Source organism: Phoca vitulina, unplaced genomic scaffold, assembly GCF_004348235.1.
Source record: "Phoca vitulina isolate PV1807 unplaced genomic scaffold, GSC_HSeal_1.0 scaffold2, whole genome shotgun sequence".
In the NCBI taxonomy this organism is placed as follows: Eukaryota; Metazoa; Chordata; class Mammalia; order Carnivora; family Phocidae; genus Phoca; species Phoca vitulina.
Window position 1 is genome coordinate 88,328,021 of NW_022589705.1, and position 71,849 is coordinate 88,399,869.

Sequence of the window (71,849 nt, forward strand, 5' to 3'; positions counted from 1 at the left end):
CGTAGGGCTGAGTAAATTAATGGGTGGGAAAACTTTGGAATCTGTAAAAAGAAAGAAAGAAAGGAAGGGAGGGAGGGAGGGAGGGAAGGAGGAAGGAAGGAAGAGAGAAAGAGAGAGAAAGAGAAAGAGAGAAAGAAAAGAAAGAAAGGAAGAAAGAAAGAAGGAAGGAAAGAAAGAAAGAAAGAGAAAGAAAGAAAGAAAAAGAAAGGAGGAAGGAAGGAAGAAAAGAAAAAAAAAGAAAAGAAAGAAAGAAAGATGGGTAATGGGTCTATTAATTAAAAAGAAAACTAAGTATTTCCCACTTTATAAAGCACGCAGTGCGGGAGTTAAGAATGGAATCACACAGAGCTCCGTACAAACCCTGATACTGCTTCTTTCAAACTACGAGTTGGGACAAATTGTTTTCTCTCTCTCTGAGCCTCTGTTTTCTCTTCCGGTAAATGGGGTTGTCACAGTGACCCTCATGGGATTACTTGGAGCATTAAAAGAGATCCCACACTTTTTGCCCAGTGCCTAGTAAGTGCTTCAGGGACATGGGTCTAATGACCACTGTCGTCACTGCTCTGTGGCCCAGCCTCCTGCCCCAAATCAGATGGAGGCTGCCCCATCTTTGGATACCGAGCGGTGGGTGCAGGTGGGAAGGGCTCCGTGCAGCACAAAAGCCTACAATATCACCTGCAGCCCCGGGGGTCTCTTCTAGACCATTTCTGGGCGAGACAAGAGCAGACGGAAGGCAGGAACAGTGGGAAGAGAGGTGGCCTTGATCTTGCAGGTGATGTAACCACCTCCCCTCCAACTCGGGGATGGAGATACTGCTGGAGCTTCCCGAACAGGCTCATCTGCCCAGGTGTCTGGACACCAGATGAAGCGCCCAGCCTCAGAGAGGACACTTTTCCCTGGGCAGACGCCAGTCACATCCCTGATGTTCAAGCACAGGCCCCGGCTGCTTCCGGCAGGCCCTACAGCCCCAACGATGGGCTCCAGGCCTGCTGCCCAGGGACCCAGGGCATTTTGTGGCCCAGTGACACAGCTGGTTTGTGAAATGGGCGTTGGCGCCACAGCCCTGCGTCTGGGCTGTTTTCTCCTGGACCAATGTCCGAGAACCGGCCAGGTCCAGAGGGAGGCCCCCTTCTCTGGGTCAGGCCTTTGCTGTCGTTATTGTTTTTTTTTTTTTTATTGTTTTTCTTTTACTGTTTTTCTTTTTAAATGCAATGAGATGCAAGTTTCAGGACACTGAGAGAGACCAAAAGGGTTTTATTCTCCTTGGATTCCCTCCACCACACTGCGGGGTTGCTCGATTACATACGGGGCTCCTACCCTCTGCCTGTCCTTATAGGAATCCCGTGAATAACAGTAAGAACGGCTTACACTTGCGCTGAGTCCGCCAGGTGCTGGGCACTGTTCCAAGTGCTTTACCTGCACCAACTCACTTAATCCTCATCAGAGGCTGGTGGGTTCTGGGCCCTAGAGCCAGTGGGGCTCCCATCAGTCAAAGAGGGGCTCCCCTCAGGCCTGCAGCCGAGCAGCGGGGATAGATTCAAGTGCATGTTCTGGGGGGGTGGAGGGGCTGGCCTGACCTTGTACATTGCCCTCCTCGGGGGAGAAGTGATGGGCCCCGGAATGACCTGAAATCCCAGCTCCTTTAATACCCTGCAAAGTCCCTGTGACAAATTTCACCATGTTCTTCCGTGAATTCTATTTTTTTTAAACCCCCAAGGTGATTCTAAACAAGAAGAAACTTTGACTAGGGAAGTTGCCAGCCTTTTGGGCTCCGGTTTCCCACTGCAGAGACACCATCTGTCGGACGACCTGTTGCTTTTGCACGACTTGGTTCAAAGTGGGGTCTCGAGTCGGAAGCTATAAATCTCTTCTGCTCCTCAAGAGAAGGAAAAAAGCCATTGCCTGTTGGTGTCAGGAGGTCTCAGGCCCCGAAAACCGTTTCTGAGGTCTCCTGCAAGCGGTGCCCGCCCCCTTGAGGGCTTTCAGCTGAGGGCTCCGGGAGCTGGGCTTGGAGGGCAGCTGTGGGGCTGGGGGCAAGGAGCACGAAGCGGCAGGACCAGCACCTCACACCAGCGCTACCCTGCTCTGCAGGCTGGAACGCCAGGCTGGGCATTGGGGGGGGCCGCTCCCTCTGTGTGACCTTAGGCCAGGCTGAGTCTCTTCTGAGTCTCAGCTTTCCCTTTTGAAAAATGGCAATAATGTTGGATTGATCCTGCCCCCTGCCCTGCCCAGCTCCTGGGCTGTTACAGGATCATGAGAGAGGGATGTTGCAGAAATGACTAGAAGACCTAACCATCCCATTCACATGTAGATGATGACAATTAATGGTGGGGGTGACAGCAGCCTGGCACTTGGAGCCCTTAACCAGAAGCTGGAGGGTGGGTTGGATCAGCACGCTATGTGACCCTAGATAACGCACCAAACCTCTCTGGGCTCTGATGTTCGCTCCCATCAAATGTAGATAGATAAGGGGCGTAGGAGGACTCTGAACACCTGTTTGCCAGGACTGTCCTCTAGTCAATATTGATTTGACAAGAGCTTTTCTGACGATTGCCAGAGGGAGACTTTCGCCCTGAAGGGTAAACTCCGGGTCAGCAGAAACAGGTGAATCCAAATCCTCACTGTCCTCACCCTCATAACAACGACAAAATAAAAGCCCTGATTTTTAAAGAGAGCAAGAGGCTAAGTACTGATTGATTTGTTGGCACCTACTAAGTGCCCAACACATAAAACCTGAAGATTATAATAATGACAAGAGTGGCAGCCGAAATACGTAAGTAGAAGGTATAAATTACTTATGTGCTGAGCACGGTACCGAGTGCTTCATATGCATTATCTCACCAAATCTTGCTGCAAAATAATGGGATTCAATTAGTATTTTTACTATTATTTTCATTCTATAGATAAATAAATTGATGCTCAACAATATACCATCATTTGGCCAAGGTCACATCTTGGTGAGCAGTGGATGGAAGCCAAGTCTGCCTTGGGGAATAAACCCTTGGATACTAACACTGCCAGGCACAGGATTTGTCCATAAGACAAGGGCAGACGTGGGGTGGGTGGAGGTAGCCTCCACCACTCAGCGTTCCAGGACAGGGAGCAGAGACAGCCTCTGGAAGCTGAACACCCAGACCGAGCCGGGCAGAGGGAGCCTCCTGGCTCCTCTCCTCCTCCATCAGCCCAGGCAGGCTGGGTGGTGGGGGAAGGAAGAGAGTCAGGGGCAGGGTAGACAGAGCATCCCAGAGCCAGGGAGGGGGCAGGGGTCTCCACCCTGCCAAGAGGCACGTGGCCACAGGGGTCACTCAGGCTCTCACCCCAACCATTCCAGCTTTGGATAGCTCAGCCAAGTTCACCGATCATTCGCTCAATGATAATTAGCGGCTTGGGGAAGGGGTATAGATCTAAGACTAAAGACAAGTCTGTCCATTCACAGTATGTCCAGACCCCATCTCTAGCAAAACCCAAATTGAAAAAAAAATTTTTTTAAATGACAGCCCATCTCAAAGGTGTGAAGAGGTGAGGTTGATCTTAGCAACAATAGTCCAGTTGTCCAGCTGTCCGGTGTGGCTGGTGCTAACCCACCACCATCAATGTTGCCCCTGCAAAGGAGTCACCACGGAAGGCTCGAGGTGCCAGGTCTTCCACTGTGGCCAGGTCTGCTTTGGGAGTTGGCTTTCCCAGCTATTTATGAATCCCACAAGGAAATTCTCTCACTATGTGTTAGCTGACCTTACATTTGCCAAGCTGGTCCCCTAGTTCACATGATCTATTATTAGGAGGATGGGGATCGGGGGACGTGAGATCCTGCTGCAGCAGGAAGGATTCGGGTTAGACCGCAAGATGCACTTCCAGTCACAATGGCTGGGGCAGGGCTAACCCCTGAGCAAGGCTGTGCCATCCCATCCTGAGAAGCTCCTCTCTTGTCTCTTGGCCCCTCTGGCGCTTGCATCCATACCTCCCCACACTGCTCTGGATGTATTACCCCCCGGGAAGGATTCATCATCAGATCCCAGAGCCCGAAGCCACCGCTTAGTTTAATGCATGTTGGGTCTGCCCCTCCGCGCTGAGAGCAGGCAACTCCAGCTCTGTCTCTCTCTGTTCCTGGCGCCTGGCATGACGCCTGCATGCAGCAGGTGTCCCATGGTGCTTGCGGTTTGCCGGGGACTTTCAAGGTGGCAGTGGCCCAGCCGTCACTAGTGGGGGGCAGTGGATAGAGGGGAGGGCCACACACCAAGAACTCGGCATAGCAATCCCACTTAATCCTCCTGATGCCCCCTGCCCTCCCTATTGAGCTGAACTAGCTCTGGTTTAAGGAGGACCAAACTGGGGCACCAGCAACCTCCTCCGGCCCTTCCCCATCTCAGACATGAACACAGCCGGCCAAGACGGTGACTCTTCGTTCCAGAGTCACTTTTGATGGAAACTCAGAAACTCAGATTCATCCTCCAAGAACAGGCTTCACTGTTTGCCTGCAGTCTCTCTGAAGGCAGGGGCTGGGCTGGACTAAAAATAAGACTACGAATAAGAACAATAGCTGACGCTTACCAAGCACGGCTCTGCATGCTTCAGGCACGCCGATTCCGTCCATCCCGCAGGGGATTGAGGCACGGGGGTTAATAACCACTTGCTCGAGCCGACTCAGCCAGGAAAGCCGGCGGGGAGGGGATGCACATAGTCTTAGGCCAGACCACAGGCCCTGTGCCCTGTGCCATCCCGCCCGCCCCCTAGCTCTCTGGGGAACATGCTTTACACAGAGGGATGCCCATAGCCTTCCCTTCCACAGAGGCCCAGAGAAGCCAAGTCACCAGCCTGACTTCACACAGCAAGGCTTGTTGACCACAGGTCCCTAGCCCCACCTACCTTGGCAGTAGGAGGGAAATAGGTAAGATGCATCCATGCCAGGCCCTGGGCTTGGCACTTCCTCCACCCAGATCTCATTGGATGCTGACCGTCTTATGAGGCCATAGGATCCCCGTGATATGGATGACACAGCAGAGAGGTTAGGACACCTGCTCCCAACAACGCAGGGGCCTGGCTCTCTACACCCACGCCGTGGCCGCCGGGCCCTTGCCATTAGGGAGGGTCTCCCTGTCCCCGGGAGGGATAAACGGGCCATCGGTCCCTTCTCCCCTCCTTTCCTCTTGGCTTCTTAGTGCTAATTGATGGACGGGAAGCAGAGTCTGAGATGATGAAGGCCAGGTATTAAGAGAAGGCGGGAGAAAGGAAGAGGGGGGCGGGGCTGTAAGTACTAATTGTTCCAACAGGAGGTTGCTTTCCATTTCCTTGCAGAAGGGAAGGCTATGTTTAATTAACTCTGCTTGTGTGCTGGGGACAGGGCCTGATTGAAAATGAGCTCCGGGGCCTCTGTTCCAAGGCGGAGGGCCCAGCAGCCTCACAAATGGACCAGCTCCATCAACATCTGGGCACCAAGTCCTCCGAGGCAGAGAGGCCCACTGGCTGCGCTGTTGGTTCTCAGCACCCCCTCCCCGAAGCCGCCTCCCCCCTTTGTACCAGCCTGCAGGCTTCGCACGAGTGAGCGCCTCTCCCAGTCTCTGCCTCTGCCCTTTCTTTTCTTCCCTGGGCTGGCGCAGACGCTTCCGCTCGCCTGTCTTAGGTTGGCATTATTTGGTGGCAAGAAACTGAAGCCCACTCTAGCTTTGCTTAAGAGGACTGGATTATCAGGCTGGGAGGGGGCCCCCATGAACCCCAGAAGCTGGAAGAACAGCTGGGCCTCTAGAACTCAGAAACGGGAACAAATCCGTCCAAACCAGGTTCATTCCCGCTCTCCCCACCCCTCCCCCGCCCCCCAAACCTGACTGCAGTTTCTTAGCCCCGCCTCTTTCAGGACCTGCCCGGTCCCCCTTCCTTCCGCGGCATGCGCTTCTCTAGGACCTCCCATGCTTCACAAGCTGTGGCTCCCGTTCTCCTGTTCCGTTTGTTTAAATTCTTGAAAGCAAGAGTCTGATTGGCCCAGCTCCTTGGTCAGGTGCTCATTCTGGTCCAATCAGCCAGGGTCAGGGGAGATGGGTCACATGACTGCCCCTTCCGGTTCAGGATGAGGTTGGCTCTCTGGAGGGCGTGGGGATCTCAGGGTTCAAGGGCCACCTTCAGGCTCTCCTCTTAGGAGGTGCTCCCCTGCCTGACTCCCCCTTTGGGGTTGGTAACCCTTCCTCTGGGCTTCCGTTGACCTTTTTACCACCCACCAGCTGCGTGACCCTCGGCAAGTTACTAACCCTCTCTGTGCCTCAGCTTGCTCACCTGTAAAATGAAGGCGATACCAGCACTCCCCTCCTGGGTTGTTTTGAGAATTTAAGACAAAGAGGCAAAGCCCTTAGCAGAGCCCCCCAGGCACATGAGAAGCGCCTAGATATATGAGCTTGAATTTGGTTGTGACCATTGTTTCATCTTTTAGAGTGTTTCTCACATCATTGGGAATAATTTCCTCCTGTCTGTCTCACCTGCCATCCTGGGCTGCTCCCTGGAGACACCCACGAGTCTAGCTATTTGCACCTGGCATAAGGCAATTGCTCAGGAGATGCCTGATGGCCAGATACGGACAATCACTTCCATTTACTGAGCATCTACTATGGGCTCAGGCAGGAGCACCCCTTGGGACCTGGGTCCTTGACACATGTTTGCTGAACAAATCCAGTAGCATGTGCTTTATAAACCCTCGCGTGTAATCCCTGCCACAGCTTTGGGAAGTAAGAACTTTCTCGTCTCCACTTTACAGAGGGAGGGTTCACCATCCTTAGTGAGTCTGGAGGGGCCCAGGGTTACCGGCCATTAAGGGGTGAGGAAGGACTGGGACCCAAGGTTGTGAGCGCTGCCCACTGAGATCCTCACTGGGCCGGCCTCACAGTGACGCTGCAAACCGTTTAATAGGGCCTAAAGGCACCGGATCGAGTGGGATGGAAGGCAGGTGGGCAAAAGTCCTCCACCCAGCCAAGACAGTCCCGGAAGAGATCGTTGATGGGGGGACTCAGTCCAGGGAGATGGCAGAATCACTCGGCCCTGAAAAACAGAAGCAGTTCAGGAGCCAGGTCCATGTGCAAGTGTGCCTATGGGCACGTGCACCTGGGTGGCCTCTATGGGTGAATGTGCGTCCATGCACCTGTGTGTCTGAGAGTGGACCCATGCATGTCCTCTCTGTGGCCCTCTGATGGTTCCAGGGGATGCCGTGTGCTTTCTTTTGTTGTCTGATTCTTCAAGACATTCAAATCTGGAAACCTCTTTCTCCCTTAGCCCCAAACTAGGATTCAGGGTTCTGGTCCCAGCACTGTCACAGCCTTGCTGTGTGACCATGGGCAATTCCCTTCCCCTCTCTGAGTCTCTATATAGTGGTGGAGTTGGGTGACATTATCTGTAAAAACCCCTGCAGCTCAGAGCAGTGGGGAGACCCAGGGGGGTGGGGACCGGGTGCCTCACCTCACCCCTCCACGCAGAAAAGGCCTGGCCGGGGACCTCGGTGGCAGGGGAGGGGGGAGGAGGGACTGGAGCCTGTGTTATTTTTAGTTCCTGAAGAGGAGCCTCTTGCCAGTCTCTAGGCCCTCTGACCCCAAGCTCGCTCATCTGAAGGGTGTGCCAACTGCTTAATCAGGCTGCTCTCAGCACAGCTGATTAATAGAGGTTCCTGCTTTTAAAAAAAGAAAGAAAGAAAGAAAATGCGTCTGTAAATCAGCTGTTTATTTAACTTTCCCTGGCATTTAATGATTGCGAGGCTTGGGAGAGGGGGAGAGATGGAAAATTAATTTGAGTCTTGCCAGAAAAGCCAGTCAGGGAAATAATGAACTTCCTGGTCTTACGGAGAGCAGAGATGGGGGGGGGGAGCCAGAGTCCCCGGGCCTCCACATCCTGGCCTCGGGCTGGGCTGTGCTGAGTGACACGCCGAGTGCCTGCCCTCTCGGAGCCTGCCAGCCTGGCAGGCTTTCAGCACCTTTCGAGATGCAAAGTCTCATCAAAAAAATGTGCCCCCAATCTTGTTACTGGATGGAAGCACAGGCCCGGCACGGTACAAGAAATTGCGGACAACCATTGTTATGAGTTCCTGGGCTCGCGTGCTCAAATATTCAGCAGAATCCCAACCCCCCCCCCCCAACACACACAAGACGGCGGCATCAAGTCTGGAGAGCAGGTGGCATGAGAGATGTATGACGTCAGAGTGGAAGAGCTGGCTGGGCTTCAAAGTTCATCTAGCTAGGGCTCCTTATCTTACACTCATGGAAACTGAGACCCAGAGGGAGGCGGTAGCGTGTCCAAGACTACGAAGTGAGTATGGGACGGACTGGAGCTCAAACCCACATCTCTCCTTTCCCCACCTCCTATCTCCCATTAGAGCATGTGCCTACAATAACTCTGCTATGGACTGAATGCTTGTGTCCCTCCCCAGTTCAGATGTTGCAGCCCTAATCCTTCATGGGATGGTATTTGGAGCTGGGACCTTTGGACATAATTGGGTTTGGCTGAAGTCATGGAGGTGAAGCCCCCATGATGGGATCGGTGCCCTTATACGGGGATGAGGGGACCGGAGCTTTCACTGCTCTCTGCCATGTGAGGACACGCAAGGAGACAGTCATCTGCAAGCCAGGAAGAGGGCTCTCGCCAGAATGCAACTATCTGGCACCCCAATCCAGGACTCCCAGCCTCCAGAACTGGGAGAAATAAAGGTCTGTTGTGTAAGCCACCGGGTCTATGGTATTCCGTTAGAGCGCCCAAACCTGACTAAGACAGACCCCCTTGGTTGTAAGTAACATGAGCTATGGAGGTGATTATGCAAGGATCCCATGGCTGATTCTCATTGGACCACCTTGGATCACATGCCATTCTGGAGCCAATCCCGTAGTCCGGAGAGGGGACTATACTGATTGGCCAGATGCGGGTCAGGTGACCCAACCTTCCCTGACACCCACATCCGCCTCAGCCACGTGGCGCCCCGGCCACTTCTGCCTGCACCTGGCACTCTCCCACCTCTGGGTCTTTGTGCACGTTGTCCTCTCGTCCAGGGTATCTGACATTCTACAGGGCCCAGTGCAGATACCACCTCCTACAGGAAGCCTCCTGTGATCCTCCTGGCCCCAATGTCATCTCTTCTCTCTCCTCTGACTCCTGTTGTCCTCATCAGCCCCTCCTTGATGGCACGAGCAGCTTCAGTGTGTTACAGTTAGCCAGGCTCATGCCTGTCTCACTCCTAGACTCTTTGAGAGAAAGGACTTTGTCTTATTTATCTCTATTTCCCCAGCCCTCAGCCCTGGCTCATAGTAAGGTAAGTAAGGTTGAATGAATGAATGAATGAATGAATGAGAATTCATACAGATGATTCAGAAATCAGAAACAACAATCTCCAGGCAGGTATCCACACTCCTCTTTGATAATACAAACCCTTGTTTGGCACCTGGCCATGTCAGGAAGTCCTTCTTGGTATCTGATTTAAATACTTCCTGCTTTTTTCGGGGGAAGGGGCTCTATAGAGACAGTCACCACTCTTCCCAAGAAGATCTTTTGTGCTTTGTTCTGACTGCTTCCCTCCCCAAGCCAAATCCTTTACTGCGGGATTCAGCACACACGGGCTGTGGAATGTGGGAGGTGGGAGCCAGCCCAGCAGCAGCCCCACTGGGTTGGTGTGTTCCCAGGAGAGGCCTGGAGGCTGGTACCCGAGAAATGCTGCCGTCTTTCCCCTGGATCCTTCTGGCAAGCCCCGCTCTGTGCCCCTCCCCTCCCTTTAAGCAGTCTGTCAGCAGCTGATGGACAGGAAGCTGTCATCCTCTTCTCCCACCCAACATCATCACCACGTCCCCCACCCGGCCCCCTCCTGGCTCCAGGAAGCTGGGAAGCTATTCCTAACGAGTTGGCACTCAGCCTGGCTTTCCCCACTCGAGGGAAAGCAGCTCTGGGCATGCTGTGCCAGGATGCTGATGAGGGAAAAGAGCTTTCTCCCCACATAGAAGGCAGCAGGGAGGGCCTGGGGCTCAGTTTACCCTCATCTGGACCCCAGTGGTGAGCTGTCCCTCAGTGTCCCAGCCTCCTCCAGGATCGGAAGGTCCCAAGACCTCTGTGTCCCTGAGCTCTTCCCAGTAAACCACGGAATATGGGAATTGGAGAAGGGCTTAAGGATCACCTTGTAGACAGAAAAGCAAGGCTGGGGTGTAGCAAGATGAGGGGTAGAATCCTTCTCAGGGCAGAGCAGAGATTTGCTCTCAGTGCAGAGGGACCATCTAAAGTGGACTCAGAGACCCTGTCAGTGCAAGCACCCAGGACCCCTCTCTGTGCAAATTGTCAGCTCCCCAGTGATATTGTGAGCTCCAAAAAGCACACACTGTGTGTCTCTCTCACCGCCATAATCTTTTTTTTTTTTTTTTAAAGGTTTTATTTATTTATTTGACAGAGAGAAAGAGCACAAGCAGAGGGAACGGGAGAGGAAGAAGCAGGCCAATGCGGGGCTCGATCCCAGGACCCTGGGATCATGACCTGAGCCGAAGGCAGACACTCAATGGACTGAGCCACCCAGGTCAGCGCCATAATCTTAACGCCTGGCGTTGTACCCCACCTGCAGTAGGTGCTCAGTTAACAGTTGCCGAATGAAGTATTACAGGACGAGCTTCGTTTAAGCTATAGCCAGTGTGGCTTTAATCTCAGGTAAATACTTGATCTCCTTTACTCTTTTTGAACCATTGAGACTAACTGGAATCCCGCACAGCCTTTGGCACCCTCGAGACCCAGAGCACTTGTGTTAGGGAACAATGAATCTGAGCAAATTATCTCATACCCACTGCGTATCTGTTCACGGATCCATTCATTCATCCCACAGGTGTTTACTGGACACCTACTATGTGCCAGGCACTGTTCTAGGGGCCGGGGGGGGGGGGGTACAGCAGCCAACAAGACTTGTGAAAATTGCCACCCCTGCAACTTGGCCCTCACCCTAAGCAGATAAAGAAACACACGAGGTGGTGGAAGGGAAAGGTCAGTGGGGGGTGGGGGGTGTTATTTTCCCTAGGGTCGTCAGGGAAGCCTTCCCAGCTGAGGTCACACATAAAGAGTTGGGAAGGAGGTGAGGTATCTGGGAAGACCTTTCAGAAAGAAGAAGCCCAAGGGCTAAAAGCTGGAGGCAGGAGCACGCCCAGTATGTTCCAGGAAGAGCAGGAAGGTCCGTGGAGTGAAAGTGGATGAGCCGGAGGGAAAGTAGCAGGGATGAGGTCAGACGGTGGTGCAGGGACCCGCCAGATCCCCCAAAGGCCGGAGGTGCCACAGGAAGCACTTGGGTGTTCTCCTGAGTATGGCACAATCAGGTGAGCACCTACTGTGTGCCACTCAGGGATCGGGCCGCCATAGCCCCGTCATTTTGTGACTGTGGTGGTTGCCCTCTGTTGAGGTCCCCGGGGCCAAATGTACCGGGAAGTTATGGGAGAGAACGTATGTACCTATTGCTCAGGCTTAAGCTCCCAATCTGGCCCAATCCCCATGTTCATCTTTAGCTCAAAAACACAGGGGCCTTAAGGACAGAAATGGTTGGGGTGTCACCAACACACATCAAGCCCCCGTCCCGTGCCAGCACATCACCACACCTGTGCGGCAGAGCCGTGCGAAGCATTGCTAGCCGTGGTTCCCAGATGGTCCGGAGTACTTCTTCATTGGGAATGGCTTCCCAGCTTCCTGGAGCCAGGAGGGGGCCGGGTGGGGGACGTGGTGGCGATGCTGGATGTGGGAAGAGGATGACAGCTTCCCATCCATCAGCAGCTGACAGACTGCTGAAAGGGAGGGGAGAGGTGTAGAGCTGGGCTTGCCAGGAGGATCCAGGGGAGAGGCGTGGCACTTCCCCGGCGCCAGCCTCCGGGCCTCTCCTGGGAACATGCTCATTTGGCGGGGCTGGTGCCGGGCTGGCTCCCTGCTTCTCCGGGAGAAGACATTCTAGCAGCTAAGTTGCAGAGAAGTGAGGGACTTGGCATGGGGAGGGAGGAAATCAGAGCATACCCCAAAGGTTGCTGGTGGTCCGACTTCGAACCCAGGTCCATCTGGAGCCAAAGCCAGGGATGCTTCCTAAAGCAACTGGCATGCTCCCGCTGCCCTCCCCAATTCCCTCCCCACCAGCGAGCTGAAGGAAGGGCCCCTGCTCTCCCAGTTGGTGTTGGGCAGCCTTCTCTCACCCATAGGAGAATTATTTTGAACTCAGGAAATGCAAACCCCTTTCAGTGTTCATCAAAATGAAAGCACTCTTCCTCCCAGAAGGAGAGGACCAAACCTGTCAGCCGCCCGCCCTCCCCCGCCCGCCCGGGTCCTGGCATTCAGAGATAGGGACTCGCGGAAGGCACGACTCTAGGGCGTTGGGATTCCAGGCGCTTTGGCAGCAGGATGAACGACTGAGATATTCCGGGCAGGGGCCCCTCCCAGCAGCCATCGTTCACACCATACGGGCTGCTGCCTACTCATTTGTACAAAAGGCTGGGCTTGCACATATGTGGGTTCCTGCAAACAGCTTTTAAAAAGCATTAATCCTAGGGAAAGTCTATTCGTGGGCTCCTAATGCTGGAGGATCCTTGGAGAGCGTGCTAGTCCAATGCTTCCATTTTCAAATGGGGAAACTGAGGTCCAGGGAGAGGAAGTGCCTTGTCCAAGGTCACAGGACTGTGGTTCAGGGGCAGAGGAGACCTGATTGGCTGCCTCCTGCCCGAGGCTCCTTCCCACAGCATCACAGGGTCTAACTCATTTCTGATGTCTTGAGGCTTCTTAGCTGCGTGACCTTCAGTAAATGCTTTAATGTCTCTGACCACTGACTTCCTCATGACAATAGTACCTGCGTCACTGGCTGTAGGTTAGCTGGGTGCTTGGCACAGAGTAAGTGCTCGATAATAATTGTGAAGTGATCCACTCCCTCATGTCGCAGGGCCGCTTTCCACTTCCTCATCTCCTGTGACTCAAAGAGCATCACCTCCAGGTCCCAGCAAACACCAGCCCCTCCAGGAGAGAACTGGGGCCGCAAGACAACCCCGGGCTGCAGGAACTCCTTCCCGTCCACCCCACTGCCGTGGTTCCCCGTGCCGCTCTACTGTGCGTGTGGTAGCTCAGAGCACCAGTCACCTGCGGCAGGAGACTACCGGGGAGGGGAAGGACAGGAGGCGACCAGGCCAGTTGCTCCCCAAGCCCTGCAGTGCAGACCTGGGCATGAGGACGGTGTCTGTGAAATGCCACAGAACCAGGCAGTAACAGGGGGTCAAACAGAAAAGCAGGGCAAACCTCCAACTCCAAGGCATAGGGACAGCCCCAGCCACCATGATGGGAGCCAGAGGGCTGGGGCTTGGAGAGGTGGGTAGGGAGGGATGGTGGGGAGAGCAGAGATGGTCAGGACTCAAGGACTCCACTCACTGCAGCGGTCTTAAGAGATCCTCAGAGGTGTCCTTGAGGGCCTGCCATTTGGGAAGCCTTGCCCCGAGGGGGGACACAGGATAGAGGGTGCCATCTGCTGGCCCCTGGGATCCACGGCCTCCGTGCCCAGAGACCCACCAAGACCCAAAGCCTGCTAGAGCCTGGCAAGGAACCCCTTGCCTTACTGATAAGAAAGGAGTGTCCCAGCACAGGGAGATCAACCCTGCTCTGACTATCCCCACCCTTAAGTACATGTGGCTGTTGAAGGCAGACTCGGGAAAACAAGATTTTCCTCTTGTTGGCTCCTTCAGCCCTTTGCCCTGCGAGGGTCAAGACAGATACCCCAGAATCCCTGGACTATGTGCATTGGGGGACATTAAGTTACCAGGAAGCCTGGCAGACAACAGTGGACAGAGTTCATGCTGTTTGTTGTTCTGTAGAGGAAATATGCATGTGACGGGCAGGTAGGACTGTCCCTGCGTCTGGGTCCTCTTCTCCAATGCCCTGTCCACTGGCTACTGTCTGTGTCCCAGCCATCGTCCCAAGGGCTTGACATGTTGTAATGATTCATTTAATGCTGACAGCTGCTGTACCAGATAGGTACCATTATTAAACCCACCTTGTTACAGATTAGGAAACTGAGGCACAGCAAGGTGTCATACTTTTTCCAAGGTCATGCAGCTGGTAAGTGGTGGAGCCGAGACACACACTCAGGCAAGCTGAATCCAGAGTGCACACACTTAATCCCACCACGCTTTTCCCATCCCCTTGTAATCACATAACGCAACTGAAGGACAAATGTAAATGATTTTGCATTATCTGCTGCTTTGCATGATTGGTGACATGGCTCCGTTCCATAAGTACAAGAATCCAGGAGCTGACTGATGAAGGGGCTTATGTCCTTCCTCTAGAGAAGGGGTCACTGGGGTCAGGGTGAAGTCAAGAGAGGGGCAAGGGCAGAAAATGCTTGGGTACTTCAAAGCCACGTCCGGTGGCCAGGTTGGGTCTGAAGGGGCTGGGGGGAGTCAGGACCTTGAGGACAAAAGATGCAGCAAACAGCAAGTGGGCCCGGGAAGACCAGAGTCAGGAGAAGCAGAACTGGGTCCCAGCATGGATAGGTCAGGACTAGATGAGATGAGACATTACATTGTAGGAACTTCTGTAGTTATCTCTGTAATGTGCCTCCTGGACGGTCCTCAGGAAGGAATAAGGGCTTGGTGTCCCAGCTGCTGGGAAGGCTCTCTGCTGACAAAGCTTGACTGTCAGCCCCCTTCAGGGATGGCCTCAGCTGACGAGTCACCTCTCCCAAGTCTCAGCTCCCTTTCAGGGCAGCCCGCCCCCACTGACTGGTTGGCACACCGATATAAAGGTCCAGCACACCCCCAACTCGGGCAGACTCTGAAGAGCCATCCCAGCTCTGTGGCCAAGGCCATGGGGACTGCGTCCTGCCTCAGATTCTCCCTCTGGCCAGTCCTGCTTCCTTCCTCTCCTTCCCACAGGCATTGTCCCCGTGAGTACCTCTCGGACCCATCCTGCACCCCATCCCACAGCTGGCTTCCCAGAGAACCCAACCTGCAACAACTTTAATGCTCCACTTGGCGGGGATGCCCACCCCGCCAGCCCCTGGCTGTGTGCACACTTGCACTTTAGATTAGCTATTTCTTAGGAAGCTGATTTTTCACCTGGGGAAAAGAGCACGGAGAAGATTTCTCAACAGCATTATTGCAAAGGCAGAACTCTCCCCTCCTGGACCCACGTCATCCATGTGGACCACTGCTTGGGACGAAACTAGAATTACAGTCAGTCATTGTACAACACACACAACTGCAGTGGGCAACTCACCCTCACCTGCTCCTCCCTGAGCTGCCGCTGCACCCATCCTGCACGTCACCATCCGGACGTTCAGTCGCCCAGCTGGGCGATTTCAGATCCGGCTTTCAAGCGTGCAGGGTCCAAGTTCACCTATGGCACCAGGAGAGCGGGGGAGCGGAGAGGCCAAGACCGGGACAGGGAAAGACAACAAAGAGAAAAGCCAGGAGGAGAGCCAAGAGAGAAGTGCAGACGGTGGCGGGGAGGGCCGCCAGCACCAGCTCCAGGAGCCGCTCCGCCTTCAGAGAGGAAGGACACGCGGGCAGCTTTCTTTCCCGAAGCCAGAGCTGGATGAGGAATTTCAAAGTTCTCTCTGCGGCCCTGGCCTGGGCTCGCCACTGACAAACAGAGAACAAATGAGAGCATTTAACCAGTAATTAAGCAATAATGGCCTGCTCGGAGGTCCCCACCAGGAAGGACACAGCCAGAGAGAGGACCTAGAGGTTCCGTGGAGGAACAGGGGAGGGAGGATCCATTTGTCAGAGTATTACAGGGAGAGAGAGACTCATTAACCCCACACTAGCCTCTGGACTTCCTTTCCCAGCGGGGATGGAGGGAGGGAAGCCTTGACAACTCCGTGCTCTCGTATAGAAGGAGCCCAGCCTCCCAACTTGGCCTCCTTCTTGGAGCTGACTCAAGGCACGAGACACCCCACTCACTATTCACGTGCCAGAGCATCCCTCGGCCCCTAGCTCATTATAGGGGGCAGAGGGGGATTGAGGGGAGGTCGCACTCCAAATGGCCCTTTACATCCCAGCACAGATTGCAACTCAGCTCAGTACATGGGTATCGACATTCTTAACGGCAATGACATTAATAACAACAGTAATAGTAGCAACTTCCATTCATTAACTGCATACGATGCGCCACGCGTTCTGCCGTGCTGTTCGTGTGAAAACCCTGCAGACAGGTTCTATTACTATCCCGTGGTGCAAGTGAGGACACGGGTACACGTGGGGCTCAGAGAAGTTGAGTTAACTGTGTCCAAGGTCACCCAGGGCCTAAGAGGTAGTAGCAGGACACAGACTCGCACAGACTCCACAGTCTGGCTCAGGCTCCGTACCACCCAGCGCCAGCTGCAGAGCTGCTCACAAAAATCCTTGGCGTGGAGACTCCCGGAAGGGGAAGATTGTGTCTAGCTGAAGGAATCAAGGAAAACTTCCTGGAAGGGGTGGGCTTCCAATGGGACGTCGAAGGATGAGTTGAATTCTTCGGCAGAGGTGTGGACGATTTGAACAGGGGAGACCAGTGTGCTGCTTCCCATCAGGGCTGGCCCTGGAGGTTCTTTGATATGTTACCTGGAGTCACAAAGGGAAAAAAAAAAAAGAATCCGATCGTCAACTACATCTGGAAAACGTTAGCTCATCCTGGGATTTCTCAAGGCGTTGTCAATGTCGGGGTTCCCTGAGGCTTTTGGCCAAGGAATGTTTTTCTGGGGGGCCAGCTGACAGGGCTTGGGATGACCAGAACACATGCCCTCCCCATTCCTCTGTGTCCCAGGGACGCCAGGCTGAGAGCCGCGCAGGCCCACGTGGGTGCTGCTGAAGGTGTGCGCTTGTGGGGGCGGGGGCCCTGGCAATGGTGGGTCTGGAGAAAGGGAAGCAGGAGTGAGTCACAGGATGGCGTGACTGCATCCTGGAAGGAGTGACCTCAAGAGGCAAGAAAGGCCTAGGGTCAAGGTCAGGAGGAGGTCAGGGCAAGGGTCTGCAGAAGGTCAGAGCAGAGGTCTGTTTGGATACTCCTCGGCTTGGGAGAGGGCAGACAGGGCAGATCCGGAGAGCCTGGAGGACGGCCCTCGCCCCTCCTGCAGGGGTGCAGCGTGACGGGAGCAGACGCCTTCCTGGGAGCCAGCCGGGACGAGTCTGGAAGAGAAAGGGTGCAAGATAAGAAATACCTCCCTTAAAAAAGAGAGAGGGTGGCCAGGATTTGGAGTCCCAGCTCTGCCACTGAGTACCCATGTGACGTTGGGCAAATTCCTTAACTTCTCTGAGCCTCTGCTTCCCCATCTATAAAATAGAGGTCATGTTGTCATCTGTCTCATAGGGTCGGTAGGCAGATTAAATTAGATAAATGAGATAATCTTTGGAAACCACTCAGCCTGATTTCTCCCGATGTTGCCGGCACAAGCCATGAGTTGCTGCGCCTGACTTGGTCACCTGTGCAGGAATCCTTCTGGCAAATCAGATGGTGGCTCTTCATGAGGGACATGCCAGCCACCCAGTCTAGGGTCGGGGACACGGCAGGGCATGGTACTTGATTTGCACTCGGTGGGGCAGGAAGGGCAGGAAGGGGTAGGCCAGACACAGTGGGCCATGCAGGATCTGTGACAAGTGTGACCACTGGCCAGGGACCATTGCTAATTTCTCTCTGGGCCTTGCACACACCAGTCCTCAGAGCTTGTACTCATTCCGGCGCACTCACTATGTGTCTTTGTAACTCATTCATTAATCCCACAGGACAGCCAGGCAGGCACGTATTGTGTATAAGCCCTTTTTTCCAAAGAGAAGCGCGAGATACAGAGAGGTTCCTTGAGTTGCCTGGGGTCTTATGGCTGGTGTGCCTCACGGAGCCTCGTATGCAGTGAGAGCTCAATAAAAGCCATGTCTTCCGGGAATCTGAGGGGTCAGAGAACCATCACATGGATGTGGCAGGAAGCATTTGGATTTGGGTTGGAGGATCAGAGCTGGACACCAAGGGGGAGGGACCGAGCCGCCCACGGGACAGGACCCAGAGCAACCCGTGTAACCATGAAAACCAAGGCCACATGCATTCGGCGCTTGCCGTGAACTAACGGGTGGTCCTCCCAACAGCTTTGTGAGGTAAGCATCTTGTCAGCCCATTTTACAGATGAGGAAGCTGAGGCAGAGAGTGGGTATGTCACTTGCTCAAGGTCAGGCTGGCTCCAGAGCCACCTCTTTCCTACTCGTTGGGCTTGTAGTCATGACCTTCAGCTCACCTACTGTGGTGAAATTCTTCCTGGACCTTTCATTGCTTAAATTTGGGCCTGGCGGGGACACGGGGGTAGGGATAAAGGGGACTGCGACCCCAAAAGCTTAGAGGAGCACTATTGAGGCCCTCAGGGGACCATGGCAGGGGTAGGTGGGAGGAGCAAGATGGGGTCAGTGATCAATGGGTCACGTAAGGAGTTCCTGTTTTAGGACTCGTCCCAGGAAACTGTTCTGCCATCAGCTGGCCTTGGCTGGCTGGACCCAAGGTCTCTGCCATGTACCCGCATGGCCCAGCTATGTTGTTTGAACTCACTGGAGTAGAAAGACCATGTCTAAAGATTCTAGAATTCTGAGCACTAATCCCGAGCTGCTGCCCTCTAGCTGTGTGACCCGGGGGAAGTCCACTCACTCCTCTGGTTACTCTGCTTGTCCACCTCGAAAACATGTTGGCATGATTACAAAGGACCCCCACCTTCCGCTGTAGTAACTTGTTAGCTCCTTCATGAAAGGAATCGTGATTTATCTTTGTGTGAATGCCTTAGCAGGGTGCCCAGAACATAATAGGACCCCAAACCTGTTGGAATAAGGGAGGCAGGCAATGGGGGAGGGAAAGAAGAAAGACAAGGGGAAAAAGCGAAGAGGGAAGAAGGGAAGGAGGAAGGGGGAGAAAGGAAGGAAGGCAGGAAGTCTCAAGACCGGAAAATTTTATTTCTCTTTGTGCCCGCCACCCACCCAGACCTACCACTGGGCCTTGCACCTAGTAGGCCAAATGCTAATTACTAGCTGGATCTGAGCAAAGGGTTAATCGACCTAAAACATCAGCATATGGAATCCCACAGGAAACGTCAGCAGAAGGCCTCCTGATAATGCTATTCTGGCCTTCTCAAGCACTGAGTAATAGAGTTGTTGTTTTAAATACAGCCTATCCTGGCGCTCCCATAATTCAAAGTCATGTACATTTGTGTGTTTGTCTGCTACACAAATAATCACATTAGGACCTGCAGGGGGGAAAAAAAAGCTCCATGCTCTGTTCAGAAGAAAAGGCAGGAGAATTAGGATGAATGCTGACAATGTTTTCAGCTGGTCGGTGGCAGGCCTGCCAGGGTGGTTGACCAGAGAAACGGCCTTGGCGCTGTCCAGCATTGGCATGTGCAGGAGTCAGGAGGGCCCAGGAAAGGGCAGCAGGAGGCCGGGGCTGGCTCTCCCCAGACTCAGGCAGTGGCCGTAGGACCGCAGCAAGGCTGGTCCCCACTCTGGCCTCAGTTTCTCCGTAGGAGGCATTAGAAAATGAGAAAAGCCAAGAGTGCTGTGCTTCTAAAGGTTGGTGCTGGGGTCAGACACACTTGACTTCAATCCCGGTTTTGATGCTTAGCAGCCTGTGACCTTGGGCAAGTGACTTGACCTCTCTGATCCTGAGTTTCTTTATGGAAAAATGAGAATTATTATAGTACTCTCCCATGGGGTTGTTGTGAGAATGAAGAGTGGGTAGAGCACTTCACACAGAATCTGACATTTAGTAAATACTTAAGAAATATTATACATACATATAATATGCAATGTGTCATTTGCAATATGTAACATTATAGTCTGGTATAGTATGTATTATATTATATATGTGTGTGCACCCACCTGTGGTGTAGGTAGGCTTCCCTAAAATTCCGATGAGCATGCCACCAGGAAGACGAACATCCCCGAACAGCAGTAATAGCATAAAATCCACGTCATTAATTCATAGATGTTGATACAGATGACAGGTAAGTTGTAACTATTTATAAGTAACTGTTGAAAACTTAATCATTAGAGTGTTGTTTGTCAAAAACAAACAGAATTTTCATAAGGTGGAAGAGTAAACATGAGCTCTCTCTGCCCTCATTCAATGAATAAAGTATTTATAGGAATTTCCCTCATTTCTGGGTATTGGTTTAATTAATCAAAGAATGTGGAGCGTCTTTGAACATTCATTTACTTTGACAGAGATTTCAAAGCTTTAAGAAGTGTAAAAAGGGCTGAATTGTAGGTAAGAACTCGGGTAAACGTGGGAGAATGGCTAATAAAATTTTAGAGGAGAGATTAACAGAGCGGATGGGAAATAAGGATGCCCTTGTGCTGGGTTCCCCAAGGTGTGATATGTAGCCCTCTGCTGGGACAGCTTGAGTGTGATTTTGGTATGATTTCAGGTGGAAAGAGAAATGACATCAGTAGCACCGATAGCCTAAAATCACACAGGGAGAGAGAGCTAACTAACCCCTTTCCAGCTCTGTTTCAGTCCCTCTGATTACATTAAGGAAAAAGTCTCCCCTTGGTGCCACTCTGCAACACCTCTCCATTTTATTTTTAACAAATTTCCATTTTAACGAAGAGCCTCATATTCACAGCCTTTGCCAAAGCAGGAAGATCTAGCCAGAATTTAATTAACATGATTCCACTTCATGGTATTTATTTATATTGATGGCATATGATTCTGAGTTTCTATTTACAGCACTGGTAGAAAGTTTTCTTCCTCACTAGATTTATTAGTGTTTAAAAATAGAATGGAAAAAAGGGAAAACCATGGTACCAGCAGTATGCCCGCGGGACCTGGATCACAAAGGTCATTGGACGTGGTACCCGAGAATGAGAAGGTTGAGAAGGAGCTCAGGGAATGTCTGAACTTGGGAAACTGTCTACACCTCTGTGACCGCAAAGAAGAGGAAACACCGGATTGAGAAAGGAAGGCGGGAAGTGGGAAGGCCAAGACCGCTTCGGACTAATTAAATAGAAGCTGAATGCAAGTCACAAGCAAGCGGCAATGAATGTGGACCCATATCTCACAGGATGCCTGCCACCAAGGCGGGCGCGGCAGTGAACTTGAACATTGTGCAAATTCTCCTCCCCTGACACAGACATACTTTTATGGCCCCGGCTATTTAGCCTTGCCAGTGGCCATCAGAGGGATTGACTTGGCAACATCTGCTTCTCCCTCCTGGCCGACTCCATGCCTGTGTGTCCTTCCCTCATTCCCTCACCCCAGCCAGGTTCGGTGCAAAAGCAGAGGACTGCCAGGGGCTGCAGGCTGTTTCAGAGACTCCCGTGGGAACTGGCTTTGGCCGGGTGTGGCCCATTGGAAAATAAGAGGATGGAAGAAGGGAAAAGCCGGGGTATTCCTCCCCTCACTTGCCCATCCCCCAGCGCGCTCGCTAGCTCCCACTGGTCGGAGTGACCGCCCTTCCCGCTTCCCCAGGGACCCTGGACCCTGGGTCCAGTCTAACCGTCCTCCTCCCTCCAGCCAGGGACGGTGGCACCTTCCCCTCCTCTGTCAGCTCTCCCATCCCCTGCAGATACCAAGTCCTTGTATTAAGGCTCCCTCACTGCCCCTCCCGCCCCGTTTTAAATACTTAGAGCAGTTTCTGTTTTCCTGCCTGGGGCCTGCCTGACACACCTTCCCCAAACCTTTATTTGGTCAGAAACAACCTCGGGTTGCTCTATGAAGAGCCACCTAGTAGACTCATTAAATGTCGGATTTGAGAAGAACGAGAACAAGTGGGTTCTCTGTGTTTACAACAAAATGGGTCAGGAGTCAGCCCACTTTCCCTGGGAAGAGCCAGAGAGAAATGTTTTAGTCTTTGTAGGGCCGCATGAGTCTGGGTAGCGCCGTCTTCTTTATTTTTAATTAGGCCTTTTAAAATGTGAAAACTATTCTTAGCTTGTGAGGGGCACAGAAATAAGCTGTGGGCCAGATCTGGCCCGAGTGGTGGTATGCTGACCCCCGTGAGAGCGAGGGGTACGCACATCCCCCTCCCACTCTCGGGCCCACGGCCCCGTCCCAGGACTGCCCCCTCCACCCACCAGGGCCACGGCCAGTCATGCAGCCTGGGTCTGGCCAATCCCCGTTCATTTTCCTGGCCCCGGGTCACTTCTGAACATAAAAGAAGTGCTTTGAGAAGGGCATCCCCAAAGGGAAAGAGCGTTTGAAACAAATTAACCCCCTTTAAACCAGGCACGGAGTGGTTTGTTTTAATCCTCACACTGGGGCTTAGAGGCGTGAGTGCCCGAGTGAGACCAGCGGTAAGGGGCGGTGCCAGGTTTGGGAAGCAGGTGATTTTGGCTTCCAATCCGTTTATACACTATGCCAGCCTAAAATAAAGCACGGGGCTCAGGGGGGTAGAGGGACAACAAGCCTCCCTTGACACACGGTCAGGAGCCCCCCCAGGCTAAGAAGTGCATCAAAGCTCTCCATCCGTAATCATCACTCTATCTACAAAGCACTATGCTTCCCATGGCACTTCTATGCACAAAATTCCGTGCCATTCTTACAACAGTCTGGTGAGGTAGGCAGAGCAGGAATCATATCTCCCAATTTATGGATGAATGTCCTAAGGTTCAGAGAGGTGAAGCACCTGGCCCAAGGTCACACAGCTAGGATCTGAACAAGACCACGGGCAAAGGCGAGAGAATGTGTGAGGTTGTAGACAGAGCCAGGAGCGCCTGGGTCTCAAGCCCTTTGACCCATGTGGGAGCCTCTCCCCCCAGCCAAATCCTCCTGTCCTTCAGGCTCAGGTTCAGGGTCTCTTTCTCTCTTTCAGAAACACGTTCCTGACGGCAGCCCACAGTTCTCGCTCTCCTCTGAACTCCTCCAGCAATTACTGTCTGCACCGCTCATTCAGCAATTAATCACCTCCAGCCTTCTGACAGCCCTTCTGCTGCTGCCTCCACCTATTGTTCAAATTCACTGTTGTTCTTTAACTGTGGTTTCCCCAGGTGGATTGCAGACACCACGGCAGCAGGGGCTGGGGTTCCTGCTTCTCTTCGCAGCCCGGCACACAGGAGGTGCTCAATTAACGCTTTCTCCATTCAGTTTAACTGAGTCCCCATCTCTCAATACTCATTAGCATGAGTCACTTGCCGGCAATGTGACCTGGACAGTTTACTCATCATTGTGGACCCGTTATGTCCTCACCTACAAAACACGGGTTCTTCGTACCTTTCCCATGGGGTCGTGCGAGGGTTAATGGGACTGAATTGGGTATACGCAGTCTTTGCTGTGCACAGCATTAGTGATTCCGGGGGGGTTGCCGATTGCAGAACCCCACCCCCACCCACCACGCCCTCAGGAGTGGGCAGGTGACACATGCCTGGCCAGGCACAGACCCCATTGCCCTGGAAACTCCGATCAGCCCTGGAAACTCCAACCAGCCCCGGAAATACTGATCGGTCCTGGAAATACTGATGAGCCCAAGGGTGAGCTTATGCTCCAGAGAAAAGCCAATCAGCGCCTTCCCTGGAATGGCTATACGCACTTGGGTGAGTGACAGTCTCTGTTCCATCCCAAGCCGGAGGGGTGGAAAGCTGGGGGCAGAAATATGGAAAAATCCCTGCTCCAGCACAGGGCAGGGAATGGAATTGAGCAGAGTGGAATGGAGAAAACAGAAAGTAGGATTTAGCCCTAGATCTGGCTATGCAGGGATCCATCCCAGGATTTATCAATTATGGAAGCCAATAAATATTTTGCCTGACCCAGTTTGCGTTGGATTTCGTCACTTGCAAATGAAGAGGTCTTCACTGATCCAGAGACTTGCACTGCACATAGAATCACCTGGAATAAAACCTGACTAATAGTAGATGCCCAGTAAATGGCACTCACTGATGTATCACCATGAGCAACAGCAAGAAAAGTAAATGCTTTTCCTTAGGACGCCGTGTGGCTTAGCGGCTCAAAGGGGGACTGGACTTAATTCTGGCTTCTATGCCTTAGCAGCTCGGTGTCTCTGGGCAAGTTAGCTAACCTCTCACCTCTCAGAACGTCTGCTTCTTCATTTGTAAAGAGGCTCGGTCATGCCAGCCTTAGCGAGTTGTGGGGGCAAGCAAGCATATGTGCTGTTTGCCTTGCCTGGTGCAGGTATGTAGTAGGTGCTTAATAAATGCAAGGCAGCACTCCACTGCGGTTCCTGGGCAGGGTTCCCGGCAGAGGACAGCAGTGCGTCTGCAGCCCAGACCCCACCTTCCCCGGGGAAAGCCGAGGCTCAGAGTGGGGAATTACCTGCCTCGGATCCCAAGCAGGGACCAGAGCCTGGGTCCACAACGGATCTGCAGGGTTTGATTCAGGGATCTGGCTACCCCTTTTCAAAATCATGCTGCAGCCCATTTTCCTCAAAGAATCAATGGTTTTAGTGACTCCTTCTCTGGGCATGGACAGGAAAGACCCCTGAGCGGGTTCTTGTCCCCGTCTTGCCACAGCTCCACCACAAGTCACTCCTTCTCTGGGCCTCTCTTCCTCCTTCTATAAAATGGGGATAATCAGGATGTTTATGACACAGGGCTGTATGGGGACTGAGAGCTGTCATTCGGGCCCTGTTTTCTTCTTCGAGGAAAGGGAGGAGCAGGTGCTGAGCCACGAGGCCACGGAGCCGAGACACTTCTCAGAAACCCAGCCGGGCATTCCCAGCCCAGCGAAAGGTTGTTCTGGTCCAGTTTCCAGGCCGTGGAACACCTTCCAGGTCTGTGATCTCCCTGTCAGGCTCCAGAGGACAGGGTTGTTTCTCCAGCAAGACGCTGCCCGCAGGAAAAGGCACCACGGGCTCTCCCTTCACGGTGACGCTGCCTCGTGCCGGGATCCAGGCGCAGCTGGTGGCTCACTCTCTGTCTCTGTCTCTGTCTCTGTCTCCTGGAGCTCGCTGGCAGCACTCAAGGCCCCCTCTTGTGCAGGGAGGATGAGGAGACGAGCTGAGCGGCAGTGGGAAAGGATCCCACCTGCGTTTGGAAGCACAGTCCGGGTGTATCTCCATCCCTGACTCTGCCCGGGCTGCCGGAATCACACCGGTGGACGGGGAGGTAATATTTCTTGCACTGTTTGCAGGTGGGTGGTCAGCCCCCACAGAGACTCTTCACTCGTGTATTCACTCCCTCACTCACTGATTCCATCATCTCTCAGTTACTCGTTTATGCACAGACTGCCTCCCTCCCTCCCGCTCGGTGTATAGCACACCTCTTGGACACCTAATCTGTTGCTCTTGGCCCCACCTCTTGCTCCAGCCACTGCTGTGGTGACAGTTCTGCATGGACTCGAGTCTGCGGAGCCCCTGGAAGTGCCTGGTTTCCCGCCGCAAGGTGTCCTCTCTCGGTGACACGGGATGCCCGCAGGGACCTGCCTGGCACACATGCATGTGCAACACACAAAGGCAGAAACGTTCATGCCCATGAGGCAACTGCTGGACAGTGGAAGTTGGAAGCCACCAGGTAAATGCCTCCTTCCTTCTTCACCTGAGCAGATGGTCTTGAGACACATCTCACACGCTTCTCAGAGGTCCCTTGGAATCAAGCAACCAGTGAACCAGAGCAGTGACAGATTCAATAATAAAACTTTTTGTTTTCCAAAGACTTCGTGGCTTAAAATAATAAACATTTAAGATCCGTTTCTGGAGCCAGAGATCTGAGAGTAGCTTGGCTGGGTGGTTTTGGCTTGGGGTCTCTCGAGATGTCATCTGGGGCTGCGGTCATCTGAAGGCTGGCCTGGGGCCGGAGAATCTGATTCCAAGATGGCGGACTCAGTGCCTGGCAAGTTCTCAAGTTCATGCCAGCTGTTGGCAAGAGGGCTCAGTTCCTCACCAAATGGACTTTCCCAGAGGACTGCTTGAGTGTCCTTGTGACGTAGCAGCTGGCTTCTCCCCCGAAGGTGACCCAAGAGAGCAAGATGGAAGCCTCAGCATCTCTTATGACCTAGCCTAGGAAGCCACACACTATCTTTTCTGTAATTATCTCTGGTTCAAAAGGTCAGCCCTAGTGAGCATTTGCTACATGTCAGCAACCGCCTTCACAGTGCCTACTTCACAGAGGTGTGAGGTGATTACATTTGTTCATATAGGTTGAACCCTTAGAATGGCATCTGGCATAGTATGTGCTCAATAAAATGTTAGTTATTATCCAAGGTTAGGTTTTCCAGAAGCAGAGCCTGGGATGGGATTTGCATGCAAGTGGTTTTTTCAAGGGAGAGTTCTCAAGAGAAACCTGTGAAGGGGGGAAGGACACAGGACAGGAAGGCAAGGAGCTAAGCAAATAGATGTGGTTCAGATGAAGTGCTAGATCCTGTGGAGAGTTCAAGAATGTAAACAGCATGGCAGAGTTTGTCCCACTTTAAGACAAGGGAGTTGGGTTTCCATAGCCCCTACACACACACACACACACACACACACACGGACACAGCCCAGGCAGTCACTGGCCAATGGCCACCGGGGGCAGAAGCATAACCTCCCTGGTATCTCCAAGTTAGTGGCTCTAGTCACCCATGGGCTACCCTCTGGCAAGGTGTCTTCAGCAGTATTAGCCCTCAGCAACCAGGGGACGGGCACACATACCCAGGAAAAGGGATCCCAGAGCATCTAGGCAGACATCAACAGCCTCTCCGAAAAGTATTACCAAACCCATAAAGAAGGCGGGTTTCTTTCTTTCTTTTTGGGCAAGTAATTTCTTTCTTGGGCAAAGTAAGTCTATTTCTGTTTCATTAGGTAAATTTCCTATATCAACTTCTGGGATGCTCTAGAAAACTGTTCTCTGAGGGTTGGGGGAGAATTTGAACCCAAGGAGAGACTTCAATGATCCTGAATAGTCCAGCCCAAGATACAAATGCATAAAATGAGTTAAGAGCATGAAACAGGACCTGGGGGAGTGCCAGGCACCATTCACGGAGCACAGCCCATGTGTTTTCCCACGTTGCCCCCAGTCACTCAGCTGGTGAATGGCAGGGCTAGAAGCTGAACCCAGAACTTTCTGTTTCCGAAGCCCGTGCTCATGACCTGGAGATTCTCCACCTGGGGAGGCAGACTTTGGGGGTGACCTGGAGGCCAAAGTGTTAGGGGGCCTACAGCTCCCTGGAGATGCCCAGGGTGTGTTTGTGGGTCTGTCCCTGTGTAGAGCTGGAAGGGGACAGCTGAGAGCTTCTGGGCCCCATCTGGAAGCATGGTGAGGCTCTCCCCTGGTAGAGGTTGGGGATATCTGGCACCCATTACAGCAAGCACTATTCACCGCCTCACTGCACACTGATTCCTCTACGTGGAGAGGCATGGTGGCCAGAGACAGGACGGAGAGGGAGGCAGGAAGAGGTGCCAGGCTCAGGCCACTGGCAGAAATGGGACAGGGCCCACAAAACCAATGAGAATCTGAACCCGTGTCTGGCATCTGGTGAGCATGGACGTGGAGGTCAGGGAGTCCTGGGAGGTATGAAATAAAGGGGACGGAGGGAGGTTCCAACTGAAGTCCTGACAGCAGAGTTACCTGGTTGAAGGCAGGCTTCCAAATATACCAAAGCTGCCTGACTCTGGCCTCCACACCAGGCTCTGCTGTGCACCTGCTGGGACCAGCCTGGAGAGGAAACAGGGAGGTACTGGAAGCCCCCTCCCAGGGTGGGCTGTCTGCTGGCTGGAGTCAGGGGCTGGGATTAGTAATCCGATATTTATTGCGCACCCAGACTGTCCTCCGAGTGAGTCTAGGTGGGTGGGCAGGGCCATCACCCTTCCCCACCCCCCAGAGTGGGCATGTGACCAGGTCGGGCCAATCCGCATATTGCCTCCCACCGGCCCCAGTGATTGGCTCAGGGATGGGCATATAAAGACAGGTGGCTGACCGAGGTTGAGGGACTTGTCCCAGGTGACCCAGTTAGCAATGCCCGTGGTAGAATTACAGTGACATCGGCCTCAGACACCGAAGCATATTTCTTTGTCTGCCTGTATGTTTTTTCTCCAGGTTATGATCTTCAGGATCTGGTCAGGGTCAGACAACTTCAGAGCCTTGGGAATTTCAGTTGGTCTACTTTGTGCAAACCTGACACCACCAGGGAGGTTTCACCTGGATGGAGTCGCTAATAGTTACTGGCCACGGGTGGACTTGAGCACTGAGAGAGGGAAGCTGAGTTAGCTGGGTTTAGCACCGAGTTACAGGGAGCGGTGGCTTAGTTCACTCTTCAAAGAGATACCCAGCATTTTTACTACGGTGACTCCACTCCCTGTAACCGGCTGAATGGTGGCCCTAAGGATAAGAATACCAGGTCTTAATCCCTGGGAACTGTAAATTGTGATCTTATTTGAAAAAGGGTACAATGATACCTATAATGAAGACTGTTCTGTTTCATTAATTATGTTGTCAAATAAAGCGTGTCCCCCTGTACCTATCTTACACCCCCAGCCTCCAGAGCCCCAAGCTGACCCTATTCGCAGTCCTGCATGGCACCCTAGACTCCCAGAGCTATGCTCAACCTGACAAAGCCAGAGAACTCTCATTGTCCAAGAGCTAGGCAGAGGGGCAAGATATAGAATGTTCGAGCTGGAAGGGTCTTTGAAGAATTACTAACTGACCTTGCCACTCCCTCACAGAGTCCAGAGGGAGACTTGCCCAAGGTCACATAGTGTGTTAGTCAGGACTCTCTTATCTCTCTTATGACAGAAGCCGGCCCCACATCAACTTAAAACAGAAATGACTGGTTCGTATATGTGAGAGGCCCCGCAGTACACCTTCAGGCTTGGCTGGATCTAGGGGCTCAGGTGCGCCACCAGCTCTGGTCTCTCCAGCTCAGCACTGCCCTTCTCTGTGCTGCCCTTACTGCTGGACCAGATTCTGTCCACCTGGCAGCCTCCAGGCTCACATCCTCCTAGTTTAGCAGGCTCTTTGCTGATAACAGCAGGCCAAGTCCCCAGGTCATGTGTGCGCCCCAGAGCCAACCTCTGTGGCCAAAGAAGACAGAGTGTGCTAGTTGTGCGGGCCTGGGTCACATGTTGGCTCCAGGGACCAACTGGGTGAATTGGGCCCAGGCACTTCACAAAGCCTGAGAGTGGGGGAGGGGTGGCAGGCCCAGCGGGAAACCAGGATGCTGCCACCATAGGAAGGAGAAGTGGCCAGTGAACAGGGAAAGTAGCCAATGTCCAGTCCACACAGGGAATTCCGGACAGAGCAGGGCTAGAACCAGATGTCCTGGCTCTCAAACCCTAGACTAGGGGTTCTCAGTCTTGCCTGCATGCTGGGACCACCTAAAGTGCTTTCAAAAATAAAAGTACTAATGCCTAAGGCCTGCCCACAGAGATTCCGCTTCGTGAGTCTTGGCGCAGTCTGGGCATCAGGACTTTTAAAATTTCCCAGGTGATGCTAATATGCACCACACCTGAGAAGCATGGCCCTGTACATCCCTGCCACTCCTTACAGAGGGGAGGGGAGGGGAGGGAGGGGGAGGGAGGGGAGGAGAGGAGCGCTAGGAAGCTCTTTTCCCCTTTGATTAATGTGCTCACTGCTCGCCCTCAAGTCCGGTCTGTGCCAGGACCTTCCCCTCTGTGTGTTTGAGACCCCTCCACCACGCTCTCGAAGGGACACCTGTGATGGCAAATAGAGCCCCCCAGGATCATCCAAATCACCCCATCTCAAGATACTTATCTCTTTTTTAAATCATAATTTTTATTGAGATATAATTGACAACAACATTACATTAGTTTCAGGTGCACCACGTAATGATTCAACGTTCGTATACATTGTAAAATAATCACTATACGTAATACACGTAATAAAAAGTCACCACACTCAGTTACACATTTTCTCTGTCCTGATGAGCACTTTTAAGACCTAATCTCTTAGCAACTTTCAAATATTCAACAAGTATTGGTACCCATGGTCACCATGCTGTACGTCACATCCCTTAGGACTTACTTATTTTATAATTAGAAGTTTGTACCTTTTGACCACCTTTCCCCGTTTCACTCCCCTCCCCCCGTCAACTACCAATCTGTCCTCTGTTCCTACGGGTTGGGTTTTTTTTTAATTGTATTTTAGATTCCACATATAAGTGAAAGGAGGATTATTTGTTTTTCTCTTCACTTAGCATAATACTCTCAAGGTCCATCCATGGTGTTGCAAATGGCAGGATTTCCTTCTTTTTCGTGGCCAAGTAGTATTCCTGTGTGTGTGTGTGTATGTGTGTGTGTGTGTGTGTGTGTATGTGTGTGTGTGTGTGTTACATTTTCTTTATCCATTCATCCATCAGTGGACACTTAGGTTGCTTCCACGTCTTGGCTGTTGTAAATAACATTGCAATGAACATGGCAGGGGTTTGGGGGTGCAGGTATCTTTTCAAATTAGTGTTTTCATTTCCTTTGGATAAATACCCAGAAGTGAAATTGCTGGATCTTATGGTAGTTCTTTTTTTTTTTTTTCTTAGAGTGGGGGTGGCGGGGCAGAGGGAGAGGGAGAGAGATAATCTTAAGCAGACTCCACACCCAGGCAGAGCCCAACTCGGGACTCGATCTCACGACCCTGAGATCATGACCTGAGCCAAAACCAAGAGTCGGATGCTTAACTGACTGAGCCCCCCAGGCGCCCCATGGTAGTTCTATTTTTAATTCAAGATCCTTAACTTAATCACATCTAAGGGCCTTTTTCCAAATAAGGTCACATTTCCTCAAGCCAGGATTCGGACCTGCTATTGCCGGGGGCCGCCATTTAGCCTGTTACAGGGATTCGAGCCAACTGAGGTCTAGAACAATTGTAGACTCTGCCCTAGACCACAGTCAACAGGGTTCCCTCAGCCCAGCCTCCCTGGGGAGGAAGAGGCTGTAGAAGGAGAATAAGGAAAGAGATGCCCACGAGGGGAGGGAGGAGAGCACATGGGACAGAATGACATGTCCCAGCCAAGCAAGCTTCAGGGAGACTGTGGGGCCCGCTAGTACCCTCGCCAACAGCCGGCACCAGGACCGAGCCCCGAGGCTCAAAGTTGGCTGCTGGCGCATTGCCACCATAAGTTCTATTTATAACATGGCTCCTCCCAGGTGTTCCTGGAGCTGGTCTGGATTAACCCTCCAGAGCCCGGGGAGCAGAGTGGGGAGCAGAGAAAGAAGAGGAGCCCCTCAGCAGATGGAGCAACTGAGGCAAGGAAGCCTCTACGATGTCTTCAGTATGGAGAGATGCAGGAGGGTTGAGGTGACATGGGCAGGGGCTTTCTCTTGGCTCCAGCCCGGGTGTTCCACCAGCTAGCTGTGTGACCTTGGGCAAGTCACGGCACCCAGGACTCAGTTTCCCATCTGTAAAATGGAGCTCCTACCATCCCCCTGGAGGGCTGGTGTGAGCCTTCGAGGAGAGGCAGGTGTGCAGGTGCTGGCCCAGCCCTGGCGCTCAGGATGTGTGTGTGCGGACTCTGAAGGTCGTGGAGCTGAAGGGGGCGCTAAGGCCGACTGGGGTGGTGGGGTGGGCTGGGACAGAACACAGAGGTGGCCTTCGGGAAACTTGAAAGGGCAGCCACCTTTGGCTCCCTGGCCCAGAGACTCTCAGGGCACGTTAGCGCATTCCCTTTCCCGGCTCGCCAGCAGAGACCTCCCAAGGGCACAGGGGACATAACAGGCAGCCGGGGGGACACCGCTGGCAGAACCAGTCTGCAGAGTGGACGGAGAGTAGGAGAGGGAGCCCCAAACCTGCCCGTACTCTATCGGGACAACTCCTTCTCTGGGAAGTGGTCTTTTATCTCCAGCTCCCACACACTGAGAGGGGTTCCCTTTATTTAACATCCCTGGTGGGCTGCAGGGACCCCGACAGTCTACACGCTGGCCCTTTGGAAACGTATGTTTACATATAAGGGTGGCCTGTGTCTCTCATCTGACTGGCTGGGGCCATGTCCTCTCCATCGGACTGGGGGGGTCCCAAAGAGTAGATCCTTCCCCATTCACTGATTTGTTCAACCGGCCCTTGCTGAAAATCTACTGGGCTCGGTGCTGGGCAGAAGCCAAGATGGACCTGAAATGCACCTCTGCTTTCCGGGTCTCCAGGTCAGCCACCCCAAAATACATCATCATCATCGCAATAACTCTTACGCAGCACCCACTTTATGGTAGGCCCTGTTTAAGCTCTTTACATATGAGGGGAGTGCTATTGACTTCCCAAATTATAAATCAGGAGACAAAGGCACAAAGGTTTAGGTGATTTGGATATCACCCGATGTGTGAGTGGGGGACCTAGCCTAGCTCCAGAGTTGGTGATCGAAGGAGTGAGCGCATGGCCTGGCCTGAAACTGCAAGTCTCAAGTGCAGGTACGGAGGCAAGGGGGAGAGGTGAGGCCCGAGGGGGCAGAGTCCACATCCCAGAGGAGCACTGTGTCTGCCATGGGAAGGACCTCAAGTTCCTGTCCTACAGGACCTGGGGTGAGGGAGGGGCAGGAGTTGGGCAGGGGCGTGGTCGGGTTTAGAGACCCTCTGACTGCACAGAGGAGGGGGCTGGGTCCCAGAGCGGCGGGGTGTTGTAGAGACAGGAGAAGAGGTTGTGGAGAAGGGATGGGTACGGGAGATGGCAGGGAGCAGGCAGGCAGCCTATTGGAGCAAAGCCCCTGTCCTTCTCCCTTGTCCCTTCTGGAAGAGAGGGTACCTACTCTGGGCATGGTGGGGGCCAGTCTTCCCAGTCCTACTCTTGAGCATTCAAAAGGATGTAGCGTTCACGGCCAGGTCGGTGCCCCGCCCCCCACCATCCACCTGCTCACCTCAATGCACAATTCATCTCCCTGACCTACATTCTCCACTCATGCTCCTCACAAAGGCAGGGCAGGCAGAGGGCTGCTCCCTGGGGCGTGGGGGCAGGGGATGGGCAATGTAGGGAAATGGATGTGGGGAGAGGAGAAAAGGTGGGAAGGAAGCGTGGAGGGGAGGAAGAAGGCAAGGAGAGAGAAGAGCCTCTGTTGAGGAGCAGCTGGGGCTATAGGAATTCCTGGTGCAGGGGAACTGACCTGGCTCTGGGGCCTCAGGGCCAGCCCCACTCCACCACCGCCTCTGTGTGACTTTGAACAAGTCACCTGAAGAACACACCAGGGGGGCCTCAGTGTTGTCATCCGGAAAGTGGCCATCAGGCTGGACCAGGCTGATTCCAAGGCCACAGCCCTCCAGGACCAGGTGCCCTCACCTTCCTGCGAGACCTGGCTCTCGGGAGACCTGCCTCCCCGGTGCAGGGGGACCAAAGGCCGCCTCGCCAGTGGCCAGCAGGTGGGAACAGGCTGCAGGCAGCCCGGATGAATGATTGAGAGAAGGCGTTCAGTAAAGCAAATGGCTTCCAGCCTCGGGGGACCTTCCTCTTCCATGTGAAGGCGCCCACCCCTTCCCTGTATGCCAGGCGGGCTCCGAAAGGCCCACCCCTCCCAGGGAGCGGAGCCCCTCTGCCGCCGCCTGTTCCAGAAGAGCTCGAGGTGCCTTTTACACCCGTCTTCTGTGCGTCTCTGATTGCCCCACGGTCCTAGGAGCCGAGAGAGAAAGTTTCACCCCGGGGCCCTGCTTCCTTGAGTCTTAGCAGAAATTCCCCAGAGCTGGTGTGCAGTGGACTGAACTGTGTGCCCCCCTGTGACCAATTCATTTGCTGAAGCCCTAACCCCCAAGCTGGTATCTGTAGAGGCGGCCCCTGGGAGGTGAGCAGAGCTCATGGGTCATGAAGCTGGGTCCCCCATGATGGGATCAGTGCCCTTTGGAGAAGAGATGCCAGAGAGCTGGCTCTCGCTTCACAAAACTAAGCCACCAGAGGACGCAGAGAGAAGCCAGAGGGGACCCTCGCCGGGGACCCCATCAGTGGCACTCTGCTCTGACCAGTCTCCAGAGCTGCAAGGAACAAACGTCTGTGGTCTCAGCCCCCCAGTCGTGGTATTTTGTGACCAAATTGAACGTGCCCACAAACAGGCCCGGGTCTCCTCTCCAAGTCCCTCCATATCAAACCACCTGCTGCTCCTGGACAGGCTGGGCCGAGGCGAGGCAGCCCCCCAGATGCCCTCACATGCTGTTCCCTGGCCCCCTCTGCCCCAATGATGACCTCGCACCTCAAGACGACCACCCGGCTGCCACCTCCTCCCCAGGCTTCTCCTGACCTCCGCCCACTCAGCAGCCCCTGGCCCCCATGAGCCGGCATCCTCCCAGACGCATACAGGGGTGAGGGCCTGGTGTCACCTGTCCTCATTAGAACCCGGTAACCTCGGGGGCCTCAGGGGCCTCAGGGGCCAGGGACAGTGCCCATCTCACTGGGTTCTTGTGAGGATGACATTACCTAATATACAAAGTGCTGGCACATGCTTGGTTTTTTTATTCTTAGTTATTATTGTTAATCTTTAAAGCCCCATGGTTCCTGATTACGGAGGTGAATCATTACCCCCATTATACGGCTGAGAGAGTGAGACTGGGGGAAGGGCAGGGGACAGGGGACAGGGGACTGTTGGCAGTCCCTCAGCCAGCCACCAGCAGAGCAGGGTCCGGTGCCAGCGTCCAGACTGTGTCCCCAGCTCCTCGTGCCCCCAACCATGGGAGGAGACCCCGAGGCCCGGACAGGAGCAGGACCTTGCCCGGCGTGGAACTGAGATCAGAGAGCAGCCCACGGAGGCCACGCAGGCGTGCGTTCGGGAGGTGACTTCATTCACCCCTGGGTCCCTCCCCCAAGAGCAGCCCTCACCCTGCGACAGGTGACTGAGTGGGAGGTGATAAACACATCCCCTGACTTCCGTGAACTCCCATCCAATTTGCTGTTCCCGGGCTTGTGCCAAGAGTGTTTGTGTTAATAAACCAAATGGACTCTCCAGAGTCCACCGAGAGTGACTGATGGTGGAGGCAGCCAGGCGCCAGCCCGAGGGGGGAGGAGGTGTGGGGCATAGACTTCCAGTCGAAACCTTCTGGGGTTTCCCAGCCCCAGGGACCCTCGGGGGTCATCTCTCCCAACACCCTCGATGCACAGGTGAGGAAGCTGAGGCAGGGGCGTTGGTGGGACTAAAATCCAGGATTACCAGGTCCTGGACTGGATGGGGTCAGAGCTGGGGTCTGGGGTAGGGGGTGGTGTTTTGATGAACCTGAGACCACAAGGCAGGGAAACAGAGCAGAAAGGAGGGTCACAGTGGGGAACGGACACTTGGGGCTCAAGCACTGATCAGGAGAGGGGGTTGGGTGGAGCGGTGGAGACCGACCACAAAGCGAACCCTAAAACAGAACTGTTAATCCCACTTCAGGGGGGATTTGACTCGTCCTCCAAAACGACCTTTCCCAGAGGAATCCCTGGAGGGACTATCGATCCGAGGGGTCCCCTCTTACTGAGACCCTCCCCTCAGAGCCCCCTTCACTGAGCGCTTCATTCTTTTCTGGAATTTGTCCCTCACCTCCAGGACCAAGTGACAAGGCTCCAGTGACAGCCCAGGGGAAATCTTGGCCCACACCCCACAATTGTTAGCACCTCCCTAGGCCAGATCTGGAGCCACCCCACCCTTTCCACACCCACTTCACCGCCCAGCTCTGGGGCCTACACCTCCGGGCCTTGCCCAGGCTTCCCTCTGAGCACATCTGAGTTCACAGACTCTGGGTGATAAGCCTCAGGGGAGGATGGAGAATCAAGACATTCCCCCAGTCCCCCCTGCTTCTACCATCAGAGGGTCAAAGGGCAGGCAGTGACCCCCAGCTGCCCCGGCGAGGTGGCTGGAGGGGGCCCAGCGTGGATAATCCACGGGCCCCGGGTTACCTATGGAGAAGCAGGTGGTAACACTCAAGTGTGGCCCTATCCGGGTCCTTCCCGAGAAACCCTGTGGCCTCGGATCCCCTTCTAGCCGGGGAAGATGGGTTCCTGACCTTTCAGGTCACCACGACCCTCCGACTGACCCGGGCTCAGCCCCCACGGAACCCTGCCTGCTGCGGAGTGGGAGGGAGAGCAGTCGGGAAGGGCCTGCCCACCCCCGGCCTCCCCACCCCCTCTCCAGCTTCAGTCAGCCCCACTCAGCTTTCATCTCTTTCCCGTGGAGAGTTTCCATGTAAGATTTTGTTTGAACAAAGCTTCCCTCCACTACAAACACTTTATAAACCTGTGATCCAGCCCGCCACCCCGCTGGCAGCCAGCAGAGGTTTGCAGTCCAGCAGCCTTGGGCTACAGCCTATTTATAGCACTCACGAGCTGCGGGGGTCTGCTCCCCCGTCTGAGCCCCAGTTTCTCTGTCTGTAAAATGGAGAACTTTCCTTGCTCGAAGACTCTGAAACAAAGTAAGGAAGGTGCCTGGCGCACAGTAGGCTTCCAGAGACAGTCATGAAATTCTTTTCAGTTACAAAGGAGGAAGCTGAGGACGTGTTGGGGTATCCGGGGTATCGGCGTCTGTCTGCAAGGTCACACAAGGTCGGCAGTGCCACCCCTGTCCTAGGACCGGATGCCCGCAGCCAGGGCTCCCCGCTGCCCGGCTCGCCCCCAGCTGCTGCCTGCACGGCCCGCGCTTGCGCTGCCTCGGAGATGCTCAGGGGTCTTGACAAAGTGTGAGCGCTAACCGGGCCCGACAGGCCTTCTAGAACAGCGTCTGTATCGGGGAGGACAGGAGGCAGGATATGGCCAATAAGCCTGCACATTGTTCATAGAGCCCATCTCTGCTGTTACTGCTGCTATTTAGCATTTAGATAACACTCTATATTTCCACAGGGTTTGCTGCCTGGGCCTGCGGTAACCAGCCGGGGGGGCAAGGCGCCGGCTCCCAGCAAGGGGGAGAACTGGCTGGAAACAGCCCGTCTCCCCTGAGCCTCCCTCAAGCTCCTCCATTCATGCATGCATTCATTCAACACACAGGAGCAAAGCTTCTAGAACCTTCCATGTCCTGCACTGGGCACATGACAGACCCAACCCCTGCCCTCCAGGAGGGCACGGTCTAGAGAGGGAGACACCCAGCCTGGAAAACATGGCTTAGGACCCACTGTCTCTGGGAAGGTTCCAGTCCCCCACACCATTAAGACAGACACACACAAGTGTACACAGACCTGGGACCACGCCCTCAGCACTTTGGGGTAGTCAGAGGGCAAAGCCATCGCCAATTGTATTCAACTCTTACTTGAGGCTATTGACAGACAGCTCCTCTAGCAGAGCGAGCAGATTCTGTTGAGGCATCCAGACCCTCTCTGCACCCCCCCACCCCGAGGGGCCTCTGTGTGCTCCCCTCCCACCTGCTGATAAAGTGGTGGGTGCCCATGGAGTTTGTGGAAGGCAGGATCATCTGGCATTGCCAGACTTCTCCTGAGGAGCAGGCTACAGGCCTAGTCTCTGACCAAGGCTAAGGGTCAGCCAGGGTTAGGGTCAATCGAATGGGGGATGTCCATTAAAATAGAAGCTCCATGAGGGTCAAGACGTCGTCTGTCTCGGTCACCACTGTAATCCCTCGTGCACTGAGCAAAGCAGACATTGAATGAATGAAGGAATGAAAGAATGAGCATAATCAAGGCTCCTTGTGTAGCTGGGGCCCTGGCTTAGGGAGAGCTCCGGTCCCAGAATAAGTCAGGCTGAGAAGTGTTGGAGCCTTTCTGTAGCAAAAGCACTGGGCCGGGGACTAAACAGAAACCAAAGTGGACTTGGCGATTGAGCCAGCATCCTGGTTTCCCCAGTTCCGGCTCCCACACCAGCTCCCAAATTCACTGACACCTCCAGCCGCTGAAGCCCCACTACGGGACAATACCCATTCCTCAGGGTCTCTGGCTGTTCTAAGCCTTCCCCCACCCACCATCACCCCCCCCATATACACAAGAGCCGGTACCATCAGGGGTCCCTGACTATCCCTTGTCCCAGCTGATCCAATTATGCTATGTGGTCAGTACTTCCCCATCATTGTAAGAACAAGGCCAGATTCCTTGTTGTCTCATTCGATGCCCTACCTACCTCTCCAGCCCATGCCTTACCACCCCAGCCCCAGCCCAGGCTTCACGCTTCAGCAACAGTGAACACACTGCTATTTCATGCCTCCAAGCCACTGCATGGGTGGTTTCCCCTCCATGAAATCAATGCCTTTCACTTTCTTAAAAATATGGCAAACGACTGATTTTTTAAAACAAGCATTTTCTTGAAGAGTTGATCACTTCAGCCTCATGTTCCTCATAACTGCTCTTGTCACACAAAGTATGGCAATTACCAATTACATTTTTATGTCTCCCGCCTTCCTTTTTAAATCTCCATAACACCAGCACCAAATCCCAGGCCTAGAACTACATCACCATCATCACCACTACCACCACCACCACCACCATCACCGCTACCACCACCACCATCTCCATCCTCACCACCACCACCACCATCATCTCCATCATCATGACCATCACCACCATCAGCACCATCACCACCATCACCATTACTACCATCATCTCCATCCTCACCACCACCATCACCACCAACACCACCATCATTACCACCACCATCACCTTCATCCTCACAACCATCATCACCCCCACTCCCACCATCACCACCATCACCTCTATCCTTACCACCATGACCACGAACACCATCACAACCATCATCTCCATCCTCACCACCACCACCACCAACACCATCACCACCATCACCACCATCACCACTACCAACACCATCACCACCATCATCTCCATCATCATGACCATCACCATCACCACCATCACCACTATCACCATCACCACCATCACCACCATCATCATCTCCATCATCACGACTACCACCACCATCACCACCATCACCACCACCCTCACCACCATCACCACCATCCTCACCAGCATCACCACCAGCATCACCACCACCATTCCTACCATCACTGTTGATACAGCTAACATTCATTAAGCACTTACTATGTGCCAGGCAGTGTGCTAAGATATTCACATGATTTTGTCTGCTAATCCTCATTACATCCCCAATGAAGAGGAGGGTGCTCCATCATCATCTCCATTGTATGGGTGAAGAGACTGAGGCTCAGAGAGATTCAGTAACTTGCTCAAAGACTCAAATTCAAGCTGTTTCCTCCTTATCCAGACCAGGGAAAGAGCCTGGTGCCTGGATAATCCAAAATTCCTCATAACACATTCATTCTGTTTGATGTTAGAATGTCTTGAGAGGTCAACCACTCAGACGGCCACTAATTTCTGTAGACTCAGTACAGCCTGGGGCACCACATTCCAGGATGTAAACCTTTGGGACAGGGCTCTGAGTTGCCATCTGCCCCCTCTCCCCACCCCCTCCTCTGTGCTCAGGGGCAGCACCAGGCTCGTTGGCCTGCAGAACCACTTATGAGGGGCCCACATCCATCTCTGCACAGCTGTGCCACCAGGCACTCAGTCCCGGAAGGGTCAGTTCCAGGCAGGAGCCAGCTCCTTGGGCAGCGTGACGGATGCTCGGGGAAAAGAAAGCCTCCCAGTCAGCCAGCCAGCCAGCATGTTCTCCTTCTCTCCTTTGCTCTAGGCTGGAGAGAGATGAGCAGAGTGCTTTCCAGGTGATGTCATCCTCCCGCGCAGCATCCCAACATCCCCCGGCACCGACTTCTCCATATCCACAAGGCTGCTGAGGCCTCCTGCCTGCCCATGACCCTACCCACAGCCCAGCTCAAATGCCAGGAGTCTTCTTCATTCCAGGATTCTCCAAGCCTGGGCAACAGGAGAGGGGCTCTGCCAACAGCTCTCATGTTTCACAATAACATCAAAGCTCCCTTCACTCAGAAAGCACTCTACAGTCTAAGACTTACCACGAAGTACATTTTCTCAAGAATCTTGAGGGCGGGTGGGGTCGCCGTGCTCCACCCCCTTCCCAGAATCAGATTATGTTACAGAAGCATCGGGGTAAAGTTTAGGTTCCCTGGCCCTTGCACAGTAGGGATGAGGCAGATAATAAAAGTCGAAGCCGATATTAACTAAGCTCCTGCTCTGACCCAGACACTGTTCCAAGTACTTCACAGGTACTAAATCATTTCATTCACACTCAGACCTAAGAATGAAGATCTCTTCTAGTCTCCATCTTACAGATGAGAAAACAGGCTCAGAGAGGCTAAGTCACTTGCTACAGGTCTCCCAGCTAGAAGGTGGCAGTTCCAGGATTACTTTTATATACCCGCTGGAGGAATGTCCTCCCCTGGGGTTCCTGTCTTCTGATAATCCCCCTTCCCCCAGCCCTTGGATCCCTGAGTCTGGGATGGCACTGAGCATGTGCAGTTACACTCCACCCTCCTTGGCACCCTGCCTGCAGAGGGCACCCCCGGGGTGGGGGCGTTCTGTAAAGGAGTAGGACCAGAGTTGCCTGTTCTGTCCAGCTCTGCGATGCTCTGCTAGTGAGCTGAGCAGGAGGAAGGGGGCTGAAAATCAAGCCACATCCTCCACATGGCTTCCTCAGGATCAGGATGACATCTGACCTCCTTCTGTCTGACTCAGGCATCTGTTTCTCAATTGGTTCCAAACTTGGACACAGAGTGAGGTGTTATTTGCTGTCTTCCTGTAAGCCCCAGTACTTATAAACACATAAATAAGCAAATAGATTGTGCACGCCCCTGTTGGAATTCATCACCTTCTAAATATATCCCCTTCTAAACATAAACATCGCCATTCTACATTCACCTCGCATTTCATCTAATAATAGAAATAATAGTAATCAGAAAAATCGCAGCTATGTGTGGTGTCTGCAGAACACCAGGTGCGGTGGCATTATTACTACACTTAATTTCAGAATTCTCACATGAGTAGACCCTATTTGGCCCCATTTTTGCAAATGAGGAATTTCAGCTCCAACAAGGTAAGTGGCTGTCCCAAGGGCACGCGGCTGGCACGCGACGGATTAGAATCTGTACCCTGTTCAATGGTACCTCCCCTAAGTTTATGTCTACCCAGAACCTCAGGATGAGGTCTTATTTGTTAATAGGGTCGGTGCAGGTGTAATTAGTTAAGATAAGATCGTCCTGGACTGGGCTGGGTCTCCTTGGTTCCTCCAAAGAGACAGAGACTTGCAGAGACAGAGAGACACAGAGGAGCACCGGGGGAGGAAGGCCGTGTGACCACAGGGGCTGGGGTTGGCGTGAGGTACCTACGAGCCGGTGAAGGCCGAGGATTGCCGGCAACCCCCAGCATCTCAGACAAGGAGGACAGGAATCTTCCAGACAAGGAGGGATTTTCCTCTGGAGCCTTAACGGGGAGCCTGGCTCCACCATCACCTTGACTTTGGACTTCTAAACTCTGGAACCGTGAGAGAATAAATTTCTGTTGTTTTAAGCCATCCGGTTCATGGTACTTCATTACAGCGGCCCCAGGAACCTAATCTGGAGTCCTAGAGTCATTATTCTGATCCCTCTCCCAAGCAAACCCCTTCTCATAGTCAAGGTCACACAAGTGTTTACCGAGAGCCAGCAGGTGCCCGGGGACCGAGGACACAGAGAAGATACAGCTCACACACAGACAATGACAACAGAGTTGTCCCTTGTCCTCCTTGCTTTGACATCTGGGGGGGTACCGGAGGAGGTGGGGGCTGTGTGGACGAACCTTGCTTTTGAATGTTGGTGCCATCACTTCTGGTGTGTGCTCAACGGCAGGGCGTAGCCCACCTCTCTGAAACCTGGTTTCTTCATCTGTAAGATGGGGGGTACTTATACCCACCTGCCTCCTTCAAAGTAGGTAAAGGATACGGAAACACTTTGGAGACCATGCCTGGCTGCACGATGGGCAGTGCTTTTGTTGGGATTGAGGGAGGGCAGGTGGATGCGTACCTGAGCCCACCCACGTGTAATTACACTTTTGAAATGCAAGATGAACTCCCAGTGGTTAGTAAATAGCACTTGGTCAATGTCATTTGCACCTGTCTGCGGGTGGAAATATTTCCTACTCAATTCCAAAGAGAAAGAAAGAGCCCGTGGTGATGGAAGACAACAGGCAGTGAGGCTCTGCACTGGATCTGTGTCTCCGGGCCCTGCTTCCTCAGGGAGCGCAGTCATCCTCAAAGGGCGTCTTGAATTGCAAACAGCCTGAGCCACAAAGGGAAGAGAAGGCCCGAGGAAAGAAGGCACATTTGGATCAGTCCCCAAGCCCGGCCGCTGCCAGCTGGCCAATTTCGGTTCCTCCTGCCTCAGCTGCCATCGTCAGCCATGCCAGGGACTGTGCAATAATCCCGAGATCTGTCAGAGCTCGTGCAGGATAGCTGCCAGTCAAGCAGAGGGAAAAAGAGACCCCGAAGATCAAACAAGACACCTTTGAAACCCGCTCTGTGTGGGGAAAGCCTTGCAGTGCAGGCACCAGAGTGAGAGCCTGCGGGCTGCCTCAAGGCGGGAGGGGGTAGAGAACAGGGGTGCTGTGGGTAGAGGACAGGGGGTGCAGCCTACAGAGAGGGCTTGGCAGCTCCTGGCACCACCAATCCAGGTCTCAGCAGAGCATCGCACTTCGGAGCCTCTGGACCATACTGGGCAGCCCAGGCTCCGGAGCTCGGAGAAGCTGGTGGAGGCCGCGCTGCCGGCTCTGCTTGGAACCTCGTCGGGGCCTCCCTCGGGGAAGTGTGACTTCATTCCTGAATCACAGTCCAGGGGAAAGATGGACATGGTTGGCTCAGCGCCGCAGGGGACTCATGAAAACTTCCCCCCAACCAGGCCTGGCCAAAATCCACTGGGGTGATTCAATCCGATTCAACCACTATTTATTAAATAAACAGACAGTTGAACATAGAGGCTAAGAGCAGGGACTCTGGAGCCAGGCAGACTGGGTTTGAGCTCTAGTTCTAACGCTTGGCCCATCACTTAGCCTCTCTGAGCTCAGTTTTCTCATCTGCAAAATAGGGATAACAAGAGCACTTACTTCATAGGATGAGCCCGAAATGAGCTAATACTTGTAAAGCACTTAGAATCATTTCAGGCATACCATAAGCGCCAAATCAGGGCTGCACCAAGGGACTGGTAAATGAAGTGGCATGGAGCAATGGGAGAAACAGACAGCCTGTACCTCCACGGGTTCCCCAAAAATCAGACAGCTGAGGCTGGAGAGAGGCAGCGCTTGGTGTCCGGTGGCATGGCTCAGCTCTCAAGGTGGGATCTGAACCCACAGAGCCCTAGTCCAGAGCCCCCGCCCCTAAACCCTGAGTAACAGAGAACCCTCTTCTGTTCGGATTGCCCCTCCCCCAACCCGGCCGCAGGGCCCACGGAAGACACAAACACTGAATGGATCACAGTGCCATGCATGTGAATTGTCATCCTTTCTCTTCCTCTTTATGTGACCTTGGGCGTGTGACACAGTCTGTCTTAAGTGTCACTTTCTTTGTGCGTAAAAATGTGTGTCCGAATATCCAATTCACAGGGATGCTGGTGAGAACCACATGGGAGCCCCGATGCAAACGCGCCCAGTGGGGTGTCCGACAGTTAGCCCATGTTAAATAAATGTCATCTTGATTTTGTTTCATGTCCTTGACTCTGCACTCAGTTCTGCCCAAGGACCCATGGGGAACACAAGAAAAGAGAAAATATATTCTTGTCCTGAAGGACTTTACACAAGACGGAAGAGGACGAAACTGTTCATTTAAAGGACAGACTACAATTAGGTGCCGAAGTAGAAATCACCTGGGAGTTCAGAGAGCTCTGCGTGGACCAGGGGCAGTCTGGAGGGCCTCTGGGAGGAGGTGTTTGAAAGAGTCATCCACCTCATTATCTGCCACACGAAGCGCCTCACGGACCGCGTCCCCATTAGGCGAGGCTAGACCAGCGACGCAGGCAAGGACATGAAAACACTGCCTCTCAGGGGGAGAGAGGGGCTCTGATGAATTCCTTCTGATCAAAGGGTCCGGGATGGCAGGAACCAACCAGTGTGCTGGCAGCGGGCGAGACCGAGCGAGTGATGTTCAAAACCGCACGCTTTGGGCCCAGACATTGATGTCCTTCCAGAAAGTGCCCTGCGTGGATGTGAGGAAGAACAAAAGGATGGAGGAGATAGAACATGCTCAGCTGGGAGAGTCAACCCAGAGCCCAAACAAGCCACTTCCACGATGTCCTAGCTGGGAGGAACTTGAGCATCGCCAAGTCACAGATGTCAAGGCTGGGCAGCTTTCCAGGCCATTCCATCCCAAGAACCCCTCCACAGCACCCCCATGTCCAGCACTCTTATAGACCTGGAAGGACACTGAAGCCCAGGTTAGTGGTGATGGGCAAATGTGCAGCACCCCATCCCCATCCCCAATGTCAGCCCACGTGCAATGGACTCCAGGGATGAACGTGCACTGGGCCGACCGGTTCAAGCCCTGCAACCCCCTGAACACAGTAATTCATTCTGGGATAACCTCACAAACTTAAGCAATGAGATACAAAGTCTGAGACTTTGTTCATACTCTTAGGAGGGCAGCACACAGTCTTTCATGCTTGAACCTGGGAAGAGGAGCTTTTGACTTGCTGGCAACCATATTGCGATCCCATGGAGCCAACAGAGAAGACAGAGAAGAGAGCTGGAGGAGGTCCTGGGGGCATCTGCAGTAGCTGCCATAACAAATAAACCCCCAAATCTCAGCAGCTTGGGCCAATAAAAATTTATTTCTCATTCATATAACAGCCTGACCTCGGTCTTTCAGATGATCTGGGATCCAGGATCCTTCTACCTCGTGCCGCACCCTCCCCTAGTGCCTTGGAGTTCTCCGCACTCAGTCCTTGCGGGGAGATAGGGTGGTGGAAGCATATCTGTTTCTTAAGCCCCTTGGTCTAGAAGCCATGCATACCACTTCCACCCTCTTCCATTGGTGGTGACCGGCACATGGCCGTGCCTGAGTGCAAGGGAGGCTGGGAAATGTAGTTCATGCCTGGCCTGCTTCTCGGCCACAATTCTGCACTAAGAAAGAAGGAGCCTGAACCTTCAGTGACCAACGAGCCACCTCCGTCTCCACAACACTGAGCACTCAACTCAAGCAGCTCCTGAAGCCTGATCTGCCCTTGATCTTTTTCACTTAAATAAACTATTAAATTTTCTATTTCTGCTTGAGCCAGTTTGGGCCGGGTTTTCTGCCATTAGCGCCCAGAGTCGTGACTGTTTGATAGAGTCCTGCAGCCCATTTGTGCAGATCAGCATAAAACCCAGTCTTCCTTTCCCCAGTTCGGTGCCTGTCCCATGATACCCCAAAACCTCCCCTCCCCAAAGCTCCATGGTCTAGTCCACATCCCATGGAATCAGTTAATAATACAGTAATGCCCAAGGAAGAAGGGGGCTGGTCCACCTGGAGAGCAGAGACCAGAGGCTGTCCCTCATGCTCTCCACTATGTTCCCACCTGGGAGAGGCACATAAGAGAAGAACCAATGGACTTTTTTTTTTTTTTTTTTAGTGAACTGTTTAGGTCACTGTTCAGTTAGCCAAAGAGAAATATTAGAGGTGATCAGCTTAAGGACAAAACTCCAGAAAGAACACCAGGAAGTTTCTCCCACTCTGTATATTATCAGCATCCAGGCCAGGGCTGAACATGATGGTACTAATATATGTCCACAAATTCTTTAACATCCCTCCCTTCTATAGACCCTGAGTGTGGGCTCTACCTAACATCATATTTCTAATGTGCAGAGTAAGGAGGAAATGACAGACCGTGACCTCCAAGGGGAGGTTATAAAAGGCATTGTGGTTTCCCTCTTTCTCCCCTTTGGATCACTTGCTCTGGGGGAAGCCAGGTGCCATGTGGGGAACAAACCCAAGCAGCCCTATGAAGAGACCCATGTGATGAGGTCCTGGGTCCTCCTGCCAATAGCCACATGAGTGAACCTTCTTAGAAGCAGACCCCCAATCCAAGCCAAGCCATCAGATGACTACAGCGCTGTCCAACATCTTGACTGCAACTTCATGACAGACTCTGAGCCAGGACCACCCAGCCACACTGTTCCTGAATTCCGGACCCACAGAAACCGAAATAATGAATGTCTATTGTTTCAAGTCACTAAGTTTCAGGGCCATTTGTTAGAGAGGAGCAGACGCCTAGTGCAGCAGAGTCAGGGGATAGTTGAAGGAAGGTTTCCTGCCTTGATGACACTTAGGAGCCCGCGGACACATTGACTGAGCCTAGGTAACTGCCGTGAAGTAGGGACTTGCAGAAATGCGAGCCCACCTAACATAGCCACGCCCCTCATCAAAACAGAAGCCAACGAGTCAGTAAATCATCAGTAACGAGGTCCAACTAAAATACAATAGATGCGTTTGCTGTCATTAGACAAAGGGTAAGTTATATAAGCTGAACCATGTGAAATAGCCAATAGACAGCCATTTTTGATGTACCTAATGATGACTCCATGTGGCTGAACATGACCCTTCACTCTCTGAGCTTCAGTTTCCCTTTTTATGAAATAAGAGTAATGACCCTCATGGAGAGGACTAAGCTGGTAACCAAACTGGCCACCTCAGAGCACACAGGACAGCCCGTGAACGTTGCGTGACTTGCCAACACCACAGAAATAAAGCTGGTGGGACCTAGAGAACAAAAGCGAGTAGTTGCCATCCGTCAGAAACTTGAGATCTGCCCTTGGGTCTCCTAGAGTGAGAGAGAATGGAGACCTGAATGAAGATCCCCACCTCTGTCTTCCCACCTGTGTAATGGAGATGACACCCCCATGGTGTGCTTGCCCTGACCTTCGGGCCCATCTCTGGTCCTTGGGAGGAGGGAGCCAAAAAGGGCAGGAGGCTGTGTCCATGCAGCCTGCCCTCCATCCCAGCCAGAGGGAGGAAGCAAGGAGGGAGCAAGGGCCCTCATTGCTGAGGCAGGCCTCATCCCAGAGGCCAGATTTAGCTGGATTGTTCCAGCAAATGGCTCAATTCCCTCTGGTTTTTGTAGTACAAACAATCCCAGACAAGCCTTAGAGGGTGGGAAAAAAAGAGTAATTTGTGTGGCATAAAACGTGAAGCACTGAGCATGGCATTGCAAGGCATTTGCATTTCTAAACAAGAAACCCTGCCGCTGAGTGTGGCTGTCACTTAGTTATCTTGTTAACTCCTTCCCGGCCCAGGCAGGGGAAACAGCAGCCTCCCAGCATGCCCCCCTCCCCGAGAGCCCAGGATTTGGAAGGAGAGGCAGAGGGGCACCATGAAGACCAAAGTTTAAGTCCAGCATTGTCACTAAGTCTGGAGATGTCCTTCTGTGGTCTCCTCTTTGGCCCTTAGTTACCCTTCATTTTTGTAAAACAAGGGTGTTGGACCAGATGAACCCTAATGGCCTTTAGAAGTGACAGTCCATGCTTATAAAATCTGGGAGTCAGGAGACCTGGATTCGAATTGTGGTCCTGGCATTAATTGACCAAGTGACTTTGAGCTCAGTGCTGGAAGGGATTCCTGGTATGAACTGGTTCAGCCCCCAGCTCCTTTAAACACCTTCCCAGCATCCCTGAAAGACGACCGTCTAACTTCCGTGCCAATACCTCCAAAGGTGAGGCACTCACCTCCCCTAATGGAGAGCAGGACACCAATTCTGTTGCCAGAGAGCTCCGTAAGTTACAGAGTCAGTGCTTAGACTTGAGTTCAGGTCAACTTTCATGAAACCTCTGCCCCAAGGGAGTCCTAGGAAAGTCGAGTGGGCAACTGCACGTGTTTGCAACCAGGTAGCTCTCTGTTCCAACCCCAGCCAGGTGATCTGAAGGGACTTGATCCATCTGTGTCTTGGTTTCCTCTTCTATAAAATGGAGATGATAATTCAACCCACGTCTTTGGGTTGTTGGGAGGATTAATCAAGCTTGGCACTTAGCATGACATTGGCCATGTTGCTCGATGAAGCTACCTAGAGCAGTGACAATCATATGTCAGTCACCCTTTTCACCAGGCTGGCACACAGAGCACAGGATGCTCACAAGTGTGAAGCACAGCTCCGACCTTCTGCTCAGCAAAGACTGCATGGAGCTACCGGTGATTCCCCAGGAGTCCACGTGATGTAACTTGGCCCCTTCTGTCCTCTCCCAAAAGCCCATCAGTGCACCGGACTGACTGCTGAACATGCCCATCCAGGGACAGCCTGACATCTACTCTAACTATTTGTTTAAAGACAAATCATTCACATACGTTGGTACATGTGGTAGACTGGACATGATTCACAATCCTTCATGCTCTCCCCCTATTAAAATTGCACATCCACACCCTTTCCCATGTGCTCCTGCAGAACCACCCAGCACACAGAGCAGAGCGCATTTCCTCCCCACGGACTTGGACGTGGCCGTGTGACCTGACTTAGCTGATGGGTTGTGGACAGGAACAATATTGTGACGATTCTGGGATGAAGCCTCAATCACGTTGCATGTTTCTACTCACTTCCTGGCACTGAGCCAGGTGAGCCAACCTGGAAGCTGCTGCCCTTGCCCAAGCCCCAGTGAAAATACATGCAAGGCAGACCTGAGCCCAGTGTGCAGTCTGGAGCCCAGCCCACCTAACCTGCGGGTGGAACCAGAGCCAACAGACCAAGCCATCCTGGATCAGCAAGTTCTGTGAGCTTGAGCGGAAATGCTTGTATTTGTAACCCAGCTGAGTTAGCAGATGACTTGTTATACAGCCGTATTGTGGCAACAACTGGTACCTTATTTTTTGCCAGCATCAGGTTACTTATGAGATCCCCAACTGAGTAAGACACCCGATGAGTCCAACTACCACCGGTGAAACCGAGGCTTCCAGTCCTTTAGAGCCGCTTACAGGAAGGTCCCAGTGTGATGGGAGAAGACAAAGTCCCCTTGAAAGTACCCAAGTCCACAAGCACACTTGAACTTAGATGACAGCCTGGCTTTCTGTCATCTCCCACTTCTGGTGCACCCCCACCCTGTCCCCGGACCTCAGCTTCCACACTTACATCATCAGAAAGATGAGAGAAGAACCTGAGGGAGTTGATGGGCACCTTGAAGGGTCAGCAGTAAAGGCCTTCTGCAAACCCAGGCCCTCACTACTCCCTGTGAGCATCCATGTCCATTGGATGGCAGTAGGGCTCCAGGATGGCCCCTGTGATCTCGCCTCCTGGGATTCACACCCTTGTGTGGTCCCCTCCCATACTGTGCCAGGGCTGGTCCATGTGACCAAAAGAATTTGGCACAATTGATGGCATGACACTTTCGAGAGTAGGTCATGAAAGACATGAGCATCCCACCTAGATCCTGGCAGGCCTTCTTGTGGAAATTGACAAACAGATCTCGAAGTTTATATGGAAATGCCAAGCAAGTGGAAAAATGCAAAACAGCTCTGAAAAAGAAAGACAGAGATGACAGACTCACACCACCTGATTCCAAAACTTACCAGGAAGCCACAGTAAACGAGACAGTGTGGTCTCGGCACAAGGATCAACATAGAGAGCAACAAAACAGAATTAAGCGTCCAGGAATTAATCCTTAAATTTATGGCCAACTGATTTTCAATGAAGGACGTAAGATGTCAATGGAGGGGGGAAAAAATGATCATTTCACCAATTGGTGCTAGGACAGTTGGATAGCCCCATGGGAAAAAAACCAGCTTGGGCTTTTGACTTACATCATACACAAAAATCAACTCCAAATGGATCATAGATCTAAACGTAAGAACTGAAACTATAAAACTTTCAGAAGAAATTATAGGAGAAAATCTTCATGACTTTGGGTTGGACAGAGAGTTCTCATGTATGACAGTAACAGCATGATCAATAAAAGAAACAAAATTGATAAGCTGGACTTTATTAAAGTTAAAAACTTTCACACTTTAGAAGACCCCACCGAGAGAATAAAAAGACAAACCACAGACTGGGAAGAGATATTTGCAAACCATGGATCTGATAATGGACTCGTAATCAGAATATATAAAGAACTTTTATAACTTTAAACAATAAGACAAAAAGCCCAATAGGCAAAAGATTGGAATAGACATTTCATCAAAGAAGATGTATGAATGGCTAACAAGCCAAAGAGAAGATGCTCAACACAATTAGTCATTAGGGAAATGCAAATGAAGACCACAATGAGAGAGCACTACACATCCACGAGAATGGCTTTCATCAAAAAGACAGATAACACCAAGCTTCCACAAGATGCAAAGCACCTGGAACCCTGACGCACCATTGGTGGGAATTTAAAATGGTAGAGCCACCCTGGAAAACAATTCGGCAGCTTCTTGTAACAGATAAACGTAAATTTATCATGACTCAGCAACACCACTCCTAGGAATCTACCCCAGAGAAAGGAAAACACATCCACACAAAGACACGAACGTCAGTGCTCATGGCTACACAATGATTCATCCCAGGCAAAAACTGGAAACCATCCAGATATCCATCAACTGATGAATGGATAAACAAAATGTGGTATATCCATACAGTAGAATGCTCCTAGGCAAATAAAAAGGAATGGACTCTTGATCTGTGCGACCACATGGATGAACCTCCACAACATTTTGCTAGGAGAGAGACTCCAGCTGGAAAACGCTACACATTCTATGATTCCATTTGTAGGAAATGACTGGAAAAGGCAAATGTATAAAAGACAGAAAGCACGATGGTGGTTGCCTGGAGCTGAGAGTAGGAGCCGGGATGAACTGTGAATGGGCACAGGGTAACTTTTGGGGACGATGGAAATGTTCTAACCTGGATTGTAGTGATGATTGCAGAGTCCTGTAAATTTACTCAAACCGCCGGTGGCAGGGAGACAGTGGGGTTTCCATATTAGTGGCTGTCTTGATCATTTGCCGCCTGCTGCCACATCATGAGCCCTCAGAGGGGTCCGTGTCACAAGGAAAGCAGACCTTTCGGACCTGCATTGGAGTGTGGCTTTGTAGAAGCAGGTCCTCCAGCCCCAGGCCCAGACGACATCTCGACTGAAAGAAACCCCTTGAACGACCCTAAGCCAGAATCATCTTCAGCTGCATCTGGACTCCCCCGCCCTCAGAAACTGTGAAGTCATAAATGTTTGTTTCTTTAAGCTGCTAAATTTGGAGTCATCTGCTATGTAGGCATAGATAACGCACACCCATTATCTCCTGGTGACCCCCACAGCTGAGTTTTGGGTAGATATCTGCATGCCCATTATAGAGGTCCAGAGACTGAGGCTCGAGAGTCTGGTCCAAGAGTAGGCAGCGATCAGGAGGTGGGGGTGGCACTTAACCAGGCAGGCCCGACTGCAGAGCTGCACCTTACAACAGCTCACTTAGCATCCTGGACCAGGTACCACGGGAGACACCACGGAAGGAGGAAACGTCAGGTCCCTGCGCGGCAGGACTTCCCAGTCTGAGGGGGTAGGCAGGGCAGAAGACCCTCTGGACCGTGTTCAGTGGCGGCCCCCAGCCCGCGGCTCCTCATGGCCCACCGTTCAGCACCGCAGCTGCCAAATCCATTCTTCGCAACTCTGAAAAGAGCTCGGAGCACCCTGACTGGGGGTTCCTGCCTCCCCCTTGAAGCAGAGAGCAGCAAAATTGGACAGTAATGTGTTGTCGTTCAAATATTTCAGCTGGAACCAGGGTGAATTATGATGCCATCCCGCTTTATTCAGTGCAGCATCTTTCATAAGAGCTGTGTCTCAGAAACACTTTGGAGAAGGAAATAATAAATAATTGTCCAAGGGGACAAAACAGGAGATGAAAAGCTCCAGGCTGGTGGGGAAGGGGAGAGAAAACTCAGTTTTAAGGAGCTGGTGTGTCCAGGGAGCTCGAGCTGGGCAGCTGGGCCTTGGCGAGCAGAACTTTGGGTTTCAGTGCTGGGTTCCAGATGCTTCTGGGAGAAGAGGCTACAGGACGCTGCACCTCCACGCTGGATGGCGAGACCATGCATAGGAGACCACTGGGCAGGCGTCCCGGAGCTCCTTCCATCTGACGTGGGGCCCTGGATGGCAAGCTCTGCCTCTCCCACATCCACGCTCGCTCTACTCAGAGCCCTCACTCCCTCGGGGTCACTTAGAGTCAGGCCCAGGTCCTTCTCTGACCCAGAGCCTTATACAGCCTTACCCCCAGGGTTTCTCTTGCTCTCGACTGAGTGGACCCCACTCCAGCCCCACTGATCCTCTTGCTGTGCTTTCAACACGCCAAGCACATGCCTGCCTCAGGGCCTTTGCATTGACTATTCCCTCAGTCTAGAACACTCTTCCCCCAAACAGCCACACACAGCCAATTCCTCACTTCCTTCAAGTCTTTGTTAAAATAGTGCCTTCTTGGTGAGGCCTACCCTGACCTCACTATTTAAAAGTGTTCTTCCTTTTCCCTTTCTCCTGATTGTCCTGCTCTGCTCTGTGCTCCCCCACCCTGATGGCCCTCCCTCACCTTGTAGTGTATGTACAATTAAACTTGCCATTGTCCCCCTACTGCTAGATTCTAAGAAGCAAAGAGGCAGCACCTTTGTTCCCACCTGACGCCTGACAGCCGAGGGGCTCAGCAAACATCTGCCGAGTGAGCACAGGCATGCTTGCACAGAGCCTCAAGCCCCCATGTACAGGTGCCCACTCACATACTCCTACCTGTGGACCCCCCTGAAGTCTTGCACACACACGTGCCCTCAGCGCAAAGCCACACTTCCCACCATTTGGGAGGAATGGTCTCTGACCTGGAAGGCAGTGACCTGAGCCTGTGCTCTGGGCCCCGGCACACCCAGGTTTTAATCCTAGCTCTACCGCTTGCCATCAAGTCATCTTGGACGAGGCATGTCGCCTCATCTGCATAGAGGGCTAATCATGATTATTGCCACTCTGTTAGGTAGGAACTATTTATTACGTCCATTGTGCACACGGGGAAACTGAGGCATGGAGGGGGCCCAGTGAGGATGAAATAAGAGACTCAGTAACAAAATAACGACTACTGCTCGGGGTGTTTGCTGAGCCTAGAAACTGAAGCTGAGAGGAAGCATGGGACAGAAGTCTGTAGCAGAAACCTCAAAACACGGACAGTGTGGCTGAACGAGAATGAACTAGAACCATTTTTGCCCCAATCGCCTTACAATGGAAAATGAATTCGCCTGAGCAAAGCAAAGCAAGAGCCAATGACAGTCCTCTGGACTAAAAATAACCCTCAACCATCAGTGCGGGAAGGTACTTAGAGATAGACAATCAACCCACATTCCCACTTTCCCAGCGAGGAAGTGGGGTTCAGAGAGGGGAGAGTCATTTTCTGACGATCACCTAGCAGATAAAAGGGTGCAATCTGGGATCTGAACCAGCTCTGTCTAACCCCAAAGCCCTCGTTCTTCTCATTGCTCAATTTCTTGTTCATTCATTCAAAAGCAGCCAGCTCTAGACCCACTCCCTGATCGGCCAGGTTCCCGGGGCGCCGGTGGGGAGCACTGCGGAGGCCGTGAGGATGCCCGATCCTGGGTCTGCACTGAAGGTGGCAGAGGCCACAGGGCCTGGGGTCCGAGGCAGGGGGGCTGCACGCCCACGTGTGCCTGCCCGACTCACAGCTGCAGCAGCGGGAGGAGGCTGAGACCAGGGGCGCCCGAGGAACATCTGGCTTGAGGCTTCTCAGAGACATGTTTTTTCTCACTCACTCAGAAGCAGTGATTTCTAGTTGGGGGGTGAAGAACATTTCTCAGCACAGTCTGAGTTTAAAATAATTAAATACATCATGTTCCTCAGGGCCCAATAGGTAGTGTAGGACTATGTCCTCGAGTGAGCTTTGCATGCCATGGGGAAGGGGGAATGAAGGAGTCTCTGTTCTTTTATTCGGGCTCCATTAAACTGAACCGTCACATGCCCCACACCAGGCAGGGTATGGGGACACCAGGCCAGGACCTGGGGGCCCAGGGATGAACAAGATGTGGCCTTGGCATTCAAAGAGCCTGCAGTCTGTTTAGAAATAGGATGCCCCCGTGTGTTGGTGTCTGAATCCAGGTAGCTGTAGGTCCCTCCAACTCCGTGCTTCTCAGCTGGGGTGATTTTATCCCCCAGAGGGCATTTGCAATATCTAGAGACATTTTTGGTTGTCATAACCCTGGCCGGGCTGACATCCAGTGAGGCTAAGGATGCTGCTAAACATCCTATGATGCATTGGATAAGCTACAATAAAGAATGATCCAACCCAAAATGTTGGTAGTGCCTACATTGAAAAACCCTGCTTTAAACAAAGAGTATTTAACCAGGAGTTCTGGGACCCTTAGAAGGCCTGTGGATATCCTTGCAGAAATTTAGGCACTTCCCTGAGATCATAAGCAAAATTTGGGACCTCTGTGGACATGGGAATTGTTCTAGCATGATCATCTGAAATCTCATCCAGACTGAGGCCAGGCATGATGCTGAACTGTTTAACTGTTTTATGTTCAACACATAGCATGGGGCACAGCACACGGTAAGGGCTTGGTACGTACCGTTGAAATGAATGGCAGGGCATCCTTAATAGACCCAGAAATAGTTCTCCTCTTCTCCACCCAAGTTCTGAACACATTGGGAAATAAGACAAAGGAGAAGGAGGCCAACATGTCACCTTTGGTATGGATAAAGGCTAATTTGGAGAACAGAACACAGCTCACTGTGAAAGCCAAATGGGCATGCTCAGTGAACCCCAGAATTAGGCAGACCAACCCACCTTGTCACACAGCTTGGGGTGAGGGCAGGCCACCCACCTCCTAGCCCTCAGCACAGGTGCAAAGCCTACGTCCAGACTAACATCGTCCCACAGAAGTATAATACAAATCACAAAAGTAGATTTATCAGCTGCCATATTTAAAAAAGTAAAAAGAAACAGGTGAAAGTACTTGTAATAATATATTTTATTTAACCCGATTCCCCAACATATGATCATTTTAACATATTGTCAGTATAAAAAATTATTACTGAGGCATTTTACATCTTTTCTTTTCTACTATGTCATCAAGTTCCAAAGTGTATTTTTACAGCAATGACACATCTCAATTCAGACTAGCCACGTTTCAAATGCTAATAGCCACATGTGGGGAGGGGCTGACATATTGGACTGGGAAGGTCTTAGAGGATTAGGGAATTATGCTTGCTCCCTATGGACGAGCTCCAAGTGGGGGAGAAGAGGGGAAGACCAGGCTCCATGAGCCAACTCACCAATCAGATAAATCACTCCACCTCTACTGGGACCGAATGGGGAGAAGACAAGAATTACAATAACTGAGCTACCTTCACATGGAAGGAAATATTGGAAATGGAAATGCATTCCTCCTGGATGGGTGGATGGATGGATGGATGGATGGATGGATGGATGGATGGATGCTTGGATGGCTGGATGGATGGTTGGATGAATGGATGGGTGGATGGATGGATGGATGGGTGGATGAATGGATGGGTGGATGGATGGATGGATGGGTGGATGGACGGATGGATGATTAAGGAACAGATGATGTGAAATCCAGGTAAGACATACCACACCAGGGCAGGGAGTCAACTTCTATTTTTTAAAAAGCTACAAATGTCAAACCCATGAAAGAAAATGCTGTGGTTTTGGAGGCAATATATCCTTGTTTTGAAAAACCAGAATCCCATCCACTCTCACCTCATCCAACCTCTGTGAGTAGAGGAAACAATAACATCTGAGTAGTAAATCTAAATAATATCAATAATAACAATAATATCTAAAGAACAGTCACCATACCTACTGTATGGCAGATAATTGAATACTTTGGTAAGAATATAAGCTATATGTAAAGGGGGATTTTTGTCTGTTTACTGCTCTATTTCTAGCACCTGGCATATAGTAGGTGCTCAATAAATATTTGTCAAATTAACAAACTGTTTGATTTATTCAAGAAGTTCAAAGAGGTTGAATACACTGCCTGAGGTCACACTAGCACCCAATGGTAAAATCTGAATTTGAACTCAGGTCTAGTGGAGGCCAAAGCTCATTTTACCACCTGCCCTTCTGAATGATACAGAAAATCACATTTTCCCATCTGTTCTTCATGAACATGATACCCGGTCAGCCCTGTACATTATTCACCCTGGAGAGCACCCCAGCAAAAGTTCAAAGCCAAGGTGGTTTTCTCTACTTCTCCAACTCAAACGTTTGCATGATGCTCTCCCCATGTCCCTGAAGCTGAGAGTGCTGGGGAATGCGAATTCATAGGAACTAAAGTAGGTGGAGCTGGCTCGCAATGGCCCAAGAGAGCAGACTGTTAAATTTTCAGAAATGTTGTGAGCCAGTTGTTAAACACAGCCATTACCAAAAAATTAAAGTATATAAACTTACCATTAAATAAATTACATGAAAAACAAAGATGATAAATACTCAAATTCATCACTTCATAATTATTTTATTTTATTGCTCTCTATGCTCTTAAGGTCGTTTGTGTCTATTGTATCTGTACAATCGAGATGCTCCTTCGATGGTGTCTGGCTGAGCATCTCTTTCCAACTCCACATTCAATGTCACCTAGACTGAAATCAGCAATGGCAGGAGCATTTACACCACAGAAACTGGCGAATGCTGCAAACCAGGTCCTGTTTTTATTAATGTCCCAGAGAGAGTGTTATTCTACATTTATTAGCATTGTATGGCTGGTTTACAAGCCAGGATGTGGTCACAAATCAAAGAGCACTGTTTTAAGATTCTCCACTACACCACTAAATAGCGACCAGAAAGCCATCTTCACTCAAAAAGGACATCTTACTTCAGAAAACAGCACCAGCTATAGACTTTCTGAGCCTCCTTGTGGGAGGTGGAAAATCCGGTACACATTCCCACTGGGGTCCAGTTCATCTCAGCAGGGAACATCCAGGACCCCAGGGTTCAGTTGAGGGCCTTTCTCACAGACACACAGCTCCAGTTGGAAATAGCAAAGCTCAGCCCTCTGGAGTCATTGCTATGCATGGCAAGCAAGTTCTCTTGTCTCTAATGAGCAGTTGGCATGATGCCCATGGTTTGGTCCTGGGCCCCTGCTGAGATGAAGTTGATTTAACCATATCCTTTGTCTCTGCTTTTAACACCTCTGGTGGGTATATCAATGGTTGGAGTGGGAACCATGCAAAGCAGAGAACAAAAGCAGAAGTCAGCCTCCGGAAGTATGTCTGCCCAGCCAGCCATCTTAGCTCTACACACTTGAGAGTCTAGGAGGTCTTTAATTAGTTTTGCATTTCCTCCCCAGGGGAGTCGAACATTTGTTGAGTATCCCCTGGGTGACAAATATGTTGCTGGGCACCTTCTAGATAATCTTATTTAATGTGTTAACTACTTTCCAGAGTAGGTATCATTCACCACTTTTACATATGAAGAAATTGGGACCTGGGGAGGTTGAGCCCCCTTCCCAAGGTCAAGCAGCCAGTGAATGGCTAAACCAGAAATTACAACAGACATCTCTCTGGCTGTGGATTCACATGTTCTCTACTAGGCTACACTTGCCTGAAATAGATACCTTAGACTAGACTTTGACAAGTGGGTACGGTTTCAACAATCGGGCCTGAGGAGGAGGACACTAGTGGCTGGTGGGGAGCGTAAACAAACTAATAGAAGCAGGAGATGATGGGGTTCATCCGAGCACACTGGATGGGCTAAAGGTTTACATAGAAGAGGAAGGAACTAATGCAGATGGAAGGATATGTGGACAAACTGAGAGGTGGTAAGAAGGAAGGGCAGATGGGTAGAAGAATGGATGAGTGGATAGATGTGAGGGTGAACATGAAGTATGGAGAGATGAGGGATGCAAGGGTGGACGGTGAACAGTGGATGGTGGACAGTGAATAGTGGATGGTGGTTGGGTGGACAGTGAACAGTGGATGGTGGATAGTGGACAGTGAACCGTGGATGGGTGGATAGTGAACAGTGGACGGTGGATGGGTGAACAGTGAACAGTGGATGGGTAGACAGTGAACAGTGGATGGTGGACAGTGAATAGTGGATGGTGGATGGGTGGACAATGAACAGTGAAAGGTGGATGGTGGACAGTGAATAGAGGATGGTAGATAGGTGGACAGTGAACAGTGGATGGTGGATGGGTGGACAATGAACAGTGGATGGTGGACAGTGAATAGTGGATGAGTGGACAATGAACAATGGATGGTGGACAGTGAATAGTGGATGGTGGATGATGGACAGTGAACAGTGGATGGGTGGACAGTGAATAGAGGATGGTGGATAGGTGGACAGTGAACAGTGGGTGATGGATGGACAGTGAACAGTGGACGTGTGGACAGTGAACAGGTGGTAGGAGGATAAGACAAGGAATGGATGCACGGAGGGTAGAAGGAAGAGAAGGGAAGGAGGAGGGGAGACGAGGGGACAGACAGGAGGAGAAGGGAGGGAAGAAACATGGTAGCTAGGTGGGTAGGTGGGAGGGTGGTCAGTGAAGGGCGGGTGGGTGAATGCGTAGACCAGGAGACAGCTAAAATGCAGACAGGTGGAAGTGGATACAGGGGTGGGTGCTAACGTGAGCATGTGGCAGGGTTAGGGGTGGACACGTGGATAGTGGAAGATTAAAATGTGGGAAGGTAGGTGATAGAAAAGTGGCCATGAGGGCACCTGGTGGCTCAGTCGGTTAAGCATCTGCCTTCGGCTCAGGTCATGATCTCGGGGTCCTGGGATCGAGCCCCACGTCTGGCTCCCTGCTCTGTGGGGGAGTTTGCTTGTCCCTGTCCTTCTGCCCTGCCCCCCCACTCATGCATGCTCTCTCTCTCTCTCTCTCTCTGTCTCAAATAAATAAATAAAATCTTAAAAAGAAAAGAAAAGAAACATGGCTATGGATGGGAGAGAGAATGGGAAAGCAGGCGACAGAGTGGGTAGGCGTGTGAGGGAGTGGACAGTGTTGGGTGGATGGATGGATGGTAAGACTGGATGGATGACAGGTGTGGGCATGCGGGGAGCATGATGGAGACAATGAGAGAAGAAGGAAGGGACAGAGGGAGAGAAGAAATGAGGGAGAGACAGGAGGGAAGGGCTCATCCCAGCCCATGAGCACCACAGACGTGACCCATGGGGAAGGGGAGTCATCCTCACACCATGTCCAAGAACCGACCAGAACCCGGGCTGCCAGGGCAACACAAGTAACTGATAGCTCTGCTTCCTTCGGAGCTCAGCCCTGGGGCAGCCCCCGCGGAGGCCCTGGTCAGGAGCAAGGCTCCATACCTCTCCTTTCTCCACCCCTCCTCCTCCTCCTCCCACTTCCCGCCTCCCCGCCCCTCCTTCTGCTCTCCTTCCTCACCCTGCAGCCTTGTCTTGGCAAGAGGCTCGCTGGAGTCGAGCAGTGGGACCAGATGCTTTGACCTTCTCTGTTCTTGGACATAATTACTGTTATCCCACATAATCGCTTTGAAATAACTCTGTGTCATTATGCACCTTTGTGCTATTTCACCCATTTATCTGTGAGCAGCCCTGTGCTGGGGAGCAGGGATTTGGATAGAACAGCCTGCTGGGTTGTTTCTCTCCTCCTCCTCCTCCCGCGTACCGTGCTTGCCTTAACCCTTCCTTCCACGGCTCTCCTCAACATGCCGTTCAAACAATGGCACAGACGGTCCCTCCAGGCCAGCGTCCAGGCACCGCTGGAGACGAGAGGACGCAGTGGGTCCAGGCATGGACTATGGTACCATGGTGGGAAGGTCATGTGTTCTGAGAGGCCAGGAGTGGGTGGCGGGGTGGGGGGGAGAGTCTAAAGCCAAAAGCAAGAGCTGTGCAATCTAAAGGGAAAAGCCAAGCCAAGGTCAGGCTCAGGGGAGACCCAGGAGGCATGTCCAAGATGAGGACCCCCCAGGGGGCACTGACTCAGAGAGGGCTGGATGGTGGCCGACATTATGTAAGTGCCCCCAGTACCCCAATATGAGGGGGCAGGGCTGGGTGTGTGAGGGGCACCGCAAGGCATAGGGCCAAGGACAGTGGACTTGAACGAACCTGACCAGGAAGGGACACTTCCTTGGGGCCCAGAGAGCTGCAGCTTTGAGCCAGACAAGCCCCATCATACCTCTGGGTCTGGGGATGGGGTGAAGGTGAAGAGAAAGCCTGCCCAAGAAGAGGACTCCAGCTTCCTGGGTCTTAGCTCCGGCTCCTGCATGTTGTCAATGTTCCTGGGACGGTTCGACCCCAGCCTGCCCGTGAACTTTCCTCCCAGGACTGGCCTGCTTGTTACGCCGCCTTTGGAATTCTCCAGGCTTATATCTGAATCCTGGCCAGCTGTGTGACCTGGGGAAAGGGACTTAACCTCTCTGAGCCTCAGTTTCCTCACCTGTCCTGTAGGGATAACAGTTGCCCCTGCTCATAGGGTGGTTGGGAGGTTTCGGTGTGATCATGCGCAGAATCAGCACTGTACCCGAGGCATAGCAATTGCTCGAGAAATGAAAACTAGAGGGACGGTACCTTGGGCGCCTCCCCAGTTCCCAGCCCATCTCTGTCAAGCCTTCTCTCCTACCATGCTGGACTCTGGGTCTCTGACCCTCCAACTTCCCATTGGTTCCATTCAGCTTCACCTGTCCCGGGAACAACAACGCCTGTCACCTCCACCTTGGGGACCCAAGCCGCACCTGGCGAGGGCTAGGGAGTTTAAACAGACAAGAGGGGATGGTAGGTCACTGAGGTCAAGGCCAGAGAAGCCAGTCAGGCAGTGTCCAGCCTTGCAGCCTGCCGCCCCAGCCACAAAGGAGCTCCCAGGAGCTTTGCCCCCAAGAGCCTCCCAGCCTCTGCGGCCTCTGCCGTCCCTGCTCGTGGTCTCAGCACTACCTGCGGTGTGTGTGAACGCTCCCGTCTCTGCCGGCAGGGGCTGACTCCAGCTTCCTATGGTCGTCGCTGAACTTGGCCACGGCAGGTGAACATGAGTTACTGATGTGGCCTTTGTGGGCCGTATTCATGGCCAAGGAGCAAGGGGGCACTTGATTCTAGTGGCTTTTCCAGTATCATCCGGAGCCTCCAGTGGGCATCTTCCAGCTCCTTTCATTACCTCCATTGCACTTTTCCTTTACCACCTTTAAACACGTCCTCTTGCTTTGAATGCATCATCACTCCTGACGTACTTGGCTCAGCTGCGGGGAGGAAGTGCAAGGAGAGGCAGTGAGGCCCAGAAAGGCTAGGCGGTCCAGCAGCTGAGATCCTCCAGGGGAACTTGGAAGGGAGCCTGAGTCCTCCAAGTCTAGCCTCAGGGCTCTCCTCCTGCTGGAAGCCCTCCGTGATTTAAACTTGTCCAAATAGGGCGCCTGGGTGGCTCAGTTGGTTAAGCATCAGACTCTTGATTGCGGCTCAGGTCATGATCTCAGGGTCATGAGATCTAACCCCGAGTCAGCTCTGCACTCAGCGGGGAGTCCACTTGACCCTCTCCTTCCCCTTCTGCCCCTCTTTCTCCTCACTCTCTCTCTCAAATAAATAAATAAATAAATAAATAAATAAATAAATAAAATCCTTTTAAAACATTGAGAAATAAAAAAATAAAATAAAATGAATCAAGTAGCTATTATAATTTGAGTGCTCACAGCCAAGCACGGCCCTTGGGGCTATATGAGTATTAACTCACTTAAATCGTATCCCTGTATGTAGTGAGCAAATAGGCTCAGAGAGGAAAGGTAACACCACCAAGGCCACAGGGCTTGTTGGTGGTTGGGCAGGGATTCCAGCCAAGTCCCTCTAACTCCCACGCAGCCACCCTCCCTCACGTGACTCCTCCACGTAGGCACTGCCTTCCATGTTATAAGGCTGGGTTTTCAGCAATTGAAAACGGGGTGAAGGCTTTCTCATAGTTTCCTATTGCCTTCTCCATACAACTGGGAGGTGTCTAAGGGCCAGGACTGTCACTTGCCCCACTAGACTGGGAACTCCTTGAGGGTAGAAGTCATGCCTCCCCTATCAGACCAGTACTTCCTTGTGCCTCCCCCCCCAGACCGGGACATCCAGCTCTCCCTTCCCACCCAGCCGCCCCCACCATCGTGCCTTCCTCTGCCCTCCATCTAGCAGGCAGCTGGGGTTCCACTCTGCTTTCCCGGCAGGGGGCCCTGGCGCTGTCCCCTCCCTGGGTCCGCCTCCCATGGCTCCTTCCCTTCAAGGCCAAAAGCACACGCGTCATCTCAGTAATGAGAGCCGTGCACGTGCGCCCCGTCTCGCAGGCAGCTGGAGCAGAAGGGAATCTGGTCTCCCTCCCACAGCAGCACGGAGCCCACCCTGGACGGGGCCCTGAGCAGGGGGTAGGGCGCTTTGCCTGGCCCAGCTTCCCCCCTCGGAGAGCACAGGGACAGTCCTCCCTGCCCCACCAGGACTGCCTCAAAACCCCTGCTTTGGAGTTCTACCATCCAGTCGAACTTACCGCCACTAATTCCCCTCTCTGCCTCAGCCCCCAAATCCCTGTCCCAGCCTCAGCCCTGCCCCTCCTGCTCTGCAAGTTTCCCCATCTGTGAAATGGGAATGACGACCCTCCCGCCCTTCCCTCACAGGCTGCTTCTGAGAATGGACCAGGCTGTGCTTTCGGAGGCTCCAGGATGGGGGTGGGTGATGACAGCAGCGCATGGACACGGCTCCCGCCAGGCTGGGATCCCGGCCTCCCTGCACCCCAGGCAGGATGCTCCAGGATAGTATGGGGGGGGGGTCCATGCCGCCACCGGTTTGCCTGGGTCCTCCTTGTGCTTTGGAGTCGGACACATTTGGATTCAAATCCTGCCTCTGTGCAGACATAAAATGTTTGTAACCCTTGACCCACAGTCCCACTTCTAGAATCCATCCTTAGACATAAAGATGCCGTTACTGACCAACGTCCATTCCAGGCTGGCTCTTTGAGGTAAGAGCAGAAACCTCAAAACGGCTAGGACGTGCATCAGGAGGGGGACTGGGTGACTAAGCCACTAGCTTCTGCAGAACAACAGACACAATAACTTGCAAGTGTCACATTGACCTGAGACGCGCAGAATATATCGTCCAGCAGGAGATAGGCTGTTAGGGAAAAAATACATTACAGGAAACAAGGTTATGGAGGGGCACGTGCAACAGCACCCCTCATTGTCCCAGCGCCCCTGTGTCCCTGCCTATAGGTTTGTGCACACTCACACGCACAGGAGGGGATCGGTTCCCTCGGGTGGGAGGCAACGTGAGGGACAGAGAACGAAAGAAGTTTGGGAAAGTCTAATCCTATTTTATGTACTTTACTACTGTTTACATTGTTTTGATGAGCCCTTATTAAAAAAATAATAAATAAAGCAACAGCGATTTTTAAAACTTCCCCTCTCGGTCACTGATCAACAATGCGACTTGGGCGTCTCAGGGCAATGAGCCTCAGTTTCTTCATCTGTAAAATGGAAATAACAAGGTGTGTCTCGTAGCTCTACTGTGTGCACGGAAGAGGTCGTGGCACACAGTTAAGTTCTCTTCCCTCACGTGGGAAGGGCGAGGGGAGGAGGTTTAAGGCTGCACCCCAACAGCCAGTGGCCCAGCTCTCAGGGGGCAACCACTTTGACTGACGTAGGGGAGTTTCCGCCTCCCCCCCCCACCCCCAGTCACAGACTCAGCCCACGCTCCCTGCCTTCTCTAGCTTTTGTAAATGCTAAGCCAGCTTCCGTCCCATTGGTGCCAAATGACCCAGACCAAGGTCCATCCCTCTCTGAGCATCAGTGGCCCCACCTGGGAAAAGGCAGGTGTCTCCCGCCCGCCTCCTCGGTGTGTCCCGTGCACCCGGCTTCCCCCGGGAGGCTGGCTCGTCTGCAGCATCAGGACGGTGAGCAAGGGAGGGGGAGGGCTGAGCTCTTGAGTAAACATTGCTTCTCATGCAAAAGCTCAGAGCTCTGCCCCACACCACACTCACCTGAGATGTCTGGAACCGGTGAAGAATCCCGAAGCGCTCTGCAAACAGACCTCGAGCTGGCAGCTGCCCCTAGGGAACTGGGGTTAAATTCTGGGCTTGTGCTCGGAGGAGCAGAGCGATTTGCTGGATTCCTCCATGTCTTCTCCCTCGAGAGCCAGAGATGACACACAGTTCCCCAATTCCTGGAGATCAGATAGGAACATGGACACCTGGCGGGGGGCAGGCCAGACACTGTCCACCCCGGAGGAGACCCCTAGGGACAGACGCTGAGGACCGGGTGCCGAATGTGGCCTGTGGATTCCACAAAGCCCCTGGAACTTAGCACCCTGAGGAGCAGGAAGGGAGGGCTGTCCCCAATCAAACCGAGCTTAAACCTGAATGACTGAGTTTACCTGGAATTGTCTGAGATTACATTTTCTGCCCTCAGGCAGAAAGGGAGCTGGGGACAGAAATTCCCTTCCGTGAGAGAAAAATAAAGTTACAGTGTCTGGCACACCACACAACGTGGCTTGAAAATTCATACTCACCATACACACAGCCCCTAGATTTGAAAATAATGAAAAGAGTCACTGGAGTGAGAAGCAGCTCCAGACCCCCACCCACTCGGCCTCCCTCTCGCCCCCCAAGGAGGCTCTGGAAGCCCAGTTTGAAAACTTGCACACCAGACCAAAAGTGGGGTGGCCGCATGCAACCCATCCCTGCCCTCGGGAGTCCCCCTTTCCCAAATTTGAGTTGTCACCCCAGATCAGAGCAGATCGGGGGCCCCGGGGCCTGTCGTGGGAGCAGACCGGGGGAGCACACATCCCTCCAGAACCCAAGGGGTGCCCCCAGGACTGGCAGGGCAGCACTACCCACACCCCTCGCCCCCCAGAAGCTACCTGGATGCCCCTTGGGACCTCAAACTCGCATACCCCAAAATGACTGCCTCACTCTGCCCCCACACCTGCCCCACCTCCGGTTCTGGAACCACCTTCAACTCTGGGCCCGAGAGGGAAACAGGGACAGGAACCCGTGGGTGTCTCCTTGTCCTTCTCCTTCCATCCAAGCGGGCACCAGGTGCTGCCAACTGCATTTCTCAGGCATCTCCCGAATCCAGCGCTCCTGCCACGTCTGCGTACGTACTTGCGTCCCTGACGTTGGCAAGCCTCCCAGCCTCCGGGGAGGCCGGAGTGGGTAGTAGGCATGGGATTGCCTGGGTTCAAAACCTAGCTTCAGGGCGCCTGGGTGGCTCAGTTGGTTAAGCGACTGCCTTCGGCTCAGGTCATGATCCTGGAGTCCCTGGATCGAGTCCCGCATCGGGCTCCCTGCTCGGCAGGGAGTCTGCTTCATCCTCTGACCCTATCCCCTCTCACGTGTTCTCTCTCTCTCATTCTCTCTCTCTCAAATAAATAAATAAATAATCTTTAAAAAAAAAAAAAACAACAACAACAAAAAAAAAAAAAACCTAGCTTCACCGTGACTCTCAGTCATAGGCTACTGAGCAAGTTTTCCAACCGTCCTCAACCTTCTCATCTTTAAAATTACATGATGGAAAGCCTGGGTGGCTCAGTCAGTTAGGTGTCTGCCTTCGGCTCAGGTCACGGTCCCAGAGTCCCGGGATGGAGGCCCGTGTCGGGCTCCCTGCTCAGCGGGGAGTCTGCTTCTCCCTTTCCCTCTGCTGCTCCCCCTGTTTGTGCTCTCTCTCTCTCAAATAAATAAATTCTTTAAAAAATAAAAATAAAATTAGCATGAGAATAGCACCTACCTTACAGAGGATTAAATGAGTTAATAGTGCAAAGTACTTGGAATGGTCCCCGGAACATAATAAATGAGCAGTAACTATCAGCTAACATCATTCCCCACTCCATCCTCTCTGCTGCGGGGTGGTCTTCTTAACCTGCAAATCTGACTTCACCTCCCATTACAGGTCCCCCACTAGACCCTTCACAATTGGGGTTCTGCTAACCACTCTTATTATCATTTGCTATGTAACAAATGATCCCAAAACGTAGTGGCTTCAAACAACAAAGAACGCTGATCATCTCCCTTAGGGTCTGCGGGTGGCCATCCAGGGCAGCTCAGCGGGGGGGCCCTGCTCGGCTGTCCCACACAGTGCAGTCCACGTGTCAGCTCGGGCTGCAGCCCAGCACAGGCTTGCCTGGGGCTGGTGAGTCCACTTCTAAGTGGCCATCATCAGAAGGCCTCCGTTCTCCCCACGTGGACCTCTCCCTAGGACGCCTGGAAGGGGCAGCTGCCTTCCCCCAAAGCAGCTGATCCAAGAGCAAGGAAGGAGCCCTACTGCGTTTTAGGACCCAGCCCCGAGAGCGACATACCGTCACCTCTGCCATGTTCCATCAGTCACACAGACCGACCCCAGTTCAGCATGGGAGGGGATACACAAGGGCATGACCACTTTGGAGGCTGGCTCCCACACCCCTCCAAGCCACGTCTTTCCCCAGTCCACAACTTGGGCAACAGTCCTGGAACACGCTGGCACTGCCCAGGCAGCACCTCTGTGCCTTCGCATATGACGTTCCCTCTGCTTGCAATACCCTTCCCTCACATCTCCACCTAGCCAAGGCCTACTTATGTTTAAAGACTTAGAGAAGGATTTAATTTCCAGAAACACTTTTCTGCCTTTACTAGGCCAGGTAAATTCTCTTTCCTTTGCTTAAGACTGTCACAACCCTTGATGGCCAATAGTGATGATGGTATTAACACGTATCGAGCACTTACTATGTTCCGAGCACTGGACTAAACGCTCTGTATGTCGTAACTCATGTCCTTCCAGGAGAGAGGTGCTATCTTACGGAGGAGGGAACTGAGGCTCAGAGAAAATAAGTAATTTGCCCAAGGTCACACAGCTGGTAAGAGGTAGCCTCCAAAGTCGAGCCCAGCTGTCTGACTCTTTTCCATTATGAATACAGTGCTATGTCTGTCTCCTTGACCGCGAGCTCCAGGCAGGATGCAATTTTGCCTGATTGATCCCTGTGCTTCCAACGCCTAGCCCACATCAAAGAGAGGAGGGAAGGTTTAAGAAGAAGGAAGAATGGAAAGGAAGGCCAGAGGAGCAGGCCGGTCTCCGTCAGTCCGGGCCTGGGGGGTAGAGGTCCAGGCAGGATCCTGAGCAGTCGGCCTGGGTCCACCCAGGTCAGTTCCTTCTCCTCCTCGGCGGAACTCTGAGATTCCCAAGGCCCAACCTGTTCGTCGAGCCCCTCCCCCTGGCGGCGGAAGGAAGTGCACCCTGCCTCATCCCACCCAGTTCCTGCAGACTTTTGTAGTACCTGTTCTTAATTTTTATGTCTGCTTAGCCACTTGTCCTAGTAAAGGAGTAATTTAATTAACTCCAAGAAATGTAATTAATTTTAATTGTTCATGATAATTTATTGTTTAATACTCTATTAATAATTATAAAAAATCCTAATGCCCAGTTACTGTCCTATAGTAAGATAATTAAACACTGGTATGGGAGACACTTCATTTTCAAGTGCTGCCACATCACTTCAGTCTGCAGAGCAAAGCTTCCTTGATGCGACCAGCAGTGTGCTCACATGGAGTCTCCCAAAGGTGGTGACTTTAAATTTACTTTGGAGAAGGACGGGCTGGCCCAGAAGTTGGCAAAGAGCTTTACAGCAGGCGGAAGTGAAGGAGCTCTGCTGCACCAGAGGAAGGAGAAGTCCCTGGAGCGGTGCCCTGTGCCCTCCCCAAAGCCAGGGCAGGCCCATCCCCACCCGGCCACACGGCATCTTTGTGACCTTGGGCAGGCAGCTTAAGGAGGCGCCAGTTAACACACATTATGGAGCATTTACCATGTCCACCGCCCGCCTGCCATAATTCCTGATGGTGGGGCCATGTCGGTGATCAAGACAGACAAAATAATGCCCTAGTGGAGCTCAAATTCTATCTTTTTTTAGAAGATTTTATGTATTTATTTGTCAGAGAGAGAGCGCACAAGCAGAGGGAGCAACAAGCAGATAAAGAAGCAGACTACCCGCCGAGCAGGGAGCCCAATGCGGGACTCGATCCCAGGACTCTGAGATCATGACCAGAGCTGAAGGCAGACACTTAACCGAATGAGCCACCCAGGCCTGCCTGGAGCTCAAATTCTAGAAGGGAGAGTTAGACCATAGATGAATGGATGCATGCATGGACAAAGGGACAAATAAAAGAATAAGTAAATTCAAAGTGCTGTGAAGAAAATAAAACAACATACAGTAAAACAAGACTTGGTGTGTGTGTGGGGGGGTGCTTTTTAGCAAGACTAGTCAGAAAAAGGTTTTCAAGGAGATGACATCTGCCCCAACATCTGCATTATGACAGGAAGTCAGTCTTTTTTTTTTTTAAGATTTTAATTTATTTATTTGACAGAGAGAGAGAGGGCACAAGCAAGGGGAGCGGCAGAGGGAGAGGGAGAAGCAGACTCTCCGCTGAGCAGGGAGCCCAATGCGGGGATCAATCCCAGGACCCTGGGATCATGACCTGAGCCGAAGGCAGCCGCTTAACCAACTGAGCCACCCAGGCGCCCCCACAGGAAGTCAGTCTTATGAAGATCTGGGGGAAGAGGATCCCAGGCAGAAGGAAGTATGAGGCCAAGACCTGGGGTTGGGATAAGCCTAGAGTATCTGAGAGGCGTGAAGAAGGACAGAGTGGGCTGGCAGAAACAGGAGGAGAACAGTGAGTGATGAGGTAGGAGGGGCGAGGACTGGACCATGCAAGACCCTGTAGGGCAGGGGTCAGCAAACTGCAGCCTGGGAGCCAAGTTCAGTCTACCACCTGTTATTGTAAATAAAGCTTTATTGGAACACAGCCATGCCCATTCATTTGCGAATCATGGCCACTTCTGTGCTATAAAGGCAGTGTTGAATAGTTGCGACAGAGACCATATGGCCCACAAAGCCGAAAATATTTACTATCTGGTCCTTTACAAAAAAGGTTGCCAACTCTTGTTGCAGAGCATTGGATTTTATTTTAACTGTAATGGGAGCCCCTGGAGGGTTTTAAGCAGGCGAATGTCATGATCTAATTTATATTTTTAAACTATCATTCTGGCAGCTGGGTGGAGAGAAGACCAGAGGGGTGGCAGGGAGGGAGTGCAGCGAGAAAAGGCTTTGCAGCCTGGGCTCGGGCTGATGGAGGATCACTGCTGTGCGGAAGCCAGGGTGGAGAAGGCGGGAGGCCACGTAGGAGGCCCTGCAGCCTCCCAGCACGAGCAGATGGGAGCTTGGACAAGCATCAAGGCTGCCAAGAAGGAGAGAAGTCTGAACTGAGAGGTCTTCAGAAGGCGCAATTGATGGGGCTTTTTGATGGACTGAGATGTCAGGAGTCCAGTCCCCCTATTATCACGCCTGTGGCCCCCATGTGGTGCTCCCCTTCACTGGGCCTCAGTCTCCCCCTGTGGAAAATGAGGAGGTGGGACCTTCCAACTTGGCCCTCTTGGCTGGCTCAGTCTAGCTGGGAAGCCGAGTCTAAAGGAGTCACTTTATCCCTCAGCCCAGTGGTGCCTCCCATGGCCATGCACCTGTTACAGCCGGCAGAGGGGAGGAGGAGGAGCCTGGGTGGGCGGGGCTGGCTGCCCTGGGGGCTTGCTTGGGCAGCTGGGCCAGAGCTGACCTCAGAGGACCCTCCAGACTTGGCTAGGCAGAGGAGGAAGAGGAGAGGGGGCGCCCCAGACCAACCAGAAGACTGTAAGCCTCAGGCTAGGGCTTCAGTCCAGTTTCTTGCATCAAAGGAAGGAGGAAGTAGCAGAAATCCATCTGGACCTCTAAACTCCAAAAACATCTCAGGAGCGTTCATTCATTCATTCCAGAAACATCTGTTGAGAACCTAGAGAACCTAATGTGGATATAGCAGTTAATAAAACAGATAGCAATCCCCACCCTTGTGGAAACTTATATTGCACAAAAACCTAGCAAGCACCTATTATGTGCCAAGAGCTGGGTGCTAGTGAACGTGAGATACCCTCCACCACATGGAGCTTCCACACTCATGGGGAAACCATTGTGCTCAAACATAAGCACCCGCTTAATGCCTGAGAGGTAGAATATGGTGAGTCCAAGGAGACGTAGGGGCCCAGAGCAGGTGCCATATCACCCAGGGGCCATGTGGCTTGATGGTTAATTTCATGTGTCAACTTGGCAAGGCTATGGTGTCCAGCTGTTTGGCCAAACACCAGTCTAGGTGTTGCTGTGGAGGTCTTTCTTAGATGAGATGAAGATTTAAGTCAGTAAATGCCAAGTAAAGCAGATCACCCTCCATAATGTGGGTGGGCCTCATCTCATCAGTTGAAGGCCTGAAGAGCAATAACCGAGGTTTCTGGAAAAAGAAGCAATTCTGCCTCTAGAATGCAACATGAAAACTCACCTGAGTTTCCACCCTCCTGGCCTGTTCTGTGGATTTCAGACTCAAGAATACAATATCAAGTCTTACCCGTATGTCTAATCTGCCCTATAAATTTCAGATTCTCCAGCCCACCTGTGTGTGTGTGTGTGTGTGTGTGTGTGTCCTATTGGTTCTGTTTCTCCAGAGAATCCTGATTAATACAGGGTCCATGGTCCATCTTCACCTGAGCTGACGAGCCCTTAGAAGACATCTGGGCCAACACTCTAGGATGCAGGTTGAGAAATTGAGGCCCAGACCCAATAAGGGACTTTGTCAATCACCAGGACAGACAGAACTTGAACAAGGGCCTACCAATGTCATAAATGTCCCCACGCCTCCTCAGTCTGGAACATCCGGCATTTCATTTGAGAGTCCAGGGTGCCCTGGTAGAGGGAGATCTGAGAGCCTAGAACTTTCCATAAGGAGGCAGAATCTTACTTGCCCCAAGCCTGACTGTCCGCCCAGGACGGCTGCCTCAGATCTGCAGGACGGTCACCCCTTATCCATGGGCATTTAGCACAAGTGCCAAGGCCCTGGCTGGGTGGAAATTGCACCATACTTTCCAGGCCTTTAGGGAGACCGTTTGGCATTGGACACCACAGTGGGTTTGGAAGAGCCCCCAGGTAAGCTGGCATTCAGGCCTCATGGTGCACCCCCCCCACCTCCCAGACAGATCACCCCCCACCCCCACAGCCACGACCCAGCCTGCCCAGGGTGGTGGCTGAGGGGCAGGCCCTCAACTGGGGGCCAGAAAAGGGCTGAGGGAGGGATTCATTTAGGGGACAGTAGGGTGACCTGGGTCACTCCTCTAGGAGTTGGTCTGGCTGGAGCTGGGAGGAAGGAGGATACAAGGGGGCTGGCCCAAGGCAGCCAAGTGCCCTTCCATGTGCACACACACACATCCAGGTATGGGCGCAGGGGACACACAGGCAGAAAGGGACAAATATCTTTAGACACCCAGAGGGAGACACAGAGTCAGACACAACCCCAGAGAAGGACAGCTTAAACACACACACACACACACACACGTGCCCCCCCCCCCCCCGCCCCCGACAGCAGCCAACTAGCTTCCCTGGAATTATCTTCCCACTCTCTATGCCAGGCTCTGGAAGAGAATGACGTATGTGGACCCTTGAAAGGGACAGGATGGGAAGCTCTCCAGAGCTTCTAGCCCCCATCCCTGCCCCCGAAACAAACCAAGACTCTGCCCTTTTCAAAGCAGGCAACAGGTTGGAAAGGTGGGACTGGGCCTACCCCCTGCAGTTAGACCCCTGCCTCTCCCCACCTGCAGCTGGAGTCCGGACCTGGGGCGGGAGCTGGGGGTCTAGGGTGCAGGGAAGGACCTGGCTGGAGGGAGAACTGATGGTCCCCATGGCCCCCTGGGTCCAGAGTCGCCTACTCCCCACCCTGCCCCAGAGGCCACATGGTGGGCGCAGGGCTGAGAGAATCAAGGGGACACCGGGCCTACCACCTCCTGAACCCCTACTATGTGCAGGGGGCTGGCTAGCCGTCTACAGTCTGTGACTCTCCTTAAAAATCCCCAGGGGAAGCCTTCTCCTCAGTGCACAGTCAAAGGAACCAAGCCAGGGATCTGAACATTTAAATAGCATGTCCCCAAGGGTGATGGAGCTTGAGCTGCGGCCATCCTTACTACTCCCTTTCTCTCCGTATGCAGTCAACCCATATTTAGTGAGCACCTGCTCTATACCTCATGAACAAGCCAGATGGCCCCCTGCCCTTTTGGGGGTTCCACAAAGCTTGGGGGTGCCACTGTCCCCTACAGACACTGGGGTGGTGGGGGGAGGCCTGAGCCACAAGGAGACCTGGGGAGACTGTCCCTTCTGGGGCAGGGGCAGTGGAACGCACAACCTTGAAACCCCGCCCCCCACTTGTGACCCTGTCTTTGGGGTCAGGCGCTTCCATCTTGGGGGATGGCCAGGGGCGGACCCCAACCTGCCTTGGGAGACAATATGGGGGAGACCATCTGCCCCTGCCTGCCCCCAGCAGGCGCTCCAGATACAAGGGCCCAGCATCTTCCTCATTTCCACATG